This window comes from Micromys minutus (assembly GCF_963924665.1).
Source record: "Micromys minutus genome assembly, chromosome: 1".
NCBI lineage: Eukaryota > Metazoa > Chordata > Mammalia > Rodentia > Muridae > Micromys > Micromys minutus.
The window spans coordinates 99,955,786-100,011,459 of NC_137969.1; the positions used below are offsets into that span (position 1 = coordinate 99,955,786).

Genomic DNA, 55,674 nt, shown 5'->3' on the forward strand with positions numbered 1-55,674 from the left:
TACAGTGTACTAATAAATCTTTTTTAAAAGGTGTCTTGGAATCAACTTACCCAAATTTGAAGAAAGTTTTTAGCCTTTTCTGAAATTGATAGAAAAATATCAGAACCATGTAATTGGCTCACCAAGTGACACTTGGTGACCTGTGCTTGCTCCTTAGGGCTCGGTGGGAGAAGAGAACTTTCTGTGAGTTGTCATCTGACCTCCACATTGTGCCATGGTGCATACTACGTGTGTACACACACCCACACAAATGTAAAAAGCCAACGTGATAGACTATTATAGAACAAAAAGAATCCAAAAGGTAGGGCTGGAGAGATGGCTGGGTCTTTTAAGAGTACCTGCTGCTCTTACAGAGGACCCAGGTTTGATTCCCAGCACCCACATGACTCAAATGGAACTCCAGTATGGAGGGAAGGGGGATATAAAAGGTGTGTGTGTATGTATGTGTATATATAGTGCACAGACATGCCCAGTCAAAACCACATTTTGTTTCTAGTCTCACTGTATAGTCCTAGCTGTCCTCAAACTCGGTGTGTAGAACAGGCTGTAGATCTGCTTTGTTTCTGCCTCTGGAGTGCTGGGATTAAAGGTGTGAGCCACTTTGCTCAGCTTGAAAAATTGTTTTTAAAAGCCCAGAAAGCCAGTGTACACAAATTGGCTTTACTTACACTGACATTGCACAGTTTATGCAATAGTTAACAGAGTGGATAAAAGATTTACTGGTCGGGCTGGAGAGATGGCTCAGTGGTTAAGAGCAATGACTGCTCTTCCAGAGGTCCTGAGTTCAAATCCCAGCAACCATGTGGTGGCTCACAACCATCTGTAAAGAGATCTGATGCCTTCTGGTGTGTCTAAAGACAGCTACACAATGTACTTACACATTATAAATAAAAAAAAAAAAAAAAGATTTACTGGTCAACATAAAACTCAAAAACTTTTAGGAAGATAGGTAGAAATTGCCCTATCTAGGGCTAAGCAAAGTAGTTTTGGCTACTATGTCAACTCAACTCATAATATAAACTAGTAATTTGATATCAAACCACATACCTGACAAAGGGTTCCTCTCTCAGATACATAAAAACAAAAATTCAATATACAATTTACCAAAGACCATTTTGTTGCTTATGAAAAAAATGTTCAAGTCCATCAGCCATTACAGAAATCCAAAAGAAACAATACAACATTTACAAAGCCAGTGGAAACTAAAGGGTCCTGACACAGGCCAGCTTGAACTCCAGTAGCGGCTGCAGCAGGGAAACTTGAGCTGTTAGAAATGTGTTTGCAGCCTTCAGGCCCACTGCTCACAAACCTACTCTGGAAACCCGAAAGACCTGTAACATCTCGACAGTTCAGCTTACTTCCTCGTGCTGCCCAGAGTTCAAATCTGGTCGGAGTTGTCACTAGCTTGTATGGGCCAGTTTTTCCTGCTCATCCTGTTTAAGGTCAGTCACCCCCATGTTGTTAAAAGCATCCTGCTTGTCTGCCAGCTTTTCTTGGAGAGGGCAAAACAAGAACCTGGGTGGAAAAAAAAGGAGCCTGGTTTCTACAGACTGCTGCAGCCAATCTGAAGGATTACACTTGATTCTGCTTATCTAATGCCACCAGAATGAGAGCATTGGGGAAACTGCAAACTAAGCAGGAGGAACGTGGGGTTAGAAATTGGAAGCAAGGGGCTGGAGAGTTGGTTCAGTGACTAAGCATTTGTTCTTACAAAGGATGTGGGTTCAATCTTCAGGACCTACATGGAGGCTCACTGCTTCCTGAGGTATCTATCAGACATGCATATGGTGAACAGACAGACATACATACAAAATAAAAGACATCTTAAAAAAAACCAGACCATTTTTATTTAAAAATGAAAAGGCTGAGAGAGCAGCAGGAGGAAGTCCTTTGGGATGGCAGAGTGAACTATATTCCATCAAGTGGATCTGCATATGACAGGGAGGAATCACACAAACACGTGCATGGGGGGGGGGCGTTCATGTAAAAACTTTTGAAAGCTACAGATTGTACCAATGTCGGGTTTCCAGCATAGGTTTGGTTTTGGTTTTTCATGCTAGGGCTCAAGCAAGAGGCTTCTTGCATTGCACACTCTCCGGACCAACAGGCTGCTGAGAAGGAACCCTAGTCTCTCTGCCTACCAGCTTCCATCAAAGAGGAAACAGGTACACACACGGAGGATCCTGTTGAAACATTTTTGCACTATAACTCTAAATTTGAAATACAAAAGTTTAGGAAAGCTGGATCCCACCCACTTGGAAAGGTTAGAAAGGTGGGAGGCCCTTGGTGGGTTTGAGACTGGGCTGGGCAGCCTAATGAGTTTGGTCTCGAAACCAAATAGCCTATGGAAAGGCCCACCCCAACAGAACAAACTGGATTAAGGTCCCCTTGTCTTTGAGCTGTGTTTACCACTTTAAGGTATGACATGGGGCAGGATCAGAAGGCTCTCAGTGGTTCCCTTTCAGAAACTCTGCCTCTGTGCTAGCAGCTCCAATTGTGGAGGACCCATGCTAAGCATTCTGTGCCCTGGATGTTCAGCTTGTACCTTGGCAGGAGGAACATTCGGAGTTCTTGGGCTACAAAGATCATGTGAAAAGCCTAGGTATTTTACAAAGGAAATTTGATTACCCTGACTCCTATGTGAAGCTGAGTTCTTGGCATATCATTTGTGTCAAATAAATGTATTCAATAAAATTAGCTGACCTCTGCTTCAAGCCAATTCAGAAGTGGCTGTTAAAATAACACAGCTGGTTCAAATGATCAGGAGGACCTCAAAGGAGAGGCACCGGAGGGATGAGGGAGGCACTACAGGGCCAGGGGCTGTTTCTTCCGTTCCTCCCGGAGGGGTCTTACTTCCACCCGGAGAAACTGGGCACTAAACAGTTGGGTCCTAGGACTGACCAGGAGTGAGGTGCGCCCTGGGCCGCAGGCTTGAGTGAACAGAGACCCTGCTTTGGTCTGCCTCTTCTCAAACAACTCTTGCTGTCAGCCACTCTCCACGCAGGAAGTAGAAAGCCTCGGCCCTTTGGGCAGCCTGGGGTGAGTCAGTCTTTTCTTGAATGAGGAGACAATGATTTCAACTCATTCCAGAGGAAGGCAGAGAGGAGGTATCATGGTGTGGGTCCCTGGCACCTATCCTGGCAGTGACTCTGCATGGGTGCAGGTTGTAGATGAACAGCACCACAACCCCCCTGTTCCTTTCTCGGTTCCCAGCTCTCCCCTCTGTCCACCCAACTCCCAAATCCTTCTGATGTCCCCTGGCAGTGTGTGCTGTGCTGAGGACTTCGCACACCTGAGAAAGCCCATGACACCGCCAAGCACACCTATCATGGGACCTTCTTCTGTTTGTCCTTCTGTTTGTCCTGGCTGGCTTGAATTCTGAGCTGCCAGGCTGGCCTCCAGAGTACTGGAATTAGATATATGCCTCCAAGTCCATCCCTTCTCTTCCCCACGGTAAGCAAGCCGTCCTATTTCCTGGCCCGGGAAAGGAGTTAACTGTGCATAAGGTCACAGCCAACAGGAAGAGGGATTCCGCCCCAGGTCTTTCACGTGCAAATTTACCACACGGATGTGCGCACATGCCTCTCCCAAGTCCAGCTTCAGCGGCCTTTTCCCTCCAGTTACGTCTCCTGAATTTCCCATCACACCTTGCGGAGGGCCCTCCAGTCTACAGCTCCTGCTGAAGCCAGTTAGACTAGAGCTACAGTGTGCGCCATCATCCCAGACCCCTGGCAAAAAGGAAAGGACAGTGTAGATACTTTCAGAATACGTGGGGACTAACTAAACAAGCATTTTAAATGAGCGACCTGCTCGTAGAGAAAGCATTCGAGGAACTGACCCAGCCCCCGAGGCCCCAGTGCCTTTAACACAGACCCTGCCCTCCTTGGTGACTCGGATGAAAGGATCAGTTATTAACCCACAAACAATTATTACTGTTTTTTTGAAGTATGAGATTGTGGCAAGACGGGATAACTCTCTGGTCTCTGATGTTACTATCCTCTGATAGAAAAGTGCATTCTGGAAAAGACCCTCAAACAAGACAGACAGCTCATTCCTGGCCAGTGCTCAGCTCCATGACAGCACCCACATACACCTTGGCTTCAGGCTACCTACATCTGCTGAGCAAAACCACATTTACTTTTGCGAATGCATAAACACTTTCTGTGATATTTAGAAATATCCAGGAAAAAAAAAAGCTAAGAGCTAGGCAGGGATGCTTACCTTGCATGCATAGAGTCCTGGGTTCAATTCACATATAATTTTTTTTAAAGATTTACTTATTTATTTATTATAAGTACACTGTTGATGTTCTTCAGACATACCAGAAGAGGGCATCTGCTCTCATTACAGATGGTTGTGAGCCACCATGTGGTCGCTGGAGTTTGAACTCAGGACCTCTGGAAGAGCAGTCAGTGCTCTTAACCACTGAGCCATCTCTCTCCAGCCCTCGGGTTCTCTCAATAAGGTACTGTGACCTGGAAGCCTAAACTGAAATTAACCTTTCCCTCCCTAAGTTGCCCCTTTTAAAAAAAAAAAAAAAAGAGGGTTTCTTTGTCCTGGAATTTGCTCTGTAGAGCTGGCTGGCCTTGAACCCACATACCTGCCTGCTTCTGTCTCCCTAACCCTGAGAACTAGGATCAAAGGTGTGCACCACCATGCTGAACATTCCTACATTACAACAGAAATGAAACTGGAACAAATGGGAGGGATGGACTAGAGTTCAGGAATGCTGGTGGCAGACGGGAAGTTAGGAGCACACTCTTATGGTGCTGTGAAAACACAACTCTCTCTCTCTCTCTCTCTTTCAAAAAAACACACACACACAAATACATAAAGTTAATGTGGGGTTTGAGCTCAGTGCTAGAGAGCACTTACAGAGGATCCATGTTCAATTCCCCCCATTTATATGCTGAATGCTTTTATTTGCTTGCTTGCTTGCTTGCTTGCTTGCTTGCTTGCTTGTTTCTCAAAACAGTTTCTCTGTATAGCCCTGGCTGTCCTGAAACTAGAAATACACACATACTATGTATGTATGTATGTATGTATGTATGTATGTATGTATGTATATGTATATATATATATACACACATATATATATATTTTTAAGTTCTGGTTTTATGTGTGTGTGTTGAGTAGTTGGAATGAAACCCAGGACCTTCTACACAGCACTACCCAAGGATTCTATCAATAAGCTATAGCTTCAGCCTGGAAGGAAAAAAAAGCTTTTATGAGCTGTAAACAATTCCCACAAATTATCCCCGACACTGGCTCCAGCCTCCCCATATACAAGGTAAATAAAGTGTAATAAAATTAAATAGAATATTAACAATAGGTATCTCTGGTCAGCATTGTAATTTTTGAGACAGGTTCTATGTAGCCAAGACTAGCCTCAAACTTGAGTTCTTCCTGCCTCAGTCTCCCTAGTAGTGTATTTACACACGTGTGCCATTATGCCTGACTTCCCTGTTTTTATGTACTCCTGAATTTTCTCACCATAAAAAAAGAACTAAACCATAATCAGAAAAACAATCTCTTCCCCCACCCCTACCCCAAGGCAGATGTTAACATAATTTCTGTTGAAGACTCATGGTGTAGTTCAATGGCAGAAGTCAGATGGGGACAAAGTAGTCCAAGTGGGTGAACTTCAGGGTCACCCATCAGAGTGACAGAGATCCTGCTACCTGGTGACACATCACAGAAAACCAAGTAGCTTTTACTGACTTTTTCTTGTAGGCCATGTGGCCTTAACTAAACCTTCCTGCCTCAGCCCTGAAAGGACTGGTACTGAGATCACCACGCCCTGCTTTCAAACTAACAGGATGTATCTTACAGGGAAAGCAAGTCTCAATTCAAAGGAGAAACCTGGGAGTTTCAGGGTGTCATCCTGAGAGTTAGCAATAGGAAGTACCAGGGTGTGAAGGGTAGCTGAGGTATGGGGAGAGGGCTCTAGCAGGGGTATAGCACAGGAGGGTCAGGGGCTTGGCTCAGCAGGTAGAGGTCCTAGCTGCCAACCTGGACAACCAGAGTTCAAACCCTGGGATGCACGTGATGGAGAGAACTGACTCCTTCATATCTTTTGGTCCTCTTATTCTCAAAGTAGATGGATAGGTAACTTTTTTTTTTTTAACTAAACACACAGGAGATCCAAAAGTACTGTAAGTGAGGTACGTAAGAGGCCAGACAATAGCTGCCAATAAGCAAAGCCCACACTTTACCCGAACCCTTTATTCATACCGGAATAAGTTTTATTGTTTTGACAATTCTGGGGAGAGAACTAAGACTCACCCACAACACTGGGCTAGTCTTCTGCAGCTTAACTCTGGCCACTCAGGCAAATGTCCACTGAGCAAGCAACACATTTTTGCAAACATGATCGAGGGTATTTAGCAAACCCCTGCGTTCGCAGCGCCCAGCATTCAGTCACACTAAAACGCTACACACAGGCCAGGCAAGGTGGCAAATGCCTTTAATACCAGCACTTAGTGATCTAAGTTTAAGGACAGCCTGGTCTACATGTCAAGTTCCAGACCAACCAGAGCTACACTGAGATAGACCTATCTGCTGAAACCCTGGCCTAGAGAATAGAGATCACTTGGCCAGAACCACAGCCAAGACTTGGGTCTAGCGTCGTATGTTTAAGTTGTCCTTGTCTCTGTTATTGCCACAGTTTTTATAAATAAATGTTCAATAAACTGTCAAATACCCGTTTTTATACTTTTGACCTCAGGTGAATAGTCTTGCAGACAGTCTGGGCAGACATCATTAGTAATAATCCTCATGTACTTTCAAGATGGAGCTGTGCACACACCTGAGGCAGATGTGAATGCAGGCAAAACACCCACATACATAAAATGAAGGTTAAGGCAAGTGGACCTCCCTCCTCCCACCCGTGGAGATGCAGCAGACTGGGCTGAGGGTGACAAGGAGCCACAGAATTCTCTGAATGAGTTCTCTGTACCAGGAAGGGGCAGGGAAGACAGGCTGAGACTCCCATGAGGATTCTCCTTTGCTAGTTCTTTGCATGAGCTCAGCTCTGCTTTACAGGGACAGACAGCTACTCTTCCATGACAATGCTCTTACCAAGTACACACCTATGGGACAGGGCGCAAACATGCAGTGTATCTGCTGGTTGTTCCAAACTCAAGTTCATTTAATTTTCCACTTCTAAAAGGCAAAGTTAGCTTCATTTACAATTGGGGCAACTAGAACTGGCTGAGTCACAAAGCCAATAAGCGACAGGGAAAACTCAGTTCCACAGCAGGCCCCTCTTCCTATACCAGCTAGCTGCTTCTCACAGGGATACAGTACGTCTGTGGAAGGTATGTGGAAATCACTCAACAGACGCTTCTGGATTCTTCCTCACTGGCCCTCACCCTTCTCTCCACATGGGAAAGCTTCCAGACAGAAAGACCCACAGCTGGTTTTATAATTTTTTGTTATAAAATGTTTAATGTTAACCTACAATAATACAATGTAAACCTTTATGAAAAAATTTGAAGTACACTAGACTTCTTCAGGAAATTATTAACTACTCAGGAGCAGTACAGGTGGGGCACTGCATCTCTTGAGGATGCATTTTTTGTTGTTGTGTTCTTCACAAGTCAAAACTTCCCCCCAGACAAACAGAAAAGCCAATCAGCTGTAAGTTGGAGGTCCCTGTTCAGTGACGGATGACACCCTCTGATTATGTGCTCTGGGCTACTGCTCCTTCTCAGTCACCTTCTGACATCTGTTTGTTGGCCTTGGCACCATTAATAAGATTCTTAACTGATCACTTGGAAATTCAATTTTTTTTGTAATGTTTAAAGAAATAGGAATTTTCTTGCCTTCTCTGCATCTCATAGTGGAAGCAAGCAAGGAGAAAAACACAAACAAGAACAAAACCTATCTGCCAAAGACACATCTACAGAGGAAGAAAAGACCAGCCCGAGGCTGCAAAAATTCAGCATACTCAGGCACTGTTGCTTGGTCGTCCCCAATGGTCATTCAGCTGAGGCCACTTGAGAGGGGATCGAGGGGCAGGACTGCAAACAAATGCTTCCACTGTCCATGACTTGACTTTGGAATAACTGGTGGGATATTCTGGAAGCAATTTAAACAATAGCAAATAGTTGTGGGTCTCTTCCAGCTCACAGCTCTTGTGAGTCACAGATCCAACTGGCTCGAGGGACAAAATGTGAAGTCCACAGCTCACCCAGGGAGAGAACTGGCGCACAGACAGCAGAACCAGGGACAGCAAGAAAACTCAAGCGTTTCACAGCTACCGCAGAGCCTCGTGTGGTGGTGCACACCCACACTTGCACCACAGGAGTGGGGAGCAGGAGGGGAGCTCAAGGCCAGCCTTGGGTATGTAGAGTCTGAGGCCACTTTGGGCCATCAGAACCTATCTCAAAAAACTGAGAGGAAAGCTAAGGGAGTTGGGTAGGTACTTCAGCACAAGCCTCCAGGACATGAACAGGCTGCCCTCAGAGTTGTGGCAACAGGGGACCCTTTATGTAATTAGTCTGGCATCTAGTATCTTTTTGCAGTTATGAGAAGACAAAAGGCATAAAATTAAAACATACACATTACAGAATGAGATTAAGAGGGAAAATCAGAACTTCCCCAGCAGCCGTGAACAAGAGACTTCCACACGCCCATGTGCCAGGCAGAGAGACAGGGGCTACAATCTGGGAGGGAGGCTCCCAGTGGGAAAGTCCCTCTGCATCACTGTGGGCAGACAGACTTCACCTGACGGTCCTCTCAGCCTGTCACTGTAAGAGCCAGCAGGCCTAGCAGCGCTAACACTTCCCCAGGTAGAATCAGAGCCCTGTGCTAAGGCCTCAGGGATCTTCTCAGGTTTTCTGAATGACTCCAGCCGTCCTCACCATGCACCCTCTGACAGTGGAGAGCTGCAGAGATCAGAAGCACAGGGCTATCAGAGCAGTGGCTACAGTAACTTCAGGGAGCTGCAGTGTGTCAAGCCTGTACCAGCCTAGCTAGTCCACACTGGAATACTTGTCAGTACACAGGCATGTCTTAATCCATGGCTCAACCACACACCCACTACCAAAAATTCAATCACAGAGGAGACATTTAGAGGGGGAAAAGCTCCTGCTGCTTCACCAAGCCAAGAGGAAGGCTGCAAACTATCCCTAGTGCCATGAAATGTGCTTTCCAACAACATACATAGGCTGGGAGTCCAACTTCTCTTTCAAAGTTTCTGGTTCAAAACCTTTGAGACAGGATCTCTCTGTAGACTAGGCTGGCCTGGAATTCAGAGACCTGCTGCCTCTGCCTTCCAGTGCACCACCATGCCTACAATGGGTCTATCCTTAAGCATCATTATCATACTTGCACTGAAACAAGACGAGCTTCCACGGGTGGAATGGTGGGCCCAGGGCCGGTCCCACTAGTCCTCTGGAAAGGCACCAGCTTGGCAAGTGAGGAAAGGTAGGAAGAGCAGCATGTGCAGTCAGAGGGAACCAGGAGCTGCTATCCTTTGGCTCAGACCCCTTCACCACCACCTGGTACAGACGCCAAGGAAAAGTAGTACCTGTGTGTGAAGGTGAGCACACACCTTACACACAGACCTTCGTGGGTCATAATCCCACACTTCCTCTCATTGCTGTAAATGGGATACACGAGTGGCAGAACTGCACCAAACCAAGAGGAACAGTGGCAGAAGGAAGCGCAAACAAGCCCAGGGCACCTTTATTACACTGCCTTGGACCTGGAGCCCGGGGCATTGGCTCTTTATCAAATCTAAGGAAAAAATACACCTAAGTCAGCCTCATTCCTTTGGTCATTATCATTACAAAGCAAACAGAAACAAAGTTATTCATAAACTGTGGGCAGTCTCATTCCGTTCACTCCCCTCTTCCTCCAGAAGTGGGAGGAGCAGGTCCTCAGGAGCAGCTGGCGGGTTTCATTTGTATTTTCTACAAAAGCAAGAATGGCTGAGAAATAGTGGGAATGTCTCCTCCCTACATGGCCGAGGGACGGGTGGAGGTGAAGTCTCTTCACTGGAAGGTGGAGAGGAGGCTGTGGGGAGGTGAGTCTGCCGAGCAGGTTTGCTCACTGCTGACCTTGCACACGGACACAGGTTGTGACTCTTGCAGGCAGCATGGTTTCTGATCCTTCCACAGGATGCAGCAGTTTTTAAAAAAAATATTGTATTATAATAATAATAATATGAATTTATCTCTTGTTCTCTGTTTTTGTTTTTCCATTTCTTTTAGGGATTGGGGTGGGAGAAAGGAGGCAGAGAAGTGTCATTCATCTGTCAGGTCCTGAACAAAGAGAACTTCTGTGTGGCTTAGTCCAGCCTCCTGCAGTGTGGGGGGGTTGGGCCATTCCTCTGAAGGAACACAGGGAAGAACTCGTCTTGGAAAATTGGCTTCAATTTGAAACTTTTCAGGGCTTTCCTTCAAGGAGAATAAGAAGTCATGGATGACCTGTGGGTACCACAAAGAAAAAGCAAAGTGAGGAGAGACCCACTGTGAAGTTACATGTCCCAACCTTCCCCAGGAAGACCCAAGAAGACAGTAGTGATATCTCAATGGAATTCTATCTTTTTAAAAAAGAATTTACCAGGCGGCCCATGCCTTTAAAAAAACAAAACAAAATAAGCTTCAGAGTACATGCCTATGAACATCCCCAGTTAGAGAAAACCTACAGTGGGAAACCAGAACCACGTCACTAGTGTGCACCATAAATAAATGTCCACAGTATTGTCAGCTCACTAGTAAGAACCTTAAACCACGTAAAGGAGACAGAAGACCACATGAGCTCAGCACTTTTGGAGGCTCGATCAGGTGAGTTCAAGGCCAGTCTAGTCTACATACTGAGTTCTAGGACAGCCAGGGCTGTGTCTTAGAAAAAAAGAATTCACATAAGCTAGTCATCTGAATTATGTTCTCCCCCCTTAGAGAATCTGTCCTTAGGTAAAGCTAAACAATATCAAATTTTTATTTACTGATTAGAGGGGTCTCACAATGTAGTTCACAGTGGTCTTGAACTCCGAGACCCATCTGTCCTCTTCTGCCTCTCCCAGTGCTGAGATCAAAGGCAAGTACCAGCTCTGAGAAATTACAACCATCAAAGCTGAACAATACTTACTCAGAAATAACCATAGTTTCAGAAAATATGTAAAGTGTAGTGTGCAGAATATTTCCCTTCCAGTAATTTTATAAGTGGTCTGTCAACCTAGTATCCCATTACCCCAGAAGACTTTAAATAACCTCAAAATCAGAAAATTTAAAAGATATATTACAAAATTTAATACACCCATCCCTTCAATACCATGGAGGTTTCAGGATTCCTCCCCCAAGCCAAAATCCTCAGACATTTGGCTATAACTCATGTATTCTCCTGCCTTCCTTAAAATGGTTTCAAGTACTCCATCACTAGTGAGCTGACAATACTGTGCACATTTAATTTTGGTGCACACGGATGATGTAGTTCAGGTGGGACCAGGTTTTCTCCAACTGGGGGTGTTTGTAGGGATGTACTCTGAAATTATGAGGGTATGAGTTTTCTCAGTCTTTTAAAGATTTATTTATATATGTGAGTACATTGTCACTGTCCTCAGACACACCAGAAGAGGGCTTCAGATCCCATTACAGATGGTTGTGAGCCACCATGTGGTTTCTGGGTTAACTCAGAACCTGTAGGAAGAGCAGACAGTACTCTTAACCACTGAACCATCTCATCTCTCCAGCCTCTGCCTCTTCTTTTTTTAATAATGGAGGTTCTACACTTCCTGGTTAGCCAAAAGCTGTATATATATTATGTCAACAGTTTTAATGTTCAGGCTCTCTTAGATAGAGCTGCGTTTGGATGGATGGCTTCCGTGTCTCATGCACATGGCCCCATCCCTCTGAACAACGCCTTGCTTTCTGACAAGCTGTTCTAGGTTTCTAGCCTAATGTTTTCTTTCTCCTGGTTCAACCTCACAAACAACCATTTCAATAATAGCTGTTTATTTAAAGTTTTTTGATTTTAATTCTTTGAGACAGTTTCTGTAGCTCTGGCTGTCCAGGAACTCAGCCTGCCCTGTCTCTGTGCCCTGAAGCTGAGGTGGATGGAAGGCAGTTCACCACATTCAATGGTCCATTCCTTTCCTTCTTTGCACTGTAGCCATCAGGGCTGGCCATCACTGAAGATGTGCCACTCCTAAGATTGTATGTGAGGGTGGAGTTTACAGGGCAGCACCGGGTTTTCAAGAACAATAAATTATTTGGTACATGTTACTATCAGGGAATGTTTAATTCCAGACCAGCATGAAATTTAACTGTGTGTCTCCTTTAAATGTCATCCTCCTCTCCAAGTCCCTTTTCCAACTAAGCATTTCTTTTAAGTTTTTATTTATAAGGCCACACAGGTGCTTAGCAGTAAAAGGGCCCTTGCTGCTCTCAGAGGACCAAAATTCAGCTTTCAGCACTGTTGGGTAATTCACAACTGTCAGTAAGACACATACACACACACATTAAAAGCCTAAGGGTTCTTGTTAGGTTTCACACATAGAAACTTTTCCTCTGAATATTAAACTTCAGGGAATTCCACAACCACAGAGGAAAAGGTGAGTGAAGCTGTAAGTTGAGATTTGTATGCAGGGCGGGGACATGGTGGCACAGCCTTTAATCCCAGCTCAAGAGGCAGAGACAGGCAGATCTCTCTGAGTTACAGGACATCCAGGACTACACAGAGAAGCCCATCTTGAACCCACTCCTGCCCTCTCAAAGACCTACATGTACCTGTAGTTAAGAAAGAAGAATCAACATGTGGTGACCACATACTACATAGCAGGTACTCTGGGGGGCACAGTTATGTTACCCAACAAAAAATTCCAGGGCCAGAGATGGATAACTAATTAAAAAAATTGGCTGCTCTTCCTAAGGTCTTGAGTTCGGTAGTCTCATGTAACTCTCATGGAATCTGATGCCCTCCTCTGGTATGTAGATGGACATGCAGACAAAACATACATCCATAAAATATTTAAAAAAAAAAAAAAATATATATATATAAATACATTTAAAAATCTAAGGCTAGAGATACTGATTAATGGGAGACCCTGAATTCCATCCCAAGCACTGGAAATTAAAACCCCAAAAAGCAAGTGTGAGTAGTGCTCTCAAAACACGGAGCACTTCCTTCCCACGCCACGCCTCCTTTGCAGTCTGTGCTAGGTCTTTGCATCTTACCTTGTGTGCTGACTCACACGTTGTAGTTCAGAACAGTTAGAGGGGTGGGCAGGAACCCTTCAAAAGGGCTCAGCACATAAAGGTTCTGTCAAGCCTGAAGGTTCCATTCCTGGGACCCACACAGAGGAAGACCAACCAGAGGTCCCATGGTTTGCCCTCTGCCCTCCCTCCACATGCACACATCTACAGCACAAATCTACAACACCATGTGGATTAGGTGATCCTTACTGTTAGAGACTGGGAAAAATGAAATCGTCTCTCTACTCTGGAATCATTGGGTAACTTGAAAATGATCTTGACACTTTCAGGGTCATCAGGGGAGGGCTCTGGGGGCAGGCATTCCAGCTTCCTCTCCTTTTCCTCCTGTAAGTTCTAGAGAGACACAAAGCAAAGGTGGTCAAACAGGGATAGAAGAAACCCAAAATATAATGGCCATGAATGTTTACTGAAAGTTTATGAGCAACTACTGAAAAGAAATCCTCCTGAGGGCCAGCAGGATAGCTCAGCAGGTAACAGTGTGTGGGCCCTGAAGGTACAAGCCTAAAGACAGACTGAGCTCCATCCTCAGAAACCATGGTAAGAGTGGAAGGAGTTGTCTTCTGACCTTCACTTCACAGAAGCACTGTGGCATGGGTGTGACAATGCTCTCAAGTCACATACATATATAATGGATACATAAATTTTCCTTTATTGACTGGATGAGGCAGGGTCTCATTATAGAGCCCTGGCTGTTATAATAGATCAGGCTGCCCTTAAACTGACAAACTGGCCTCAATCCTGCCTCTGCCTTCTGAGTGACAGGATTAAAGGCCTGCACCACTACATTTGGCTGGACAAAAATGCAAAAGCAACCCTTCAAAAAAAAAAAAAAAAACCCTCTTGGTAAAAAACAAGGAACAAGCCTACTGTACTGCATGCACCGCTGACATATGAGGCACTGAGTGTTGGGGAAAGGGTGTGTCCTGGCCAAGCAGCAATGCAAAAGACAAGGAACAGAAGTGTGGCTCACCTGCCGCCTTCGCTCCTCGGCCAGCTTCTGTTGCTGTACCTCCTCCTCCTTCCGGCGTTTCCGCTCTTTTTCCTCCCTCTTCTTCCTCTCTTTTTCCTGGTCTGCCCTGAGAGAAGCCAGGTAGGCCTCATCCTGTTGTTGTCTCAGCACCTGGGTTTGGTTCCTTTCTTCCCTGTGGACAGATGAAATTTGAAATTTGTTCAAAACACTAATTTCACAAAATTGTTTTCCTAACCTGTCTTCCTCCTCATGTTCATTCCTACATCCCTAGGATGAAACCCAGGGCCATCTGCATGCTGGGCAAGAACATTCATTTCTTCACTGTGTTTCTCCCACTTCCCTTCTCTTGAAGGTCAGCCTCTAGCTTGAGATCCTCCTGCTTCAGCCTTTCAAGTACTGAGATTAGAGAAACATCCACCATGCCCACCCCCTGGCTTCTATTATTAAACAATCTATTTCTTAATGAGACAGTGTCATGGTTGTTGCTATTTACTTGTAAATTTGACACAAGTGGACCCAACTAGTTACCTAAGAAGAGAGCCACAACTAAGATAATCCCTGGCCAATGGGGAAACCTATGGGGTGCTTTCTTAATTAGTGATTCATGTGGGAGGACCCAGTCCGCTGTGGGCAGTGCTTACTCCCTACGCAGGTGGTATGGGATGGTATTAAAACACAGGCTGAGCAAGGCATGAGTAACAACCTGGTTTGTAGCAAACAGCCTCTGCTTCATTTAGTTTATGTCCTGACTTCTCTCAGGACTATCCTGACTAGTTTTTATGTCAATTTGACACAAGGTAGAGTCTTTTGACAGGAAGAACCCTAATAAAAAAATGCCTCCTTAAGATCAAGCTGTAAGCAAGCCTGTAGAGCATTTTCTTAATTAGTAATTGATATGGGAGGGCTCAGCTCATTGTGGGTGGGGGCACCCCTGGCCTGGTGGTCTTTGGCTCTATACGTGTCTGAAGACAGCTACAGTGTGCTCATATACAATAAATAAATATTTTAAAAAAGAAAGAAAAAATGTAGGCTGAGCAATCTGGTAGGCAGCACTCCTCCATGGTCTCTTCCTCAGCTCCTGCCTTCAGGTTCCTGTCCTATTTTGAGTTCCTGCCCTGACTGCCTTGGATGACGAACTGTGATACAGAACTGTAAATAAAATAAACCCTTTCCTCTCCAACTTGCTTTTGTTCATGGTGTCTTATCACAGCAATAGAAACCATGACTAGGACACAGGTTCTTAAGTATCTCAAGGTGGTCTCAAAACTCACTATGCATTAAAGAATGACCTTGAATTTCTGATCACTACCCAAAGTGTTAGGAACTCAAGTGCATTCCCCGTCTATTTTCTCTTCTACTGAAGATTAGGGAGCAGGGTAAAAATGCTGATCCATGAAGAAATTTCTAAAGCAGAGCACAGCAAACTCATGTGGAGTTTGAAATCAAAATCTGGGCATCACTTTGTAGCAAGTGCTGCTACCCACTGAGCTATTCTCATGGCTCTCCACTTACTCTCTGACAATCTCATGCATTTAGATAATCAACCCCAATCCCCTCTCATCCCCCCCCTTTTGTATTGGAACCTTCTCAACAAATCCTTCTGATTGTCCTTCTAGATGTGGCCATTGAGTAGTTTCCCAGACAGAGGGTAGTTTCGAATTATTTACAGAAACATGGAGACTACTCCCCACAGTAACCACTGAATGCTAACAGTCCCTCAGGGAGGGGCGGGCCAACGAGTGGTTCTTCTTGTCACGCTCCATGCTCTCTGCTTTAACTCTCACTCTGCTCTGAGTTCAAATCCCAGCAACCACATGGTGGCTCACAGCCATCTGTAATGGGATCCGATGCCCTCTTCTGGTGTGTCTGAAGACAGCCACAGTACACTTATATTATATATATGTATATATGTGTGTGTGTGTGTAAAATATATATATATATATTAAATAAATCTTAAAGAAAGAAAGAAAAGAAGTATAATTTTGCTGGCCCTCAATCTTTAAAAAAATATTATTTCAAAAATTGTGTGTGTGTGTGTGTGTGTGTGAAAGAGAGGGAGGGAGGGAGGGAGGGAGAGATAGAGAGAGAGAGAGAGAGAGAGAGAGAGAGAGAGAGAATATATACATGAAGGAGTTGGATATCCCGGAGTTGGAATTGGGAACTGAACTGGGGTTCTTTGGATCTTAAACGCTGAACCATCTCTCCAGTCCCTCCACTTCATTTTTGATGACAAGATTACTCAATGAACCTGAAGCTTGCTCACTGGCTAGACTGACTGACCTGCAAAGCTTGAGGATTTTCCTGTTTCCGCTCTGCTCAGTGTTGAGCCTACAGCTGAACGCAGCTGGTCCTAGCTTTGCATGTGGGTGCTGTGGATGTAAGCTTGAGTCTAGCTTGCAAAGAAAGCACCGTATGGACAGCCATTTCATTACCTAAGTGCTGCTTATGTGTGCACCATGCTCATGAAGTCATGTGTGGACTAGACCTCAGATGGTCAGGACTGGAACAGCTTCCCGAGAGTTGAAACAAGTGAAGCTAAGTGCTTCCCCAAGTTTGCTAAATTGCTTGAGTTCATTAATCAAAGTACAAGCTGTAGGGACCTTCCTTGATCTTTGGTTCTAAAAATACACACAAAACAATGCAGGGGTTGCAATGGGCATTTACTGTGAGAAAGGTGAAAGGTGAGGCTTGAACTTGAGCTCTCACCCAGTGGAATCTGATGCCACCTCAGGGCAGGGGTCGGAAGAGAACATAAAGCAGATGCTGAGCTGTCCTCCACTGCACCGAAATGACCAAAGTGTTGAGTATGACCAGGTAAATGGGCCTTTCGTTTGTTTTCTATTATTATCTTCAGAGTAAGCAGAGAGAGGTGTGCACAAGTGTATACAAAACTAGAGGCACCCTATAATTATAAATGCTTTTTAAATTTCTTTGACTTTCCCATAACTACTGTACATAATTCATGTAATGGGGCAAGTTATAATCAGTCCACTTTTTCACATTAAGTTCTGTCTCTGATGTTCAGCATTCTAAACTATCTTCAATATGAAGCAAAGACTTTTAAAGTGCTCAAGACAAGGGACAGAAAGAAGTTTGTGGAGCCCCAAGTCAGTTGTCCAAACACACCATCTGTCTCTTTTCAGAAAAGAACCCCCTAGTACCTTTCTAGGCGTTCTGACACCAGGTAAGTCTGGTTTGCATCCATAATGAATGTCAGCTGGTTGATGAGGTCATCAGGTTGAATGAGGCCTTCTAGCCTTCCTACCACAGTCATTCGCCGATCCTTCAACATAATCATAGCCAGGAATGGATAGGTGTTCTCTCGTAAAGCCTGGGAGACTGACACAAAGACCCAAAAGATCAAGCGTAAGATTTGGGATGAAACAGATCAATCCTCAGCCTTTGCATACTGACAGAACCCTTTACTCTTGGCTGGGAAAAAAGTAAGGTGTCATATTTTTTTTTCTATTGCTTTCTTCCTTTTTAAATAAGTAACCGATGAAAATACACTCATGGATTTATCTGTCTTCTGTGTGTCGGACTTGGCTCCATGTGCACCTGTGCATCACAAGCATGCATGCCTGTGAAGGCATCAGATCCCATGGAAATGGAGTTACAGATAGTTGTAAGCTGCCATGTGGGTGCTGGGAATTGAACCTAGGTCTTCTGGAAAAGCAGTCCATGCTCTTAACCACTGAGTCATCTCTTCAGCCTCTCCACTGTTTTCGTTTTCCTCTACAGGTGTGTGCAGAGACTAGAAAATAGCTTTCTGCAGTTAGTTCTCTCCTTCCATCAAGTTGGATAACCAAACTTAGATTCCCATCTCATCAGCCCTACCTGGTCTCTTCATTTTTTCTGTCACGTTTGTATTCCTAAACTGAGGAAAGTGCTTAGAATAAGAAGAGGCTTTTTCCTAGGGTGTTGTTATCACACTAAGAAAGGCCTCAAGGTTCTAAGAAAATGTTACTGAAAGGAAGGAGAAGGTTCTACAGAGAACCATGTTACTGCTTAAGTATAATTTCTCCAAATGTGAAAAATCAAAGCCACCAGGAGACAAGACTGCAATTCTCAGCTGCATGCTGGTGGCCGTGGTTTTTGCACCACATATGCTCCCTGTCTTTCCTTTTCATTTAATTCCTGCCTTACCTCAATTTTCTATTCTTTATTCTTCCCTTAACACGGCTAGTTTTTCTGTTCCAAGTAAGAAAGTTGGTCTGTAAATAACCAAAATTTTACTATGATGCAATTGCATCAATGTTCTTATGTTATGAAAAAAGAAACTTTGTAACTTTTTACAGAAAGTATCCTTTGTGCTATCTATCTGCTAGCCCACAGAGCCATATTAGAATGGCAAGACACAGGCTGCAGGAACATACAAATCAATTAGGAGTAAAGATCAAGAACTAAGACACAGGAGAAACAGCTACCGTCTATTTGGTTCTAACACCAGGCACCTATGCCTAGGTATTAGCATATATAGAGGCTGCTGGACAAAAGACTGAATGTCTGTATTTTTGCCACTGTCTGATGGTTTCTGAAAGCACTGATTTCTCTAAGTGCTGCTGCCAGAAACAATGCCCTCCCTGCATCCACTGTCAGCACTCCAGCACTCAACAGCAGATTCATCACCCCAAGTTCTGCTGAAAGCCTAGGCAGAAGATGAATGCCTAGCAAAAGCCTGTTAAGTGAGAACCGAGTGTTGGGTAGAATTGACTTAAAATGAGTCTCTGGCAATGGTTAGCTGTAAAGAATGGGCCTTAAACTCTGTCTGCCCCAATCAGACTCCAACTGTATTCTAACCTTATGCTCTTGCATCTGTCTTAAGGTCTCTGGATTGTTTCATTAATCTCAAAGACAAAATAACACAACCTTCATCTTTCAGATTGCTGACAAAATTAAATGATATAAATAAAAACTGCAACTAGCCTTATGTCTATCACAGAGCCACCACCTGAGAAATGGCATAGCATGTTTTTCCAGACTTCCCCAAAGATATTCTGACCTTCTCAATGAGGCAGAGGAATACAACTTACCCCTGTACCCCTCAGGTTTGTTTGTAGAACAAGCCCAAAAAAGCATCCTGCTGTTTATCAGCGAGATGACCTCAGGTGCGCAGAGAGCATTGCTGTGGAACAGGATAAAACAGCATGAGAGCAATTTGCCAACTATAAACCATCACCAAAATAGTCAAAGAACAAAGAAAATAACTCGCCTACTTACCGGCAGAACTCATCAGAGTCCTGGTGGTCATCTCCATGAAGATAAACCAAAAGAAATCGAAGTTCCCGCTTGGCATCATTAAGTGCCTTAGAGAGACAAAAGATCACAACTTATTATTAAGATCTGAAGTACTGTTTAGGCTAAGGGCCTAGATGGATGTACCTATTAATCAACATTAGCAACTAGAAAGGGGGAGGGAGTGGGGTTGAAAGGGAAGCAAGAAACTATGTACTTCCCAGGCTTCTATCTTCCAATCCACCCTGTCATCCTTCTCCTTATAAAGCCTAAGCCAACAGCTTCACTGAAAGGCCTCTCATGCTGTTAGAATGTTTGCTGTATCAGAAGAAGTGACACAAATAACTGTCACAGGTGTCAGCTGTTCTCATGGCTTAAAGGTAAAACAGGACACTGTGACTACGTAAAAGCAATTTTGCAGCTACAAATTCTTGCCAATAAAAAATTGGCTACAAAGGATCCAACAAGAACACAAGCAAGCAGGAAGGACCAGGGCACCCAAAGGTATTCCCAAAGAGCACAGAGTTCATAAGGTCTACTGAGACAATGCAAGTGTCCACAAATCTTGTCACTTACAAATGGCATACTCCTAACTAACTGCCTGCAATTTCCTGCATGGCTAATGTAGTCTACCCTCAAGACCATCCACAGAACTGTCGTGTCCCTCATCCCTGCTATCTGCAGGTACCTGGTTATGTACAGCAGGTATGTAATGTTTGGTGAGTGGGAAGCAGCAGCCAGCAGGAAGATCAACTGTGAGAAAATGCAGACATGGGGAAAAGCAGAAGCAAGAGTGAGCTGCCCCCCCCCCCCAGATAAGAATCAGGAATTCCAGACACTCCATAACAGAGTCACCTTTTAACACATCTGCTGTTCTTTATTGTTCTCTGACAAACTATGTATGCCTAAAATCCAGTTATCTTCCCTAAAAGGAGAATATGAAAATTCTTTGTGGCTTAGCTTGAATCAAATGAGCTACACTGAACCTATGGTCTAAATCCTATTCAGTTCTGTAAGGGATCAAAACAAATTCAGCTTTTGTCTCGAAGGTGTGTAGAGTCTGATAACACAGCAAAGACGTGAACACAAATCATGTATGGAGGGGTGTCAAATTGCTATAAATTTAAAAACAGAGGGATGGAAAACAAAAAGGAAGGTCAGTACTTTTGAAAGCAAGGTAGGGAGAGATAGAGAAGGAAAGGACAGCATGAGCTGGTGTGAAGGCCAGGTAAGGCACCCATTAGCCAAAAGGTTAAAGACATTCCTGGTGGGAGCAACAGCAACAGCAAGGCACTGAGGTGGAGAAGTTTGGCGAGGGTGCAGTGGAGCCTAGGGAATGAGGAAACGCTCTGCAGAGAGGACATCACAAGAATGGGGACTAGATCAGGAGGCTAGAGAAAAGGCTTGGTCCTGCCTCTCTAACCAATGAAGAACTATTTAGTCTTTTTTGAGTGTAGAAACAACATGATCAAAGCTAAGCTACACTTTCCTTTGAGGACAGAATTATACTGATAAGTTGGCATCTATTTGGTTTGTGGCACTGACCTGGCTGTACGTTCCCTGGTAGAAGACAGGGTGTGCCCTCCCATATTTCTCTTCAAAAGAGTGCATAAATGAAACAATGTCCCCAACAGGGTCAGTGACCCGGCTGCGAGGGTCAGGCCGTATAAAACGAAGAGCAAACCTGGGGAGGAAGGAATAAATATCACATGAATTGGCTTAGTGTAGCACATATGGAGCGGGCCAGTTTGTACAGACTTTTCTAACAGAGCCAGAGGGTGGTGGCAAAGAAGTGAGTGGTCAGTGAGTGGCCATTAAACCTCAAGATAGAGCCTGGCTCAAAAGCCACAGAGCTGCCAAGTGTCCACTCTCTGTTCAAGAAGACTGCACACCACTAGGACAACAACATTCCAGTGCTGGCCTGACTATCCCCAGTGCTCTTTGTAGAAAAACAGGACTAGAAGGCTGGGGTAAGGAAACTAAAATCCCAGACACTGTCTAACATGGCAGCCAATAACTATTTATGGCTGTTTTAAATGCATTAAGTTAAATACAATTACAATTCAGTGCCTCAGTCACACCTACCATGTCTCAAGTGCTCAACAGACATATGTGGTCAGGGATTTACACACTAAGTAATGCAGACAAAGAGTGTGTCTTAATCAAATAAGAAAGAAAAAGTGCAATGGACAAGCACTCTCTGGACAGACCTCCTTCTGAACAGATCCTATACTTGCAGCGTCCCCTCCTTCATGTTCGGATTCTGAGCTCGTGTTTCAAGTTATCAAGTTATCAACAGGGGTTCAAACCTGAGCTTAGTCAGTTTATCTGTTCTTCAAGTGGGCATGTAAATTTATGTGATGTGCTTACACTGACGGCATCCATGGAAGGAGTCATAAAACTGACCCAGATGTGAAATACTGGTTGGTGGCTACTTTAGATCTAAGGACGCAGTGTCTCTGGACCCATACGTGTATCCCTAAAGAGTCTGCTGCCATACTACATCACACCCTTTCTTATACTCTGGGCTTCCATACAAGGTTATGGAGTGAAAGATGATGTGCTTACGTTTCACAGTAAGTTGCTGGATGACACTACTGCATTAAAATTAGTAAAACATGCCATGCACATTTTCCCAAGGAAAGCAAACAATATTTACTTGAATTTTTAGTGTAGAAAAAGGTGAGTAAACACTGATAACTTTCTTTACCAGTTCTTAAGCCTATTCTTTTCTTCCCCCTTCCTTTTTTAGTTTTTTGAGATAGGGTTTCTCCTTGTAACAGCCCTAGTAGTCCTAGAATTCTCTCTGTAGACTAGGCTGGCCTCAAACTCACAGAGATCGGCCTGCCTCTGCCTCCGTAGTGTTGGGATTAAAGGTGTGTGCCATGATGCCTGTTAATTTGAGGCCAGTCTGGTCCACAGAGCAAACTGTAGTTACAGCAAAAGCTACACAAAAGACACTGTGTCTCAAGAAACTGAGCCAAACAAACAAATTTCTCATGAGTATTTTCCGGAGTCATCAAACCAAATTCATCAGTATGAAGAATCCAAGAAAATTAGAGGCATAAAGTATGACTTGCTCTGTAGATAGGGAAGCAGTTAGAAGTGCTTCTGAAGGCAATACTTCAACTCTCTGAGACCTTTAATGGCTATCTCTCTAAGTATCCAAATTCTAGCAGGGGACAAAGGTTTCAAGTTCACTGCTTCTCAACAACGATACAATGTATCTCAACAGCCAACATAGTCTAAGCCATACGTGTCAACTCAGTTTTCATTGTGATTTTTCAAAAATTTTATGGTTCCACACGCCCATTCCTGAGTAAAACAGAAATGGAGAAACTACAAAACAGGTAGTCATTAAGACGTTTGCAACAGGGCTGGAGAGATGGCTCAGTAGTTAACAGCAATTACTGCTCTTCTAGAGGTCCTGAATTCAATTCCCAGCAACCACATGGTGGCTCACAACCATCTATAATAGAATCTGATGTCCTCTTCTGGTGTGTCTGAAGACCGCGACAGTGTACTCATACATAAAATAAATAAACACATCTTTTAAAAAAAAAGTTTGCAATGGTCAATGGTCACATGGTGGTATTGCATGCCTGGAGAGGCAAGGCAGGTGGAAATCTGAGTTTGAGGCCAGTATAGTCTACAGAGTGAGTTCCAGGACAGTCAAAGATACACAGAGAAAAAAATAAACCAAAACAACAAAAACCCCTGTCAACCAAACAAATAAACCAAACTCAAACCAAAACAACAATTTTGCTATAGCAAGGATGCCACTGAGCAGGAACAATGAAGTAGAAACTATTATCCAGCCCGAGCTGGTTCCTTCCTCCAGCATCTGAATCTGGAAGGGGCACTTTGTGCACACAGTACGTCTAGCTCACCGTTGCCCTGGACATCGCGTTCATCATTCACACTCTCCCCACCCTATCAGGCTCAAACTCATCTTGCCTCATTCTCAAGTGGATTGCAGACTGATGCTACCACACCCACCTCCAACAGACATTTCAGCTTTTACAAAGCCTGGGCGGGCATAGCTCTAGATCATATTCTGTGCTAAGCCTGATCTGCCAGCAAGTCAGGTTATACTCAACATTTCCTGGCTCTGGACACTGTAGCTTGCAGAGGTAAGTTATTTGAATGGTACACAAAGAAAGCTAGATGGTGAAGGTAGGAAACATGTGAGTGTATATACAAAAGGGTTCCCGTGTCAGTAACCTAAGCATTGTCAGGGCAAAAAGAAATGTACAAAATACTGCCTAGAAAGATGCTAACAGTCTATGGCTAAGAGGGTAGATAGTCTTGGAGCAACAACATCTACTGGGATCAAGAATAGTCAGAAGTGGTTTGGGGCAAAAATTCCTGGAGTATGAAATCTGGAGACAGATAAGGTGGTTAGAAAGAAAAGGACGTGGGGATTTCCTTGGGAATGTAGCAATGACAAACATGGTGTGTGTGTGGGAAACACCAATAAATAAACATAGGCAGATCCATTTGGTTCTTACACACAACAGCCAGGACCAATGGGAAGCCAATTATAACACCCTCCACTAGGCAACTATTTACATTTTTTACTATAGTAAAAGAAAGTGCAGGAAGAGTATTTAGTCTGACAAGTAGGCTAAAAATGATTGATCGTCGAGCTTACTCTAACCTAAGTTTCAGCCTCAAAGCCTACCTTGTTGTTAGGAGCATATAAACACAGAGGTACATACCTAAATATATCAAGTATCGTGTAATAGGTAAACCGGAATGGAAGCATTATCAAGTAATAACCCCATCCAAGCAGGCCCTGGAATTCCAAAAACAAAGTTAGAGACCCCATTCTCTCAATGTTCAATACTTGCAGGAAATGGCTCGTTGGTATTCCCACGCCCCCACCCCACAATGGTGATCTCTCTCTACTTACAGTGCTCTTCCTGGCAGTCTTGTCCTTAAATGCCACTGCTGTGGTACCTATCATTTCATCTAAGACTACTGTTTTTTACAGAATGTTTGCTTTAAATCTTCATAACATTCTCCAGCAACTACTCAGATTCACTGTCAATGATTTCCCCACATAACAAATATTCATTCTTTCCAACTTATATTAGACTCAACATATGGCACATAAAAGAGCAAGAGAGATAATTACTATTGCTGTGGACACTTGCATACAACAATAAGCTACCACCACAAGGACATCCTCATCTACCTACTAATCTCACTTAGAACACTAATCGACCTATCTTATTGCTCTTATAGACAGAGCTTAATATCAGACTGTGTCAACATGTCCTGTCCTGTCTGATCATCAGTGTGAGCTCTAAAGCTAAAGGGGGATCAGGGTCTCGAGCACAAAGCGAGGTCCAGTTCAAGCTGAAGACACATGGGGACATAGGAAATTACTCCCTGAGTTATGTACTACTCGAGGAATCTGGTTTATTGTTTGTTTGTTTTTGAGACAGGGTCTCTCTCTAGTCCTGGCTGCTCCAGAACTCTCTGTAGCGTAGGCTGCCTGCTTCTGGCAGCTAACGTGAGAAGCTCACACAGGTATCTTACGTGGCCAATCTGCACTCCTCTACTTTCATCTTCCTTCCCTTTGTTTATGGCTTTGTTTTCTGTAGTTTCAATTACACTCAGTCAACTGGGGTCTGAAATATTAATTGGAAAATTCAAACCCTAAACAATTGCTAAGTGTTAAACTGCAAACTGGGTAGTGTGAAAGTGACCACGCTGCTCAGTCCCACTCAGAGCGACTCTTCATCAGCCTTCTACAAGGGACAGCTGCCTATCAGTCTCTTAGGAGTCATCCTGGTTAGCAGATGTCTCAAGGTATTGTTTGTGTTCAAGTAATCCTTATTGAACTTAAAAAACAGACCCTGCCAGATACGATGAAGCACAGTTTAAATGCCTGTAGTGAGGAGGCAGAGGTAGGTGGATCTCTGTGAGTTTGAGGCACCCTGAACAGAGCAAGTCCAAGAGTATGTAGGGCTACATAGTGGGAACCTGTTTCAAAACAACAAAACAGCCCCAAAGTGGTGATCCTAGAACTGACGTAACAAAGGGAACCACAAAGTGATCTCATTAAGAGAAAGGGAAAACTTAGGGCGTCCTATGGTGAAGTTGCTAAAATCTACAGTAACAACAACCTTTTGTTCGTAAAATTGTGAAGGAAAAGTCTGTACTAGATTTGTTGCCTCATCTTAAATAGCAAAAGTGACCGAAAATGCTTTAGGAAGACATTAAAAGCATTGAAAAATAACGCTTAGTAGTACTGGGAGTTTAGGGTATCTACTGAAGACCTTGCCAAGTGTATCTATACAAAAGGGTATAATTAAGCCCCACATTTATCTGGGTGCTAGCTGCACTATGCTGCCTATGCTGGCCTCAAACTTGTGATCCTCCTGCCTCAGTACTCTTCTAACTTAATTTTATGTGTGTGGGTATGTTGCCAGCATGTCTGTGTACTATGTGTGCCTGGTGCTTATGGAGGCTGGAAGAGGCACTGGACCCTGGGACTTGAGTTACAGATAGTCATGAGCTGCCATGTGAATGCTGGGAATCTAACCCAGGTCCTTTGCAGGAGCAGCCAGTGCTCTTGACTACTGAGCCATCTCTATAGCCAGTCTTTTTTCTCCCTGAGACAGTGTCTCATGACAAAGCGGAGGCAGTCTTTGAACTAGAGACCCTCCCATCTCAGCCTCCCAACAGTACTCCATATCCACATATGAAAAATAGGGTAATGGAGTCATTGTAATTGCGCTAGGATTAAATAAAGTGATAAACTAAAAAAAAATCCTAAATGTATGTGTAAGAGGTGAATGTCATCACCCATAGATACTAAGTTCTTTGGAGTTCACAGTCCCTTATATATCTAATTTCCTTAGCTAGATTGTGAGGAATCAGATTGTAAATAGGAAAGCTAAGTCAACAGCCTGGGCTAAACAGTGAGCTCGGCCTCAAAAAGAAATAAAGTGGGGCTTGCAAAGTGGATCAACAGGTAGAGGCACCGGCTGCCAACCTGACGACTTGAATTTGATCCTGTGACCCACATGCTGGGGGGAGAGAACTGACTCTTCAAGTTGTCCTCTGACCCCCATGCAACACAATAAAGGAAATGCAATGGGAGATGGTTCTGAAGGAGGGGGAGGCAGTGAGGGAAAAGAAAAGGAAACAGGAGGGCGAGAAGAAAGGGAAGGAGAAACTGAGGAGCAAACGAGCTCTTAATCTCTAGACACCACAGCAGCAGTTAACTAGTCCACTCTACAACGCCCTAGAAATGTAAGTGAACCACAGCTTTACTACCAGCCCTTCAGGACCAATGTCAAAACACTGGCCCAGAACTCCCACAGAGTCTAAGCACTTCCTTAAAAGTAGCTGAGGTCAAGGACACACAGGTCACAAAGAACTTATCTGACTTTAATTTAATGATGGAAGGTTGCCAGCTATGGTAGGTAGTTCAAGCAGCAACTCTGCAAATGAGACAGGAGGAATGTCAAAGGTTTGAGGCAGCCTGTTCTATACAGTGAGCTCTGGTCCAGCCTGGGCTATAGTGAGGTGCCAGCCAGCCTAGGGTACAGAATAAGATAATGTCTCCAGACAAAACACACACACACACACACACACACACATGGGTGGGGGAGAGGCTAGAAAGATGGCTCAGGAGTCAAGAGCACTTACTGCTCTTACAAAGGACCCAGGTTTGGTTCCCAGCACCCTCACGGTTGCTCACAGCAGCCTATGTCCAGTTCCCAGGGATGCAGTGCCCTCTCAGGCTTCCGTGGCTCATGTGCACATGTGGGTCACAGACATGCTCAGAAGAAGCTTTATTCAGCCTGCAGTAGACATTTCAAAAGCAAGCTGCTCAAAATGGGGTACAGAAGACACTTCCTCAGTAAAGAAGAGAAATAATTCCTATAGTAATTCATTAAAAAACTAAGTGAAATGGACGAACCCATAAGTCTTCCAACGGCCCACAGCTATCGTGATAAAACTGAACATTTCTGTTGTTCCACCATACAAAGATAACAAAACCAAATGGGTAAGATTATTAAAAAGAGAATATTCTAGCTACAGAACTTGCCCTTGGTTGTGGTCTTGAGACAACATAACTGTAGATCCTGTGGTCAGCTGTGTTAACCTGTAGGGGCCGTGATGGAGGTGGATTGAACACACTTGGTACACCCTCTTGCTCATTCAGTCTGTCCTGTACAGCAGCCTGTTGGGGGGAAAACACAAGGGCAGAACTTCAGTGATGCTCAAACAAACCCACGAGGAAACTACTGCTTTCTGCCTCAAAAGAGGATGAGCATCACATGACTGCATACACAATGAGTCCATGCCCAGGGACCTTTCTTCTGCTATACTGTGGGGCAATGGAAGTCTCGCGCTGTCTTGAAACCACATCTACACAGCAAGCACACTGTTAGTGTTAGTATATGTTATTCAGAACAGCTAAAATATAATGTGCTTTACCATATAATCCCAGGAACAGCGTGTACAGAATACAGTATGATCAGCAGGATGAGCAGTGGGCAGCATTGACTGTTGGTATCGGATAGTCAGTTTGGGCAAAGAGGACACAGTCTAAATACAGCTCTGCAGTCCAGAGATGGTCTAACTTATATGCCTTAGATTTTTTTTATGTGCAAAAATAAAGGAAACTTAGTGCTTAAAATTAATCTGAAAAAAAATTAAAAATAAAGATACAGATTTGTTAAGAAAAAGTGAGAAAGAACTCTTCAAAGTGGGAAGAATTCCAGGTAGGGTCAACTTTAATTTGAAAATCTAAACACTTGGGGCAGGAATGTAGCTCAGTTGAGTCTTGAATATACCAGGCAGAAAAACCATTGCTTTCATCCCACAACTCAGAATAATATCACCAAATAAGGACTAAAAACAATGGATATGGACGTCTAGCTCACAAAATAAAAACATCCAGTGTTTGGTGAACACACACCTGTCAACAGCCGTTAGCTTAGAAAAGAAGGTAAACAGGAGTGAGAGAGGACAAGCAAGCAATTCAGAGACAGCCTGTCCCTTTATCCATATCAGCTGGGCAGGACCTGATAGGTACATGTTTGTTCTACTTATCTTTCTCTGTCTGTCTGTCCATCTGTCTGCCTGCCCCCTCCTTTGTTTGAGACTGGGCTTTGCTATGAAAAAGCTGGGTTTGAACTCCTAATCTTCCTGCCTTAGCCTCAAATATGGTATGTGTCACCACACCTAGTTTATTCCTTCCCCAAGTATATTTGTTTTTGTTTAAAAACACTTAATTTAAAATATACTTATAGATTTATGATGTCAACAGAAAATTATTAAAGAGCCAAACAGATACTGAAATGAAGTAAAATGAAAAGATTATAAATTATAAACTTTAGGGGCAATTAACAAAACTAAAATGAAAATTCTGTTTTCACAGGGCTTCCATTCTAGTTTTCACTCTAGAAAACTAACTCGGGGCACCCAACAAGGGAAGCAGTAATGAACACCAGAAGCATGTCAGGGAGAGCACGTGGAGGATACATAAGGAGAGGATTACAGCAATGTAATTCTTTACTTTAGAGTTCCCATACTCCTACCCATGTATTGGAAACACAAAGTTGTAATTCTGAAATCAATAAACAAAAGCAGCCACCCTTCAGTGTGTGTGTGGAGAGGTGTCCTGTGCAACAGGACGGTAAGTATGGAAGGAGTGGAGCCCATACCTCCATGTTCCAGTTATGCTGCTCCAAGGCAAGGCGACACTGCTCCATGGATTCTATGCCAGTCAGATCCTAAAAGGAAGGTGAAGCATAAAGTTACCACAGGGCTGGGGCTGGAGCTCAGCCGGTAAGGTGCTTGTCTAGTTTAGCGTGCATAAAGCCTTGGGTTCCATCTCCTGCACCACAAAGACCAGTTATGGCAGCACATGCATGCACTAGCAACTGGGAGGTGTAGGAAGAAGGGTCATCATTGGCTGCATGAAACACTGGTGAGAACTCATTTAGTAAGGTGCCTGCCTTGATAAGACCTGATAACCCCCAGAACCTATGCAACATGGACCACTTAAGTGCCTCTCCAATGAGCAGAACTGGCTTTCTAGGTTCCTTTCTCACTGTTTCCCTTCAGGTGTCCAATACCCAGCAAATCTAACAATTCATATACACATCACATGCCTAAAATTCCCTCACACAATCCTAGGCCCTTAACATAGTACAAAGGTCACATCCCTCTCCCATTCATGGACAATTTGCTTTCATTCAGCAAATGCTTACTTCTGCATATTATATGGAAACAAGTCAAGGTCATCTCTACAGTCAAGTCTCAAAGGCAACCACAGGGACAGACTGATTTACTTTAAACAGACCGATAAGTCAAAAGAGTTTCTGGCCTTGATTGTATACTCCACATCCAAGGACAAGATGTTCAACTCTGGAATTTAGTTTTATGTACAATGTTTATTCTGGACTAGATAATCTTTCCAAACCTTTTATAATGTTGTATGTGTGTATGTGTGTGTTCCCTGCATTTTGTACAACACATGTACAACTGTGTCCCCAGAAGCCAGAAGAGTGTGTTGGATCCCCTAAACTGGAGTCATCATGTGGGTGCTGGGAATCTAACTTGGGTCCTCTTAGAGAGCAGGAAGTTCTTTTAACCTCTGAGCCACCTCTCCAGTCCCTTCCACCCTATTGATTTTTGGCTTTTCAAGATAGAAGGTTTGTCTCTGTAGCCTTGCCTGTCCTGGAACTCCCTCTGTAGACCAGGCTTGCTTCTAACTCAGAGATCTGCCTGCCTCTGCCTTCTGAGTGCTGGGATTACAGGTGTGTACCACCACTACCCAGCAAATAAGCATTGTTGATCCATCCATCCACCCATCTACTCATTTACTCCCTCCCTCCCTCTCTCACTCACTCACTAAGACAGGGTCTCACTGTGCAACCTTGGCTGTCCTGGAACTCAATATGTAGATGGGACTAGCCTTAAACTCCCAGAGTCTTTGCCTCCCCAGTGCTGAGATTAAAGACGTGCACTATCTCTATTTTTTGAGACAAGTCTCAATGAACCTGAGCTCATATACTGTGCTAAGCTACACTTGTGTTTTGGTTACAGGTGCCATCACACTCCAGTTTTAATATGGATTCTGAGGACCTCAACTCAGATCTGCATGTTTATGCTGGAGGCACTATAACCAACTGAGTCATCTTCTCAACACTATTAATAAGTATTTAAATGTCTGAAATGCTATAAAACGTTTTTATTGGCCTAGAAGGTTAAGTCTGTTATCCCAGCACTCTAATATCAAGATTTCAAATCTGAGGCTAGCCTTGTCTATACAACGAGCCCATCACTCACACACTCACAGGAGCATGCACATGCACGCGTGCACACACAAATAAATCTTAAAACACACATATTTTCCTCCTTGGGCTGAAGCAATAGCTCAACGGTTAGGAGTGCTGCTCTTACAAAGGACATGAATTCAATTCCCAGAACCCACAAAGGTAGCAATCACCTGTAACCCCAGCTTCCAGGAGAGTCAGTGTCTCTGTCCTCCATGAATACCTACACTCATATGCATATACACATAATTAAAAACAAAAATAATCTTTAAAAAGTATATATACAAGCCAGAAATATTAGTGCACATCTTTAATCCCAATACTCTGGACGCAGAGGCAGGTGGCTCTCTGTGAGTTCAAGGCCAGCTTGGTCTACATAGTAAAACCATTTTCAGAAAAGGCAGTAATAATGATGATGATGATAGAATAATAATAAATATTATATATACACTGTGTGTGAACACACAATTTTTTTTTTCTTTTTGGTGTTTTTTTGAGACAGGGTTTTCTCTGTGTTGTCTTTTTTATTTTTAAAAAAAAGATTTATTTATTTTATGTAAATAAGTTCACTATAGCTATTTTCAGATGCACACATGAAGAGGGCATTGGATCCCATTACAGATGGCTGTGAGCCAACATGTCGTTGCTGGGATTTGAACTCAGGACCTCTAGAAGAGCAGTCTTAACCACTGAGCCATTTCTCCAGTCAGTCCTTTTGATTTTTGTGACTTTTCTGGTATGTTCTTTCCTGGCTTAGGAAACAATGTTTTTATTCTCTCTTAAACATTCATAAGTTTTTTCTGTGAGATCTTCTCATAAATATTTATGCTTTTGCATCTCTTAATATATCAAGTATTTGAAATAGTCTTAACAACAATTTATACAGATTTTGTGACTGTTTCCAATTCTTAAATATTAAAGTAATAATCTGGCATAGGGACGTGGTGGCATATACCTTTATTCCAGCACTCAGGAGGCAAAGGCAGGCAGATCTCTGGACCTGTTCTACAAAGTAAGTTCCAGGATAGTTTTAGCTACACTGTGAGACCCTGTGGCAAATAAAAGATCTGTTCACAGGGGCTGCCTAAGACAGTCAGAAAACAGATATTTATATTGTAAATGTGCAATTTACATTGTAGTAAATGTAGCAAGTTTACAGTTATGAAGAAGGGAAATAATTTTATGGTTGGGGTCACCATGAGGAGCTGTACTAAAGGATCGCAGGCAGCATTAGGAAGGTTGAGGACCACTGACCTTGATGAACTCCCCCCACCCCACTCCCCAGGAATATGCATATTTTAAAACCTTGACAGCTACTGCCAAAGGCAGTACAGAGTCTTCATAAAAATGATTCCAGTTAACATTGGCTAAAGTCAGTTCCAGTGCAAGTCAAAGCTACCTTGTTCCCATCAGTGCGAACATGTACTTTCCAGTGCCAAGGTGGAAGATATCTAGATAGATCCCACTGGCTTTGATGCCACCTGTGTTATCTCAGCAGAAACATGTTTACTATCATGCAACTTAAGAAAGGAAAGATATTCTGGCTCCCAGTTAGAGGGTGCAGTCAGCTGAGGCAGGGACATCACAGGGCAGAAGCATCAAGCAGCCATCACACTGCACACCCTTAATTACTGAACCATTTCTCCAACCCCAACTGAAGCAATTGTTTCTTAGTGTTGGGGTTGAATCCAGGGCCTCACACAGGCTCAGTACATCCCTAGCTGTGCCGGCCAGTGGAACATCTTAGCATATATCAAGAAATGCATGACTCTGCCTCTTTCTTGGTGGTGCCACACAGCTATAATCGCAGTACTGCGGAGGCAGGTAGATCCAAGGCCAACCTGGCCTACAGTGAGTTCCAGGACAGTTAGGGCTACACAGAGAGACTTTATCTCAAAAGACTGAAAAACTAAACTAAACACTAATCAAAATACTAAACAACTAAACTAGAAAATTAGCGATTCTTACTTCTTCATAGTCTCATTCTCTCTGCTCACATATATGTAGGTGTACATGTGTGTGTATGGGTGAGTGAATGTGCACTCGCATGCCTGTGAAGCTTGTCACAAGACAACCTCAGGAGCATTCACCTTTTGTTATTTACTGGCCTTCAACTCGCCAAGTAGGCTAGGTAGGCTGGCTAATGAACTCCACAGTGCTGAGATTGGAAGTGTGTCCCCAGTGCTCAGCTGTTTTTTCTTTTACTATAGGTTCTGGGTATGGAACTCAAATACTCAAGTTCTTTACCAACCAAGTTATCTTCCTAGACTCTTCCTTGTTTCTTAGCATTATTCTTTTTTGAAAAAAGATGTTTTTATGTATATAAGTACACTGTCGCTGTCTTCAGACACACCAGAAGAGGGCATCAGATCCCATTACAGATGGTTGTGAGCCACCATGTGGTTGCTGGGAACTGAACTCAGGACCTCTGGAAGGGCAGTCAGTGCTCTTAACCACTGAGCCATCTCTTCAGCCCCTTAGTATTGTTCTTATTAATTTTATTTCTATTGTAGAGAGTATTTTGGCTAGCTTCAGTATGCTGAGCAATTCTATAATAAAAATATTACCATTAAAGACACACTGATTTGAATATAAATGAATCAGTGAAAGATAAAAGGGAAATCTGCAAATTCCTAGCTGCTTTGCTCTTCAGAGTAACCTAGCTTATATGCAGATCTGCTGATACCTGATGTGACTTGATACAACACCATAGAATCAGCTGCAACTGGAAAAGAGGTTAATTTCATAACCATGGCTTCTTCTCCCACCAATCTATCTTGTCATAAATCAGAAGTCAGCAACTGCTGCCACACCCCCTCAGGCAGGCCCATCTGAGTATCTCACTCCCTTACTCTCTCAGACATAATCCCTTTCCATGAACCGACCTCCCAGGGATTCAGGAGCTGCATTCAGACACAGTAACTTACACAAAAGTGTAACTGATGACAGCACTAGAGAGAGATGGCTGGTAGTATTGTTGGGCCTAAAGTCTACCTCAATTTCAATTAGACACAAGTACTATGTAGAAGGACATGAGGAGTGTGGGAACTGCTTCCTCTATCCAACTCTGTCCTAACTTCTATCTAGTCAGAAGTGAAGGGGGTGCCAATCACCAGGGAAACAAATATTGAGTATTATGATTCCTGATTTAGCTCTTAGGAGAGTATAATTCAAAGAGAAAATCACAACAGGCTGGGAGTGCAACAATTGAACCAGATGGTTTAACGAATTATTTGGCTATGGATTGGGAAAGCAGGGTATGCTCAGCTGACTTTCCTAAGTCTCTTTCCACATCTCAAGTGTTTTTATACTAACACACTCAGGAGATAGCTAAGTGCTCTGTGCTCCAATTGGCTCGCAGAGGCTTATATTTTATGTTATTCCCAGAGTAAACCTTGGCAAAAAACAGATAACCTTTGTTCTCTCCTTCCCACCAAACAAGACAGCTTTGCTTACTCAGGAGAAAATGGAATTTAAAGTTCATTCAGAAAATAATGATCTGTAACTAGGCTTTGACCTGTAACTAAAGCTCTTATAGAAAACCTTTGTTGTTTACATTTAATTCCGAAATCCCAAATTAAATGGCAGCAATTCCTACTTCTTAAGCACCCACACGAGGTAACCAGCACTGTGTATGTAAAACCCTTTCTCAACAATGAGAAACCAAGTAGTCAAAGGTTATCTTGCCTGGCCAACAGTACTTGATAACAGGGAGGCGTAAGCTAAAACAATGTCCAATGTCAGGCTTTCTTATGAAGCAATGCCTCCTAGTATGTGATAAACTCATGTTGGAAAGCAAGTGCCCAATTCTTAATTCAGAAAATGTAAATGTTTATTGAAAACACAGTAATGTAGCTGGGTGGTATTGACATAAACCTTTAATTCCAGCACAGGCAAAACAGGTGGATCTCAAGAGTTCAAGGCCAGCCATGGCTATACAGCAAGATTGTACCTCAAAAACAAACAACAAAACCACTGCTAACACCCCCACCCCTTGATAAAGTTTTATTTAGAATCAGATTGGAAGTCACTAATTAGCCCTTTACATGTTAAACTAAATGCCTTATGCCAACCAAGAGACAACCGTATGTATTTACATTGTGGCTTCTTAAATATTTGTATTTCACTGAACCCAACCAAAAGTTTCATAAGCAAATATTTTAACCTACTTAAAAATACTACATGAATACTGGGGGCATAGCTCAGAGTATTTGCTTAGCCAAGTATGAGATTTTCCCACAAACAGACCCACACCAGTATCTTATCAAAACAATGAAAAAGAAGTGGGATAAGTCAATGAACTCTTGTTAGGAGTTAGGGGGACACTGGAGTCCTTAGTCCCTCCAACCACTTTTCACTACCACTCACTAAATCGGTAATTGTGAGCCATCTTTCTTAGGTTCAGCTTTCTCACTGGCAACACACACATCAACAAAAAGAGCCTAATATCCTAGGCTCGGATCAGCAGTCATGTCAGTAGTTTTAACACTGAAGACACGTTACACAGATACTGTGAAGGGCTATGACATGAATCTGAGCTTGCTTGCAATGTGAAGTACTACGGTTACATTTTAAGGAAAAAAATCAAATAAAATCACCTTTCACCACGTCCTACTCTAGAGTCCTGCCATCGGAGACATCTCCAATGAAAAGCAGAAACACTGTGACCCTGGCCAACCTCTAGAGTTGAGTCTTCTGCTCAAAATAAGTCCAAGAGGCTACCTCACCTTCAGTCTCTCCCCTCTGAGAAAATTGCTTCTATATGTTTCAAAATAAGGTTTTAAATACTTAAGTGAACAAACCATAAATTGGTTTTGCAATTTTAAGCCTTTATTTTTAAATATACAGGCATTTTGTATGCATGTCTCTCTGTGTACCATGTCTATGTAATGCCCACAAGGGCAGGAAAAGGGGTTTCAAACCCCCAGGAACTAGGGTTGTGAACTTATGGGTACTGGAAATTAAACTCAGGATCTCTGGAAGATACCGTTAACCACTAAGCTGTCTCTCCAGTTCCAAAACATTAATATTTAGTCACAAGAATTTTCAATCCACAAAGAGGGTTTAATTCTACCTATCAGATACATCTTTGTGTTAGTTATTGCCTTCTTGTTGCTGTGACCAAATACCAGACAAACCAAGGGAGGAGTGATTTTGTACATGGCTCAAGGTTTTAGGAGACACAGTCCATCGTTGCAAAGAATTCACCCTGCCTCTGCAGTCCAGAGAAGATGAACTCTGTCTGATGCTCAGCTGATCTCTTTCTCTCTTTACTCAGTCTGGCAGCCTTTCCTTCTTAGTTAAATCTCTCTGGAAAGAGCCTCACAGACACACTTCAAAGGATTGTTTCCTAGGTGACTCCAAATCTAGTCAAAGTGATAATAAAGAACAACATTCACAAGTCCAGTCCTTGTCAACTTGATAACCAAATACATTAATTTAAATAATAATATTCCACCTCAGTCCCCAAAGTTTCATGTTCACCTCTAATACAAAATTCAGGTAGTGGGCTAGAGAAATGGCAGGACAGTTAAAACCTCTAACTTCTCTTGCAAAGGACCAGCACCCACATGGCAGCCCTCAATCACATGTAACTCTAGTTTCAGAGGCTCCAATGCCTTTTTCGGTCCTCCAAGGACACAGTACACAGATGGTACATGGACATACAATGTAGACAAAATACCTATACACATAAAGTAAGTTTAAAATTACAAATGAATTTAATTCATGTGTAAAACTCCATGGTGCATGCCTTTAACTCAGTACTCTGAAGGCAGAGGCTGGTGGATCTCTGTGAGTTCAAGGCCACTCTGGTCTACAAAGTGAGTTCTAGAACAGTTGGGGCTACACAGAGAAACCCTGTCTTGAAAAACAAAACAAGTGCTGGAGAGATGGCTCAGTGTTAAGAGTAGAGGTCCTTTAAGTTCAAATCCCAGCAACCACATGGTGGCTCACAACCATTTGTAATGAGATCTGGTATCCTCTTCTGGTGTGTCTGAAGACAGATACAGTGTACTTATAAAAGTTACATATATCCAATATTCAATGACACAGAAAAAAGTCCACCTAAAAAAGGAAAATTGGTGGCATGACAAAGATGTCCAATGCAAGATCCAAATAAATCCTGCACCTCTCTGTCTAGGATCTGCGTCTCTTGGTCTGGGCTCCCAAGGGCCTAGACATGCCTCCCTCTGGAGTTGCACAGTTGTAACACACAAAGCCTCTCTTGGGCCAGCTCCACTCTTCCTGTGTCTTTCCTTGGCAGATGTTCCATGGTACTGCCATCTCTAACATCTTGGGGTCTCTACTGTATCCTGAAAACTGACTAGGTCTTTAAGTAGCCCAGGCTGTCTTTGAACTCCTTATCTTCTTGCCTTGTCTCCCAAGTACTAGGATTACAGCCATGTGCTTTTTTCCCTTTTTTTCTTACACTTTCATCTAATGCCATAGAATAACACAGTGTATAGGCTCTTTTTGGTGGTGTGGTTTGTTTTGAGAAAGGACTTGTCTGTGTAGCATTAGATGTCCTGGAATCTACAGACCAGACTAGCCTTCAAATCACTGCCTCCTGTGTGTTGGGATTAAAGGCATGAGACACTGCCAGTCTAGTGTATAGGCCTTTCAAACTTGGACTTCTTGGACCCTGGAACTGTAAGAAATAAATCTTTGTTCTTTATAAATTGCCCAGTCTTAGGTATTCTGTTGTAGGGGAACAAAATGTACCAACAATGAGGTTGGTCCACAAAGAAACCATGCCACAGAGACAAATGAAAGGTAACTTGCCCAGAGCGGAAAGTTAGTAACTGGAGAGGGCAGAACTCGCATCCGGGCAGCCTCAGTCCAGACTCAGTCTTCACAGGCACTCACACACTGCTGATGTTCAAGTACACACATGTCCCTGTAAGAGAAAGACACTCTCTTGCCCAGTGAGAATGGGAACTATGGCCAAGTTGATTAACTGAGAGTCCACTGAGGGAGTCTGTCAAGCATTGCGTCACCTTAACAAGCACAGACATCAGGCAATGATCCTGGATAAACAGGAACAAGCCCACTGGCATTCTTGGACTTTTCTAGAAAAGCATATTGGATTTTAAGGAGAATGCAGCCTTAAACATCTGCCAAACAGGAAATATATAATCCCTTACCTCAGTCACTTTCCTCAAAGTCAATTAGTTGTCTTACCTACAATTAACTCAATATCAATTTCCCCCCCAGTGACTTGTCCCTGTACAGCCTTTTTTCAAAGCAAAGAAATGTTTAATTTCATACAAACAAAACAGTTTTTGTAAGTATTTTGCTCATTCATAATGTTTAATTAATTTTTTATGGCAAGCACCAATACACAATGGTTCCAGTGCAAAAGTGACTCTGGTCAATAGTCCAATTCATGAGTGGGCAGAAGTTCAGTGAAAGAAACTGGTTACCATGCATGAGGCCTTGGGTTCTACCTCCACTACAATCTTTGCCCAAATACAACTGAACTCATAAAAGCAGAAATATTTGAGCTTTGTGACAGTTCCTGCCACACAAGCCTGATGCTCAATCCCTGAAAACCCATGTAAAAGCAGGAGAGAAAAGTTATCTTGTGACTTCCATACATATCTTGGCATAAACAATTATAGTAATAATAAAGTTTAAAAAGAGAGAAATAAGTGAGTGTATTAAAACTATACTTGGGCTGGGGAGATAATGCTACAGTTAAAGCACAGCCATACAAGTGAGGACTCAAGTGTGGATCCTCAGAAACCCACATAAATACCAGGTGGGTGCAGAGGACACTTGTAATTCTAGCCCCAGAAGGCACAGACAAGGATTCCCAGAGCAAGCGGGCTAAGAGGACCAGCCACTTCCCTGAGCTCTGGGCTCCACCAAGACCCTGCGACACTGAGTGCAGCAGAACAGCAACTGTCTGTGATCCCTCACACCAACCTCAGACCTTCTACATGCATACCACACATATGCACAGGAAAACGCGCTCTCGCTTGCACACACACACACACACACACACACACACACACACACACACACACACACACACGCACACATAGGAAAAGAGAAACAAATAGGGCCGGAGAGGTGGTTCAGTTGTTTAAGAGCACTGTTCTTACAGAAGACCTGACATGGCATTCACAATTATCACTCTGGTTCCAAAATGCACATGCTTCAGATATTCATGTAAGCAATTCATTTATATAAAAATGTAAAAGATCAAAAATAACACTAAAAAAAAAGATACCTTAAAAATGGAGATTATCTCTTATACTCCATGAGGTGGGGATTAAGGCAAGAAAGCTTCTAAATTATGCATTTGTATACAGAGAAGAAAACAGTACAGGAGGACACACAACAGTCAGTCCCTGAAACTTGGATGAGAGAGTAGTGTGACTTAATTGTTTTACTTAATGACATATTGCCTGGGATATTCCATGTATTACTTGGTAGGTTGTTTATTTTAAGTAAAAATAAGTGAAGCTTCGAAGGAGGAGGCAAGCAATCTATAAACCCAAGGCAAGCTTGGTGCCAGAGAGGACTACATAGTAAGACCTGTATCAAAAACAAAAGCAAGCAAACAAACAAAACCAACCAACATGTCAAGTGTGGTGGAACATGCCCGTAATCGAAGCTCACTGCAGTCGGAGGCAGAATTTTGACTTCAAAGACACTTGGGACTATGGTATGACACTTGTCTCAAAATAAAAAAAAAAAAAAAGGGGGAGATGAGGGTGGGGTGGATGTGGGTTAAAAAATGTAAAACCCTCGTGGAAACTCACTAGTTTATAAGCTAGCAAAAATGCATAATGGGGGTGGGGTGGGGGGAGGGAGCAAAAGAGATGATTCTATAGTTAAGAGTCTATACTGCTCTTGCTGATCCCAAAGTTCAGTTCTTAGCACCCACATCAGGCAGCTCACAACTGCCTGGACTCCAGCTCCCGGGGACCCAGTCTCTCGGTGGTTATCTGCACTCATGTGTACATGGCCACACAAACATGCACACACATAATTAAAAATAAAAGAAAATTTTAAGAAAAGAAGGCAGTTTGGACACAGAAATCCTATGAGTGAACAATGTTTCCCCTAAAAGGGAGATTAGTTATCAAGTGAAAATCTTAGGTGCTGGAGAGATGGCTTAGTGGTTAAGAGTGCTCTCCCAGAGGGGGAAGAAAAGAAAAGAAGGAAGAAAGAGGGAAAAGAAAAACCAAAAAAAATCTCACTGACCAGCACAGTTACACATTATTAGTCAGGAGGCTGACAACCCCCCAAACAACACTCCAGGCTACTAACATTGCTTTTTGTTGCCCACCACAACTAAATGGTAAGATCCTATTGCTGAAGACATAACACATTGATTAGAGGACACAGAAACGAAGCTGAAACTTGGTCAGAAGACATCCTCCTTACTAGCTAGCTTCCATAGTGCAGAAGATGCTCTGCAGGTCACGGGGAGAGAAGTTACCAATGGTCTTAACTCACTGTGATATAATACTTACCAGGCTAGGTATGTTCACTGACACAAAAGAGACATGACTGTTGAAAGTTAATCAACCTCTCTGTAACAAACTTGAGACCTTCACAGGAGGGAAGTCATGCCTGGTACTGTAAACCCAGTCAAAGTCTGGGTCGGCAAATCACTGGCTCTAGCAGGGAACCTATTACTGTTGTGCTGCTAAACAGTACACTGTCCAAATGCCTTCTAAACATTTGTTGTTTATTGTCATATTAATGCTGCACTCAGCTTTGGCCAGGGAAGCTTCCTTCTGCAATGGGCATCAGTTAATACAGAGACTTAATTGTCAAAAGACTGAGGACGAGTGACCGCTGAGTACTCAGCTGTCAACAGGACATCTCCACCAACTCCCTCCCATAAGGCTCAGGAAATACTGCAGGAGTAGAAAGGACGTTAAAAGCTGAAGGGTGAAGAGAGCATGAATGTTGCCTTCTGGATACGGAATGGCCCTTATACTCATGAACTCACTGCAGCTTTGACTGTGTCAGCGCAACAGCAGGCAGCAGTAACTCAACTTAGTGGGTTACGGGTGGAAAGAGAACACGCTGGGGAATGTCTGGTTGAGGAGAGGAGAAACTGACAATGAATATAATCAAGATAAATTCATAGGCTGGACAAGGTGGCCCACACCTTTGATGTTAGCACTCAAGAGGCAGAGGATCTCTGAGTTTGTGACCATGTCTCAAAAACAACAATAACAAAACTGGCACATTGTATAAATATATGAAATTGTCAAAGAAAAAAAAAACAATTTTGTATTTTGGAGACATTTTCTGTATAGTCCTGGCTGTCCTAAAACTTACTGTGTAGACCAGGCAGGCCTTGAACTCAAGAGATTTGCCCACCTCTGCTTCCCAAGTGCTGGAGTATATTGTTCCCATTACACACATAAATAAACACACACACACACACACACACACACACACACTGTAAGAACTCACTGAAGACTGTTAAACTCACTAGTAGCCTTCTTAGCCAGGATGAGGTGAAGAGAGAAATCAGAAATCAAACAGATCACTGTGTTTTGTTTGTTTTAATGGATGAATAAGAATTATCATGTACTCACAACCCCAATCCCAAAGTGACGTGAGCTTGCGTCTGCAGCCCAGGCTTCACCTTAAGTAACCTAAGAGAACGGGCCGTGCCCTACTTGTCACAGAGACTTCTCAACCAGGTACACACCCTTCATCTCTGTCCCTAGGTGCTGGCTGAGGTAAGCCTGGGCTACATGGGCTCAGGAACGGCAAGATGGCTCAGTAGGTGAAGGCACTTTCTGACAAGCCTGATGACCCAAGCTCCGAGCTCCGTGTTTGGAAGGATCAGACCTTCTCTCACAAGCTTTGACTTTTGACATATGTGTGTCCCATACCCTCACAATTTTTTTAAGTAAATAAAATACAACACGTTTTTTAATTAAACGAAGGGGAAAATGACTATTTCTGTGCAAGCAGAAAGAGATTATTTCCTCATATGAGACATGGGACATCTACTCCTTTCTCTCTGACCATGCTATTCCTGCCATGTTGTTAAACCACCATCTCAGAACCAGTGAACCAAAGCACTGGAGAGATCTACAGATTTGGATATTTGGGAACACTGACTCCAGTAAAAGTAATCTCCCACAAACCTGCATTAGCTCTTCTTTAAACCTATTTTCCATTAGAAATAGCTCAAAGCAATGTCTAAATTATTCTACTCAGCTGGTTCCAAAGCAAGCCAGAGCCATTCAAGTGACACAGACATAAGCTGAGAAACATCAAATGAACTGAGAAACACAGTAACTATGCCTTAGAGAATTCTTTAAAAAAAAAAAAAAATTATTTATTATGTGAGTACACTGTAGCTGTTTCCAGACACACCAGAAGAAGGCACCTGATCCCATTACAGATGGTTGTAAGTCACCATGTGGTTGCTGGGAACTTAACTCAGGACCTCTGGAATAGCAGCCAGTGCTCTTAACTGCTGAGCCATCTTTCCATCCCCTCCATCCCGCCTCAGAGAAATCTAACCCAAAATATATCCACAAAGAAACAAGAAATCTCAGATTTCCTGAATCATTTTACATTTACTAGTTCATTAGGCTTTTTCAGACAAGGTCTCATCCTGTACGGTAACCTGAAACTCACTATGTAGCCCAAGCTGTCCTTAAACCTATAGCAATCCTCTGAATTGAACCTCTCTCAGATGCTGGCACTGGGATCATAGGTGTGAACCACCATGCCTAGCTCAACTATAACACATAAAATATGAACACACACTGAGAACTAGCTGGACCACCCCATCTATTCTGATGCCCATGGAGATCTAAGTACATACCCCATATTGCTAGAGAAGCAAACCCCAAACCTAGTGTTGTTACTCCTAAATTAAACCTCTCCTGACTGACTGTGCCTACAGAAGTCAACACAGTATTGACAGGTCTCTGTAATCTGGCTCGTTTACCTTCTCACGACAGACACAGCCACATTCTTTTCCCATCTCCATATGTGAGTAACTCATTTTCTCAGCTTTGAATACTCCTGCCCACCATCTGCTGAAATCCTATTCCTCCTTCAAAGCTGCAAGGCAGTGTGCTAAGAGCTCAGCCTTTCAGGCCAGAGCCAGACCCACTAGAACTCCACTAATAGCTTCTGTACCTTAGCAAATAAATCAACAAATCTATTTCCTCACCAGATACCAGAGCAGACATACCACCATTTGTGCTTTATACAGTAACTTGTGTGGATTAAGCATAAAGGCCATAAATGTGAAACATTATTCTTAAGGCATAGTAAGTAACAGATAGTAACTTCTAAGCCATCTTTCTTTCCCCCTTCAAAATCAAGAAGCTTTCTATCAACTCCAATAGCAAAGAAAAAGACACAGACATTGTATTGATGGGAGGATAGGAACATACAGACACAGACAGACAGACAGACAGACAGACACACACCCCATACAGCCTTCTGGCACTCCCATTATTCATGTTATGTACCCTGGCTTCCACTACAGGATATGAACAAGATCTTAACGAATGTGGATTTGTAAATATATGTAAGGTACTATTTGTGTGAATTATCTGACTTCTCATAACTCTTAAGTATAAAAGAATGACAGTTAACCCTTTATAGTCTTACAAAGAAGTTTATGATTATAATGCTTGACATTTGTACATGTCAAACAACATTCAACAGCAGTGTGAGATGTTTACAGAACATAAAAACACAAAATGCATTTTCTCAATATATTCAACTCCATAACTCTTGACACAAACCTAATTAATCTTCCTACAGTGTCACTAACCTGCTAGCCATTCTTCCTCTCACATTCATGGAGAACAGGAGATCCTTAAGCACAGACACTGCCATACATCCACATTCACAAACTTCAACTGCATCAGTTTATTGCTCACTTCTCATTTCACACGTGGCTTAGCTCTAAGAGCTGCAAAGTGTAGTCTGCCCAAGTTAAATAAAACCCTGAAAGTAACACTCTAAAAAGAAGTGAGAGTTATCTGTGTTTTATTCATTCTTTAATGCTAACCTGGTGCCGTCAATTTCTCTATTATAAATTCCACTCAAAATGCCAACTCTGCCTATAATAGTATTTTTTACCATTTATGCATATCCAATACATTGATTAAAAACACACACAAACATCACAGCAGTAACACCCGACTCTTAGACCGTAAGTACAGCAGAGACACTAGAAACCCAGGGAAGGCTCTTCGAAGGCTAGGCTTTAAATGGACACCACCGATTTACTAGCTGTGTAACCTAAGCAAGCTGTTCCCTTTTTGTTTGGAAAAGGCTGGCTTCAAACTCAGAATCCTCCTGAGTCCGCTGAGATTAGAGTCTCAAGCCACACCCACTGATGCTACTTCTTACAATTGATACCCATCTATAAGACAGGGCCTGGCCCAGTGTGAACGGTATAGGGCTATGCGTTCAAAAAACTAACATGCTAAGAGTTAGTCAAGTCCTCAGGACATCCTAAGTATTTAGAGGGTGTATTCTAACTAGCAGTGTCTGGCACTAAGGCTTTTCATAAAAACTGCTGGGAAAAAAAAACAGTATTTAGCACATTTTCTACTAGGAAATGAGCTGTATTAACTTCAACTTATCTGGAAGATGATTATTAATAGCCGAAACTGTTTAGGCGCATTTTACTGTTTACAAAGTCCTTTTAATACCTTGTAACATCCAGAAGCTCCGTTTACCTCCAAAACATCCTCAAGGGAACAGACATTTTGAAGTTATACATTTAAGAACTAAGGAAATGGCTAATGCCATGGTTACCACCCCGCTGGTCCAACCAGACCCTCCAATCTGGTTAGAGCCTTTTTTAAAAAAAACAAAAACAGAACCAGCATCCACTATAGGCCGAGTCCTGCAAGTTGCCTATAGTCAGCAGTTCAGGAGAAAGCCGAAGGTAACAAATCCAGTCAGAAGCCTTCGATGATACTTAATGTTGCATTGTTTCCTCATGTGGCGTCCTCCTACATTTCTAGGGCAGGTGCCAGGTCTGTGTGTGGGCGCTTCCTTTCCCCACTACAACCCCCAACACGAGACCTAGAAACCGAGAGACCCTCAGCAAGTGTCTGTGAATAGCACGGGATGGTGGTCGGCGGTCCAGACCCGCGAGCTGACGCCAACTCTGCGAAGGGGATTTTAGTATCTCTAGCACATCAACAGTCGATGGGCGGAGAGGGTCTGGCGGGTTAATCAGGCTGGCAAGCATTGCGGACCGGCGCCGCTAAGGGAAATTAAGGCAGCTAACCCAACTGCGGTCGAGCCTGGCTGGCAGAGGTAGCTGGAAGGCTGAATACCGAAAGAGGTTGGGCGCCGGGGAAATCCGGGCAGTTGGAGTCTGGGGGGAGGGGGCCGCCTGCGGGTCTGAAAATGGTCCCAACCCCAACCTGAGGATGATTTTGCGCTCCTCTAGGGTCCCACTCCCCATCCCGCGGCGGCCTTTGCTGCACCGAGAACTCGCTGCTACCTGAAACTGCAGCAGCTTCTCGGTCTGCTCCTGAGTTAGATCCTGCTCCTCAGGCGCCGCCATTTTGCCGCCGCCTCTACGCTCCTGACCCGTCCGCACCGTCACCCGCCGGAAGTGATCTCAGGTGTAACCACTTCCGGTCTGAACGGCCGCCGGTACTCAACTGAGTCTGCGCGCGCTAGCTCACAGACACTCTCACCCCCCCCCGCACCCTTTCGATTCCCACCACCAGAGGGCGACGTTCTCGAGTCTGTGCCGAACAATTCCGAAAACAGCCGATGTAAATAATCAACCAAAGATTTAAAATTGCAGATGGCAGAGCCCAGAGGGTCAGTGTACCTCCAGTAGCTCTGAAAAGTCCCTCCATCTGGCTGCTCCTTAACCGTTTTTAAATTATCTACGATATTCTTGACGATTTCTCAGGAAACGATTGCTTTGACGAAATAGCACCAGTTTGATACTTAATCCTTTCGTAAAGTTGGCTGCCTTACTAGGGGAAATAGTGACTTTGTGGTCGCTTGCTAGGAATGTCTGTAACACTGTTATGGTCTCCCAGACACTCAGAGCTCTGTACCCGGGTGATCCTTGTCCAACCTCAAGCCCAGGGCCTAGGCTACTTGCTCTTCATTCCTTTGATGGACCAAAGATAGATATTTTGACTAAGTCCATTAGATTTGACTTTAAGTGTATACGATACCGTGCATACGAAGGGTATCCTGGAGAAAGCCATCTAGATTCTGTTACTTTTTGTTGAATGTGATTAATTTATAGCCTGTCTGTTTCTCCCATGTCTTTTCCAGGGCTATAGAGGTACACTCCTATAACACCATCATTTCAGAGGCCAAGGCATGAGAATCTTGAACTCAAGACCACCCTGCACTACATAATGAGACCCTGTATCAAAACGACAACAACCAAAGGAACAACAACACCCCCCCTCTCCGTGAAGTTTTTCCCTAACCTTTAGAACCTTCTTAGAGTAATACTGTCCAATAAAAATACGTGAGCCACACAAGCAATTTATAATAGCAGTCACACTAGGGAGAAGTGATATTTTACTGATGGGAATCTAAATTATTAATTTATTCATTATAGAAATCAGAATAAAGACTCCCCTCAAAATTAAAATTAGAAGTACTATATAATCCAGCCACACCAGTTCTGGTGTACCCTTCCAAGAGTCAAAGTCAGTTTACTATAAACATACCTGTTTTCATATGTTTACTGATGCACAATAAATTATCAAATCAGCCTAAGAATAGATGAGTGGACAAAAAAAAAAATCTGTATATAGCCGGGCATGGCAGCACATACCTTTAATCCCAATACTTGGTTGGTGTTGTGCCCAGATTGTAAAAACCCCCAAAGAGACCACCAGGAATAAATGCTTGAGGGTCTTTATTCCAGCTCGAGCTTGGGCCACCAACCTCCATGATGAGACAGGAAGTAGAGTGCACCTCAGGTCTAAGTGAAGGGGGGTTATAAAGGAAAAAAATTGCAAGTTGGGGTCTCCAAACCTTGGCATTGCATGAGAGGGTAAAGGAATGTTGGTCTTTTACCTTATTGGCTTACAGCACCTGATTAAACCACAAGGAGGAAGCACACATGAAAGGAAGCACCTTGGCCTGGGAAAGACTTACATTTTCTCAGCTCACTCTGTCATCAGCCAGCTGCAGCTGCTGTGCCTATTTTGCAACTGCCAGGGACATTTGGTGATTTTTTTTTCTCAGACCTTAAGGGAGGAGGCCATGCCTCTCTAAGGGAAGGTTAACTTAGAATGAAGTCTTAAGAACAAAATAAAATTTATTCTACTACCTCGGTCCCTTCACTGGCAAAGGCAGGTGGATCCCTGAGTACCAGGCCAACTTGGTCCACAGACCAAGTTCCAGGCCATCAGGGATACACAGAGAAACCCAATCTCAAAAACAAAACAAAAATCTGGCACTGGAGAGATGCAACGTGGCTCAGTGGTTAATAGCACTGTTTGCTCTTCCGAAGAACCTGTGCTCAGTTTCCAGCACCAACACAGCAGTTCACAACTGTGTGTAGCGCCAATTGCAGACATACATACATTCAGGGAAAAATAAGCTTAAATGCTGTATATCTGCACAATAGAATTTTATTCAGCTGTAAAGAAGAATGAGGTTATGTTTGCAGGGAGATGGATGGATGGATGGGACTGGAGACCATCAGGTTAGGTGAAGTAAGCCATTTTTACCAAGTAGCACATATTTTCTGTCATATGTAGAATCTAAAGCTGAAAAGAAGAGGAGGATTATCAGGATTGAAGAGCGAAGTGGGGTGGGGGAAGGGCAAAAGAAGGGACAACCAAGCTTTACTTACATACATAGGTGGAAATATTATTTACTTTGTGTAATTAATACAATGCTAATAAAAATTCCAAGGGAAGGGCTAGGAAGATGGCTGCATTGTTAAAGTTGCTGCCAGGCTCCAACGAGGACCTGAGTTTAGGTCTCCAGAACTCACACAAAAGCCTGGCCCTGCAGTACTGATGATCTGCAATCCCAACCATGAGGGACAAGCAGAGGCAAGCTGATGCCTGGAACTGATTGTTTAGCCAGCCCAGCAAAATTGATAAGCTCCTGGATCAATGAAAGCTGCTATTTCCAAAACGACGTGGAAAGGCACTTGATACTCTTGCTGAGGACCTGACTTGGTTCTCGGCACTTCCTTCAGACAACTCATAAAACCTGTAACTCTGGTTTCAGGAGATCTGCTGCCCTCTGGCCTGCTGCTTACTGCCTTTCCTCCCTGCCCTGGAGACGTAAGGCAAAATGAACTCTCCCTTCTGTAAGTTCTCTTGGCGATCTCACCACAGCAAGGAGGAAGCAACCACTGCATAGTTGTTAATTATGGCCTTCTATAGATATTAGGAATCCATCCAAGAAGTACTTATTCAATGTTTGCTTTGAGGACAGATGTCATCAAAGGTAAACAGTACATCACCATTGTCCGCTGAGAACACACAAAATACAAAAAAAAAAAAAAAAACATGCATTTCATCAACTCTCTGGAAGTCTCTCCCTCCCTCCCACGCTCGCTCTCTCTCTCTCTCTCTCTCTCTCTCTCTCTCTCTCTGTGTGTGTGTGTGTGTGTGTGTGTGTGTGTGTGTGTGTGTGTATGTGTGTATGTGTGTATGTGTGTGTGTCTGTGTGTCTGTGTGTCTGTGTGTCTGTGTGTGTCTGTGTATCTGTGTTCTGGGTCTCAGTCCTATTGAAGTAAAAATTTCAGGTTTCTTTGGAAACACATTTATGTTGCATGATGTTTTGCTGAAGCATACACATGAATGGACACATGATGTTTAGGAAGAATATAAATATGACCCCACAGAGTGTGGGAGGGGGCCCTGGCACTGGTTCGCCTTGCTCTGCCTTACTAGTCTTAGCTGACTACGCTCATGTATTGGTTGGCCTTGCATCAAGTTGCTGACTTTCCCTTGTCTTGACCTTAGAGAGTAACTCCCCAAATTACTTCTCCTGATATTTCACGGCTTCTTGATGCTCCCGAAGACCGGGCCGACTGGCCAAACCTCTCAGTTTCTTATAGATTGAACTGCCCTTGCTGAATCGTGAGTGGTGACTGCCAAGTGGACTGGCCTCCACCTGATTTGTGTTTGTCGTTTTGTTAGAGGACTGGACTGCTGACAATGAAGACTGGAATTGCCCCAGAGAACTCTGGAAATCCACAATCCCCAGTTCCTATTAACCTTCCTTTTCCACTACCTCTGGTGGGTGCTGGGCTAGAAGGGAGGTTGAAGTGGTTAAGAACCCTTATTCAGGTAGGTTTTGAAGAACCTGAGCCTACATCCTATGCCTGTACTTTACCAAAACTTGTGGCTAAGAGACAGAGGACCTCATTTGCCTTGTGTCTCTAGCAATAAGGTTTTGCCAATGCCTTTCCATTTTGTATCTTTGTTTCCTGTGTGGGGGTGTTTTGCGTATGTGAGTGCACCACTTTCACACCTGGTGTCCTCAGAAGCCAGGTTATGGGTATCAGATACCCAGGCACTGAGTTATAGAAAGTGGTGAATCCATACCTGGGTGCTAGCAATCAAACCTGGGTCCTCTGGAAAAGCTCTTAATTGCTGCTGCTGAACTCCTTTTAAATTTTCTTTCTCCTCACCCCTTCTCCTGCTCTAATTTTTTTTTTTTTTTTTTTTTTTGAAACAGGGTTTCTCTGTGTAACTGCCTGGCTGTCCTAGAACTCACTTTGTAGATCAGGTTGAGACATATAGGTATCTCGCCTGCATGAAGATATGTGGGCCATATGCGAGCCTGGTACCCCTGGTGCTCAGAGGAGGACATTTCATTCCTGAACGGGAGTCACAGATGGTTACGAACCACTGTTTGGGTTCTGGGAACTAAACCTAGGTCCTCTGTAAGAGCAATACATGTTCTGACCCGCTGAGCCACTTCTCCAACCTCAATTATTGGGTTCCTGATGAAGAACAAATTTTGTCCCATAGAGAAATGGAAATCCTAAAATAAGCCCTTATGGTTTGAATCTATAGAACATCGGATATTTTCCGTCAGATGAGAACATGGCACCCTGACTGCACCTGAATAGAACCTGTCAGCAATAGTCATTGTCTGGAACTAGAGATAAGGCTCTTCGGATAAGGGAACTGACTGCTCTTCCTGAGATTTTGAGTTCAAATCCCAGAAACTGCATGGTACCAACCATCTGTAATGGGATCCAATGCCCCCTTTTGGTGTGTCTGAAGACAGCTATAGTGTATTCATATACATAAAATAATGTAGATACATAATACATAAATAATTCTTTTAAAAAAATAAAGAAATGTTTACATTACCCTGTATTAGTCACACAATTTATGGAATGTCTTTCTATATTAAGGGACTTTATTACAGTGAATTACAGTATGTAGTCCAACTACTCCAACAATGGGCAGCTGTGAATGGGAAGTCCAAGAATCTAGAAGTTTCGCAGTCCCATGAGGCTAGTTGTTTCAGCTGGTCTTCTGTAGATGTATATTCCGACAGGTGTGCTGGCAAATAAATGCAAACAGGTGAAAAAGAACAGATCTTTTTTCTTCCAATGTCCTGACATAGGCCTCGAGCAGGAGGTGTGGTCCAGATTAACCATGCCTGGATCTGAGACTTGCTTTGTCCCAGGCTGACCTTGAACTCAGAGATCTCTTTGCCTTAGTCTCTTGGGGTTAAAGGCTTGTGCTACCTTGCTTTTCATAGCCACTATGCCTCAAGATCTCCATGTCAGATCCAGGTCAGAAATTTGTGTCTTCCAGTCTCAAGATCTGGCTCACAGGTGAGCCCTCCAATTCTGGACTGTAGTTCATTCCAGATATAGTCAAGTTGACAGTCAGGAATAGTCATTATATACCCTTAGAAAGAGAGTCATTGTTGGGGAAAGATCCTCAGGCTTCTGAGAAGGCTATTAGGACCTGCCAAAACAAGTGAGGCTTGGAGGCCAAGTTCTGCTTTATGTGAGTCACAAAATACTTCTAATGCTCTTCAAGAATATCTGAGTACTGGGCTGGAGAGATGGCTCATCAGGTAAGAGCATTGATTGCTCTTCCAGAGGTCCTTTCCCAGAGTTCAATTCCCAGCAAACACATGGTGGCTCACAGCCATCTGTAATGAGATCTGATGCCCTCTTCTGGTGTGTCTGAAGACAGCTACAGTGTATTCATATCTATATCTATATCTATATATATATATATATATATATATATATATATATATATCTTTTAAAAGAAAAAGAAAAAAAATATTTGAGTACAAATACTGCAGTCAACCTGGTATGATATCACACACATGCCTTTAATTCTAGTTAGTATTAGACCAGCACTAGGAAGGCAGAGGCAGGCAGGTCTGTGAGCCTGATCTATATAGTGAATTCCAGGATAGCCAGGGCTATGCATGCAGAGAGACTCTACCTCCAAAAACCACACACACACATACACAGAGAGAGAGAGAGAGTGTGTGTTTGCTCACCTTTCACTAGAAACATACTGATACACTTGTCACAGAGGACTGTGACAAGGCTTAAATCAGAAGACATCAGAAGACCTGTATGGTGTTGGTGAGTGGGGCTTACAGATAGCATACTGTATTGCAGTGACTACACATGTAAACTTTGTAGGGGTTGATCCTGTGCCACCCCATAAAAAGGTTCTGTCAAAAGGCTTTCATTCCAACCCATAACTGCATAACCTGCATAAACTGTTTCTATGGTTACTGAGGTGGGACAGCTGATGGGGTCTACCTTAGCAATGCTTCCTTCATAGGCAGAGATTGCTGGTCTAGTGTTAGCTCCATCATGCCTAAGACCAAAATCCATTTGCTCAAGTTATTTCTGCTGTGACCACCAGCTTTCTGAGCTGCAGATGACTTCTTTTTTTTTTTTTTTAAATCTCTTTATCTATTTATGTAAAGTGCACTGTAGCTGTCTTCAGACACATCAGATCCCGTTACAGATGGTTGTGAGCCACCATGTGGTTGCTGGGATTTGAACTCAGGACCTCTGGAAGAGCAGTCAGTGCTCTTAATCACTGAGCTGTCTCTCCAGCCCTCAGATGACTTCTAACATAAAGAATACACTGGTCTGGTATGGCACACAACTGTTTAGCCTGCTCCTCAAGAAAGAAAAGCCGCATGAGTCCTTTTTGACTCAAGTCTACACAGCACACTCTTTATCAACTTACACAGAGAATGGGGCCTAGGCTAAGTGGGGTATAAAAGTCCTCTAATATCCAGGTATCCCTAAGAATAAAAGGAGGCTCCTTCACAGTGGTAGATACAAACTTTTGTACAAAGTTTTCAACAACATTGTTGGGTGTCATACACACCTTACCAGACCATAATACTCTCAAGATTGTTACAGCTGTGCTGCCTTTCCCCCTCAATCTCTCAGTGCACCAGTGTCTTTTAGATGCCTTTTCTGAATGTGAGAAGCAGGGGTTAGTTAGCATTACCCTCTGTGTGATGAAATCTTTTTTTTTAAGATTTATTTATTATGTATACAGTATTCTGCCTGCATGTATGCCCACAGACCAGAAAAGGGCGTCATATCCCATTACAGATGGTTGTGAGCCACCATGTGGTTGCTGGGAATTGAACTCGGGACCTATGGAAGAGCAGCCAGTGCTCTTAACCTCTGAGCCATCTCTCCAGCCCGTGATGAAATCTTTTTACAGAAGTGAACAGAGTAAGATAGCATGGTCCCAAACCACCATCCATGAAACTGTAAGGCGAGCCTACAGGTGCTCTGGGGACCACTGGGACAGTTACTAATGAATGCAAATTGGCCCTGGGATCCAGGAGCTATGCAAATACTAAATGGTTTAGTGGATAAAAGGACTTATGACTCTTTCAGAAGAACTGAATTTCATTCCTGGTGCCTGCATGGTAGCTCACAATCATGAAATTTCAGCACACTCATTTGGCTTCTGTAGCCACCAGACACACGTGTGGAGCACATACACACTTGTAGGCAAATACTCATGTATCTAAAAATTAAAAATAATATAATCTATTAAAAGAAAAAAAATTGAAAAGGCCTGGAGGTGGGGGCACACACTTTTACTCCCAACACTCAGGAGGCAGAGGCAGGTGGATCTCTGAGTTTGAGGCCAGCCTGGTATATGAATTGAGTTCCAGGACAGCTAGGGCTAAACAAAGAAACCTGTCTCAAAATAGCAACAACTGTAGGGAGCGGTTCCCCGACCGCGCCCACAAAGATGGCGTCGACATCCGCTTGCACTGTGGTAAACAAATGTACTACGCATGTGCAATACTGCTCTTGGCGCCAGGCGGCGCTATGCTAATCTGGTAATCCCCGCTCCACCAATCCCTGAGAGACAAATCATCCTTCCCCCTTAGAGGGAGATAAATAGAGAGAGCGCTCAGCGCTCCGGGTTCCCGTGTTCAGCATCAAGGTGTTCCTGAATAAAGGCTGTTGAGAAGAATCCGGAGTGTTGTGTCTTCCTTGCCGGACGAGGTGGGGCGCAACAAACAACAACAACTGGGTTGAAAGAGATGGTTCAGTGGTTAACAGCACTGAATATTCTTCTAGAGGTTCTGAGTTCAATTTTCAGCAACCACATGGTAATAGAATCTGATGCCCTCTTTTGGTATGTCTGAAGACAGTGACAGTGTACTCACATACATCAAAACAAAACAAAAAAAAAAAAAACCTACCACCACCAACAATAATAACAAAACACTAAAAAAATGCACCAGGAGGGTCTATTGAAGATGTAAAGACCCCATCCTTTGTATCAAATGAGTGATGAGCGGTCGTGAGGTGCTGGGATAGCTCCAATTTAGATCTCTCTAATTTATAGTCATTCTCTAGGGCTGTGAGAACAATACCCAATTCTTCTGAGTCCTTTATGGTATCTAGTGTTCTGTTATAGCCCTGCAGTACTATTTCATGTGCATCAAGGAGATCAAGGAGAAGGAGGCCACCAAGCCCTCATGTTCTAGGCCATTTTGCCCATTTTATACTGTGCAATTCCAAGGCACTTACCAGATTGATACCCAATCACCTCTTCTGTCCTACTGAGCTTCCACTGTCAATCTGACACAGCCTAGAGTCACTTAAAAAGGGAATCTGGACTGAGGGATTGCCCAGATCAGATTGGCCTGTGGGTATGTCCAGGGAAAACTGTCTTGGTAGGTAATGAATGTAAGAGGCCCAGCACTGTGGTCAGTCCCGAGCTGTATAAAAAGCCAACTGGCAAGCAGTGTGCATCCTTCAAGGTCCCCCGAGTTCTTGCCCAGACTCCCTTTAATTATGGATCAGAAACTGTGAGCTGAAGGAATTCCTTTGGATAGAAACCATCTAGCAAAAGCTAGGGCAAATGAGTGAGTTTTCTGGAGATGACCCACCATTTTGCACGGCTGTGATGGTTGAGCTCTGAGATACAAGGTCACCAGAGATGTCACCTGTCTTGTTTCTTGCTGCTGACATGCTTTTTTTGTCACGATTACATAGCCAAATGATTTCTAGACATCTGACCACCTTCTAGACAAATTTCCTGCAGGGTTACAAGAAGATGTAAGCTCATGTGAAAATGCTGTATAGTCAAATTGATGATTTCACAATTTCTGATAGTGATTTTTATAGAATTTTTAAAAATTGATACAAGTAATCTCAAGCCCCCTATAGAATAAAGCTACAAACAGAGCTCTGTAAACCTTCACATATCACAGGCTAATTGTACTAGGAGAAGAAAGCAGGTTTGGAATCAGTTTGTGATTAAGGGAAATGTTTGTTCTAGATCAGGTCCAAGGATGAAGCCACAGGTGTGCACTACGATAAAGAGAGGCCAAGTGAAACTGTTGCTTTGAACTTATAATGAGCTTATAGACTGAAACACTCTGTTGAACTTACTACTGACATCCTTCTGTAACTCCCCTTTTGTACAACATTTTATCTATGAGGTAATTTTATGAAGAACTTTTGTCTAAGAAGGTATAAATAGCCAGAGAGAAGAAATGAAGTGTGGCTTTTGGGGGACTCTGCTCCATCCACCAAATATATATATATATATATATATATATATATATATATATATATATATATATATGTGTGTGTGTGTGTGTGTGTGTGTGTGTGTGTGTGTGTGTGTGTGTGTGTCTATATGTATTTACATACATACATGTATAGGTATATGTGTTTGTATATAAGCATGAACACTTGTGAAAATGTTGAGATATGAGATAGGAGGTCATGCCCAGCCGGGAAAAGCGTATGTATCTCTGCTCTGCATGTCTATATGTGTGCTTGAATTCTCCCCCCCCCCTTTTTTTTTCTTTTCTCTCTGGCTCCTAAAGAGTTAACTAACTTCAAGTCTCTCACCTGGCCAGCAAGGAGCCTTTGAACCAGAGAGAAACTAAATTCTCTGCTGCTATCAGTGGGAATCAAATTACCAGAAGTAGGCAGCTTTTCCCACAAAAAGAGTTAAAACCAGACCTGTCAAAGACAAAGCAGCTCTGGCTTTGCTTTCTACCTCTAAGTTGCTTTTGGCCATGGTGCTTGTTACAGAAACACCAAGCAAACTAGAGACTCTACTGCCTAGTCATCCTGGATATACACCTTCTATGTGCAAGTTATTTGCTTCCTTAGCCACTAGGAGACGTTAACTTACACTTTGTCTTATGAATTCATTTATGCTGCACCCGTTTGCTATAAGTGTAATAATGCGCTATGCTGGCTTTGTGCCTAGCTTCTTTCACTTACTGTCGTAGTTAGGGTTTACTGCTGTGAACAGACACCATGACCAAGGCAAGTTTTATAAAGGATAACATTTAATTGGGGCTGGCTTACAGGTTCAGAGGTTCTGTCAAGGCAGGAACATGGCAGCATCCAGGCAGACATGGTGCAGGCAGAGCTGGGAGTTCTACATCTTCATCTGAAGGTTGCTAGTGGAAGACCGACTTCCAA

At 43.2% G+C, this 55,674-nt stretch overlaps 1 protein-coding gene across 2 annotated transcripts; it reads right to left on the reverse strand.

Moving 5' to 3' along the window:
- Window positions 1-6,401: 6,401 nt before the first annotated feature.
- On the reverse strand, window positions 6,402-45,316 carry FAF2 (Fas associated factor family member 2). 2 transcript variants are annotated; one of them, XM_080909895.1, is made up of 12 exons: window positions 45,223-45,283; window positions 30,914-30,963; window positions 29,124-29,192; window positions 27,500-27,634; window positions 24,150-24,226; window positions 20,974-21,112; window positions 19,414-19,499; window positions 19,227-19,318; window positions 17,355-17,532; window positions 14,194-14,365; window positions 13,413-13,556; window positions 6,402-10,436 (listed from the first exon to the last, which is right to left on the reverse strand). In XM_080909895.1, exons 3-12 carry the CDS (start codon window positions 29,169-29,171, stop codon window positions 10,254-10,256), a joined length of 1,254 nt encoding a protein of 417 aa, XP_080766021.1. In that variant the 5' UTR covers window positions 29,172-29,192; window positions 30,914-30,963; window positions 45,223-45,283; the 3' UTR covers window positions 6,402-10,253. The 2 variants fall into 2 exon arrangements, with proteins under 2 accessions (XP_080766021.1, XP_080766020.1); XM_080909894.1 differs by lacking the exon at window positions 30,914-30,963 and having other exon boundaries at window positions 45,223-45,316.
- Window positions 45,317-55,674: the final 10,358 nt, after the last annotated feature.

What these genes read in the sequence shown, in the direction of transcription:
- FAF2 (XM_080909894.1), bottom strand. Translation starts at nt 45,285, where the DNA reads ATGGCGGCGCCTGAGGAGCAGGATCTAACTCAGGAGCAGACCGAGAAG. An exon ending in AGAAGCTGCTGCAGTTTCAG is followed by an intron (nt 29,193 to 45,222) that starts GTAGCAGCGAGT and finishes CCTTCCTTTTAG; the next exon opens with GATCTGACTGGCATAGAATC. An exon ending in GACTCTGATGAGTTCTGCCG is followed by an intron (nt 19,319 to 19,413) that starts GTAAGTAGGCGA and finishes CCTGTTCCACAG; the next exon opens with CAATGCTCTCTGCGCACCTG.